At 41.8% G+C, this 65,340-nt stretch overlaps 1 protein-coding gene across 1 annotated transcript; it reads right to left on the bottom strand.

Moving 5' to 3' along the window:
* Positions 1-27,954: 27,954 nt before the first annotated feature.
* On the bottom strand, positions 27,955-58,942 carry LOC115817009 (ly6/PLAUR domain-containing protein 1). The gene is made up of 3 exons (XM_030780241.1): positions 58,792-58,942; positions 51,551-51,685; positions 27,955-28,344 (listed from the first exon to the last, which is right to left on the bottom strand). Exons 1-3 carry the CDS (start codon positions 58,838-58,840, stop codon positions 28,082-28,084), a joined length of 447 nt encoding a protein of 148 aa, XP_030636101.1. The 5' UTR covers positions 58,841-58,942; the 3' UTR covers positions 27,955-28,081.
* Between the last annotated feature and the right edge of the window lie 6,398 nt (positions 58,943-65,340).

The following is a 65,340-nucleotide window of genomic DNA, read 5'->3' on the forward strand; positions in this document are numbered from 1 at the left end:
ATTTATGTATGAAGATCAAAAGCCCTGGTTTAATGTGGATTTATGTATGAAGATCAAAAGCCCTGGTTTAATGTGGATTTATGTATGAAGATCAAAAGCCCTGGTTTAATGTGGATTTATGTATGAAGATCAAAAGCCCTGGTTTAATGTGGATTTATGTATGAAGATCAAAAGCCCTGGTTTAATGTGGATTTATGTATGAAGATCAAAAGCCCTGGTTTAATGTGGATTTATGTATGAAGATCAGGAAATGGTGTGCAGTTTTTACGTCAGGGGACATCATGGAGTGTAGGCGGGCCTGATATGAGCTGCAAAATTCCATCAGAGCTGCAAAAAGGGCAAACTCCCAAAACCTTGAGAGCTGCTGCGTAGACTGTATGTGGCAGGGAATCAAATCTGTCACTAACTTCAGGAGAAACACGAACAGGACTGAGACCCGTGACACCACCCTAGCAGACAGCAGTTTCTACGCCAGACTCGACAGACTGAACAGAGACATCCCCTCAGAATCCCCCCTGTAACCCTGAGGAGACTGTACTCCAGGTGCCACACACACACAGGCTCTGAGGGCTCTGAACCAGGTAAACCCCCTGATGGAGTGTCACTGAGAGTCCTGAGGGCCTGTGCTGAGCAGCTGACGGGGCTGTACGCAGACGTTTTTAATTTCTCTCTCACAAAGGAAACAGCCCCACGGTCCTTCAAGTCCTCAGTTATAGTGCCGATCCAGAAAAAAACAAACGCATCCATAGTGAACGACTTTACACCGGTCACCATGAAGTGCCTGGAAAAGCTGGTTCTCCAATCCATGAACTCTGTGGTTCCAGACGCGGTGGATCCCCTACAGTTTGCCTACCGCCCAAACAGATCAGTGGACGACATGCTGGCCCTGGTGCCTCACTCTACACTGGAACACTCGGGCACTAACAGGACCTATGCACACATGCTCTCTCTGGGTTACAGCTCTGCTTTCAACACCATCTGGCCAATGAAGCTGACTGTGCAGTTGGCAGGCCGTGAGGTGCCAGCACCCACCTGTAACTGGATTTTGGATTTCCTTACAGAGAGACCATAGGTGGTGATAATGGGAAATAAGGTCTCTGCTGAGCTCATAGTCAGCACAGGAACCCCATAGGGCTGCTGCCTCAGCCCCAAACTCTACACCCTGTACCCCCCAGGGCTGCTGCCTCAACCCCAAATTCTACACCCTGTACCCCCCAGGGCTGCTGCCTCAACCCCAAACTCTACACCCTGTACCCCCTGGGGCTGCTGCCTCAACCCCAAACTCTACACCCTGTACCCCCCAGGGCTGCTGCCTCAGCCCTAAACTCTACACCCTGTACCCCCCAGGGCTGCTGCCTCAACCCCAAACTCTACACCCTGTACCCCCCAGGGCTGCGGCCTCAGCCCTAAACTCTACACCCTGTACCCCCTGGGGCTGCTGCCTCAACCCCAAACTCTACACCCTGTACCCCCCGGGGCCGCTGCCTCAGCCCCAAACTCTACACCCTGTACCCCCCAGACTCAGCCACCAGCCCCTCCACCAGGCCCACAGAGGACTGACTGAGAGCATTCTCATCAGTGGCATCACTGTGTGGCTTGGAAACACCACCCAGGCTGAGAGGAAATCTCTTCAACAAATCATCAAAACTGTAGAGAGAATCATCAGCTCTGCATGGACACACTCTACACACTGCGCTGCAGGAGAAGAGCACAGAGCATCCTCAGTGACCGTCAGCACCCAGCTCACTCTCTGTTCAGGTGTCAGAACCCAACCTGAGACACCTCAGGCCAGAGAGCATCACCACTCACAAGGCCTCCACAACGGCCTCTTTCTACCCACTGTCAGACTGATTGCTAAAGGACATCAAGGCTGGAAGGAAACATTACATTCCTCCAGCTCAATCACACCATGGACACTTAACGCCTCACACACTCACACACCTTACAGACACTTAACACCTCACACACTCACACAACCATGAACATTTAACACCTCACACACCTTACAGACACTTAACACCTCACACACTCACACACCTTACAAACACTTAACACCTCACACACCTTACAAACACTTAACACCTCACACACTCACACACCTTACAGACACTTAACACCTCACACACCTTACAGACACTTAATGCCTCACACACTCACACACCTTACAGACACTTAACACCTCACACACTCACACACCTTACAGACACTTAACACCTCACACACTCACACAACCATGAACGTTTAACACCTCACACACCTTACAGACACTTAACACCTCACACACTCACACACCTTACAAACACTTAACACCTCACACACTCACACAACTTACAGACTGTTTTTTTTGTTGTTGTTTTTTTTTGTGTATCTAACTACCTCACCCACTCTCACTCTCTGGGTCTCTGTCATACTGTTTTGTGCAGTAATAATACATAGTGCAATAATTCATTGTGCATTAACTCACAGTGTGCATTTTTATTTTTATTTTTATTTCTATATCGTGTACACATTTTGTATATAGTGTGTATTTTTTTATGCTGCTCCTTTAATTGTCTTCCTTGACTTTGTTTGTTCTACAAAAGCTGTGACTCTTAGAGATATGCACAAGAATTCCCATGTACCTGTACTGCCCTATACCTGTACTGCCCTGTACCTGTACTGCCCTGCACCTGTACTGCCCTATACCTGTACTGCCCTGCACCTGTACTGCCCTGCACCTGTACTGCCCTGCACCTGTACTGCCCTGTACCTGTACTGCCCTGTACCTCTTCTGCACTATACCTGCACTGCCCTGTACCTGCACTGCCCTGTGCCTGCACTGCCCTTTACCTGTACTGCCCTGTACCTGTACTGCCCTGTACCTGTACTGCCCTGTACCTGTACTGCCCTGCACCTGTACTGCCCTGTACCTGTACTGCCCTGCACCTGTACTGCCCTGTACCTGTACTGCCCTGTACCTCTTCTGCACTATACCTGCACTGCCCTGTACCTGCACTGCCCTGTACCTGCACTACCCTGTACCTGCACTGCCCTTTACCCTGTACCTGTACTGCCCTGTACCTGTACTGCCCTATACCTGTACTACCCTGTACCTGTACTGCCCTGTACCTGTACTGCCCTGTACCTCTTCTGCACTATACCTGTACTGCCCTGTACCTGTACTGCCCTGTACCTGTACTGCCCTGTACCTCTTCTGCACTATACCTGTACTGCCCTGTACCTGTACTGCCCTGTACCTCTTCTGCACTATACCTGTACTGCCCTATACCTGTACTGCCCTGTACCTCTTCTGCACTATACCTGTACTGCCCTGTACCTGTACTGCCCTGTACCTCTTCTGCACTTTACCTGTACTGCCCTGTACCTGTACTGCCCTGTACCTGTACAGCCCTGTACCTCTTCTGCACTATACCTGTACTGCCCTATACCTGTACTGCCCTGTACCTCTTCTGCACTATACCTGTACTGCCCTGTACCTGTACTGCCCTGTACCTCTTCTGCACTTTACCTGTACTGCCCTGTACCTGTACTGCCCTGTACTGCCCTATACCTGTACTGCCCTGTACCTCTTCTGCACTATACCTGCACTGCACTATACCTGCACTGCCCTGTACCTGCACTGCCCTGTACCTCTTCTGCACTTTACCTGTACTGCCCTGTACCTGTACTGCCCTGTACTGCCCTATACCTGTACTGCCCTGTACCTGTACTGCCCTGTACCTCTTCTGCACTATACCTGCACTGCACTATACCTGCACTGCCCTGTACCTGCACTGCCCTGTACCTGCACTGCCCTGTACCTGTACTGCCCTGTACCTGTACTACCCTGTACCTGTACTGCTTTATACCTGTACTGCCCTGTACCTGTGCAAATGGCAATAAAATCTCTTGAGTCTTGAACCTGTGTACGAGAAATTGTTTTCTTTGGTCTTGGTAAGATCATGTGCACAGAAGAGTCTCTTCTTCTCTCCCTTCTGCTCCTGCATCAGATCATTTGAGTGAAGCCTCAATAAAGAGGACTACTACCAAAACCCAACCTTGTGCCTTTTTATTATTTATTATCTTAACTGACAAACACAAATGGCCAACAGAGCTGTGCAGAAGGCACTGTAAACATATGGCAGTAGTGCAAAAGGAAGGTCATTAAAGAGGGGGGTGGGATCAGGGTGTGAGTGTTGGCAGGAGAGAGAACATGGAGGGGAGTGTGTGTGTGAGTGCGTGTCTGTGTGTGTGTGTGTGTGTGTGTGTGTAGAGTTCAGGGAGGCTAGGCAGTGAGTAGTGTTCATTGGGTAGCCGGGTTCAGATGGGTAACAGCTTGGGGGAAGAGACTGTTTCTGAGCCTGGTAGTGTGGGCTCTGAGACTCCTGTAGCGCCTCCCAGAGGGCAGGGGGGAGAACAGGCCATGGTTGGGGTGGGTGGGATCTCTGGTTTTGGCTGTGTTGTCCTGTCTCTGGCTTTGGCTGTGTTGTCTGGTTTTGGCTGTGTTGTCTGGTTTTGGCTGTGTTGTCCTGTCTCTGGTTTTGGCTGTGTTGTCTGGTTTTGGCTGTGTTGTCTGGTTTTGGCTGTGTTGTCCTGTCTCTGGTGGAGAGAGGATGGGGATGTACAGTACAGGGGACGGGGTAACAGACAGTTCTGGGTTTATGTCCAAGGTGTAGTGAAGAGTTAATCATATTCAACAGTGGTTCACAAATGAAAGGTTGCAGTTTTAAAAAACTTTTTCAGAAAGGAATGAAGCATGCATGTGGCAGACTAATAGTATCCAGTGCATACTGACAGATTAACTCTTTATTTTTTTTAATACAAAGACTGGATTATACTGCTGTGCATCATTAACTTGTGTGTGCATGTTTGGAATAAAGTGTACATCTTTACTTTTTTTTTATTATTTTATGGAAAAATGTGACAATTTAAAAAGCTACACCACTCAAAGCAAATTATTCTCATAGATATTTGTCTGTATTTTAACATGCAGATAGATTGCTCATATATTTGACAGAAACGTAAATGAAAAGAAATGTATTAGATTCTTGTCAACATTAGATATTCAAAACATATCCATTTACTTTTTGGATTGTACTCTGCATATGCATTCAAAATACATTAATTTATGTTCTACATTCTACACAGCATAAACAGTTAAATTATGTAAATATTCATCTATGTTTTAGATTATATGCAGCATAGACAGAATCATATGAACATTTGGTGATAAATGTGGTAGACTGAATAAAACTGAGCCCCTAGGCTCTCTCAGTGGTGATGTTTGGAGTTACCTATAAAAACTCAACCCTTAAACTCTCTCAGTAGTGATGTTTGGGATTACCTATAAAAACTCAACCCCTAGGCTCTCTCAGTGGTGATGTTTGGAGTTACCTATAAAAACTCAACCCCTGGGCTCTCGCAGTAGTGATGTTTGGGATTACCTATAAAAACTCAACCCCTGGGCTCTCACAGTAGTGATGTTTGGGATTACCTATAAAAACTCAACCCCTAGGCTCTCGCAGTAGTGATGTTTGGGATTACCTATAAAAACTCAACCCCTAGGCTCTCTCAGTAGTGATGTTTGGGGTTACCTATAAAAACTCAACCTCTTAACTCTCTCAGTAGTGATGGTTTGCCTACAGTTGGCTGTGTTCGTTTTCCTTGCTGTGGGTTATGTGTCTGTTTATCCTGTTTGGGAGGATGTTCTTCATCATGTAATGGCCCATTCTGGTCTTTCTGTAGTGAACACAGAGCACGACGCCCAACGCCACCATCAGGACCAGTATAGCGCTCGCTGCTCCACCAGCAAAAATCGGCAGGTCAGCAACATCTGCTTACAAGAAGACAAAAATATCGCCAAATCAACCCCCTACACGTACACATATACAAATATATCACCAAATCAACCCCCTACACGTACATATACAAATATATCACCAAATCAACCCCCTACATGCACATATACAAATATATCACCAAATCAACCCCCTACACGTACATATACAAATATATCACCAAATCAAATCAATCTCTTATATATTTTACATACAGTCTTACCAACAATCTCCTCGACTGTACAGTTGTCTCCAACCTTGCAGTCTGGACCATCAGAGAGAAAAAAAGAGAAAGAAAGAAAGAAAGAAAGAGAACTCAGGATAGGTTAATACAGTGACAGATTTCGATAAATTTGTAAATAGACTCACAGAACACATTAAATCAACCCTCCATATGTACACATATACAAATATACCACCAAACCACCTCCCCACACACACATACACATATACAAATCTCTTATATATTTTACTTACAGTCTTACCAACTGTTAACATAAAAATACAGTCTACCATCTCCTTTGTGCCAGTCACAGGACAGATGACGGTGGTTTTTGTTGATGTTGTTGCTGTTTTTTACTTTAGCGACATGAACACCTATGAGTCACTCAAGTATGGGTGAAACACATTCAATAAATATATTTGAATAAACCTATTAACCTATATACAATAAATACATTATCTATTACAGTGATCTAAATGAGACAGTGATGTGATAGTAATACTGAACAGGGCTGAAATATATAAATATATAAACTTACATATAATAAATACACATGATCAAATACAGTGATGGAAGGGAGACAGTGATACTGAACAGGGCTGAAATTAGACTGGGGTATACTCATCCCACCCATACAGGGCAACCTGGTCATTACCATGGTTACCAAGAGAATACTAATCTAGTGTATGGGAGGAAGTAATTTAGCTGAAAGATTCACAGAGTGAGGCACTGCCTGTATCTGTGTATTTGTTGAGTAAAGCGCTGTGTGTATATGTATAAATGTGTATTAGTTGAGTAAAGAGCTGTGCATATGTGTGTATGTATGTATTTGTTGAGTAAAGTGCTGTGTGTTTATCTGTTGTCGTGGCAATGGTATGAGGAAAATCTGGTTAATGGTTCTCTGTGAATATTAGACTTAATACTAATATCACTTAGCTGTAACCATAACCTTATTTTGGAACCTGAACCCAGTGTAATTACAGATATTCTGAAAAACTCTATTTATAGCTCAGCGCTCTGAACACTGAACCTAGAAATGATTCTGAATACCTCTTCATTAGCCGTACATATAATTAATAACAGCATTAAAGTAGCAGGTACAATAATACTCTTCGAATTCAATACTTCTCGCTAACTAAGTTCCTGGATCACCACATTCAGTAACTAGGAAATAATTTATCACGTACTCAAATAGGACAAATTCAAACGGTACAGAATAAATCTAATGTGGAATAAATTGGAAATCAGGTGGAATTAAGGCACATCCGCTATACACACACATACAACAGCATCTAAACTACTAACAAGAAGACAAACAACTAACGGTACACAATAACAATATCCTCGTTACCTAAAGTATGTATGAATGAACAACTACGCGAGTATGAGATATTACTCATGAAGAGGCACGCTTAACCAAAAGAACTACCTGAGTGATGTTCTAGTGGAGTTACTTACACACGAAAAAAGGGGTTGTGAAGAAGGGAGAGAAAAGGAATGAGGAGGAAGAAGAGCAGGCCCAGCCACGCTCAGGTATGAGGGACCGGAGTTACCAAGGTTGGCAGAAGGAGACCGTTGTCTCTTTTCCACTACGACGGTGCTGGTGCCCGTGCCCGTGCCGGTGCAGAGCCAGTGCTGCCTTGGTGCCTTTTGAGAACCGGCCCGCATTTCCACTGGTTTGGGAACTGAACGCTACATAGCGAAAGTTTGGGTAATTTCCGTGGGGAAAAAATAATGTCGGACAGAACGCATCTGCTTGCTCTTTATAAATTTACTTTTACGCTAGGCTTCCACACAGCGAAACACCTCACGAATTTTGTCCCATAACTTTTCGCTCTGGAGGTAAAATTCATGAAAATAGTAAGTCACCTAGCTCAAAAGTTAAAACGAGTGTTTAAATGAAGGTCTGCATGCAGTGGTTTAATTGCACCAGCCAGAGCCGAGAGAGAGAGTGTCTTTTTCTACCACTCTGGGTCCGACTACGTTCATGTAACATGTAAACAACAGCCCGTATTGATGTAGACACAAATTGTTACTCATGCATCTTTTAATTATGTACATATTTTCATGCTACAAATATCCTTTGGCCTACCGCTACTTGGTCAGACGTTTTTTGTTACTCCCGCCTCTCTAAAGAACGCCACGTATCAAACGCTGAACTGATTGGGTTCTCGCGTGGTTTTTATTTGCATAGCCTCTGACGTCAGCGGTTCCAACTTTTGGGACCAGCAATTCTGTGGTGCCGTGCCGGTGCCAGCTTTTCGGCTCTGGCACCAGTATTTTGTCAGTGGAAAAGCGCGGCAGTGGAAAAGGGGAGCACGAGCGAGACTTCGTGTCGGTGCCGGGAAAGTCTTTTAGATCTTCCGTAGCGGTGAGTCTGGGCCGATTCTTCGTGGAGACGAGCAGAACAGAACGGACGGGCGTACATTACGGCTGATACAACCCGGAGCTCAACTGGAGCTGAACCTTAGCTTAGCGGAACTGAACTGTACGATAGCAGAGAGTCTGGCATTTTATCTGATTTGCAGACGGGGGGGTGCCGCTATCCTTTTTGGGGGGTGTCTCTGCCTGAAAGGAGGAGACACTCCTTGGAATTTGGGAAGTATTAATTTGAGCTCAGTTGAAATAATTTTACATAGCTTTTCCCCATTAAAGAATAGTAAAATTACGTCCGCGTACTTGAATCTACCGCATTGTATGCTCCCGAACAAGACCAAATATGGCTTCTTTACCATTAAAAACAGCACAGTTACACCGATGGTCATACAATTAGCTGCTCATGACTTGGCTCCTGGCTATTTTTAAGTTTTACCGCACATTTATGACTATACAAACAGTTATGCGTATTTAACTGATAATATCGTATGGTTAGTTTCGTTTTTTCTTTTGTTCTACATAGTTTGTGCTAGAGTGGAGCAATGCAGATGGGGCCTGTGACATGGTCTGAATTCCATTCTCACAGGGAAACTAACCTCCTGAGGTGATCTAGTCTCCCTCGCAATTAAACAGTATCAGCATTTGACCAAATGGTCTGGGGGTTGCTGCGCTAAAACATTGAACTTGGCGTCTGTTAGGTGTTACAGTGAGGGGTTTCTGTTTTGATGTGCATTGGTCCTACATGCAGTGAGGCCTGGGCCATAAAAGAGAGAACTGGGATCAAAGGGGATAGGGATAGAGAGGCAGAGTGAGGGTGATAGAAATAGACAAAGAAGGGTGAAAAAGAGGAAGAGAGTTTACACAACTGCAACTTTAATTACTAAGGAACACTTAAGGTTAACAAATGTCCTTTTCTTTCTGAAAGCTGCACAGTGTCTGCCCAACACGGTATTTGTTGAGTAAAGCGCTGTGTGTATGTGTGTATTTGTTGAGTAAAGTGCTGTGTGTATGTGTGTATGTGTGTATGTGTGTATTTGTTGAGTAAAGTGCTGTGTGTATGTGTGTATTTGTTGAGTAAAGCGCTGTGTGTATGTGTGTATTTGTTGAGTTAAGTGCTGTGTGTATGTGTGTATTTGTGTATCTGTGTGTATTTGTTGAGTAAAGTGCTGTGTGTATGTGTGTATTTGTTGAGTAAAGTGCTGTGTGTATGTGTGTATCTGTGTGTATTTGTTGAGTAACGTGCTGTGTGTATGTGTGTATTCGTTGGGTAAAGTGCTGTGTGTATGTGTGTATTTGTTGAGTATAGTGCTGTGTGTATGTGTGTATTTGTTGAGTAAAGTTCTGTGTGTATGTGTGTATTTGTTGAGTAAAGTGCTGTGTGTATGTGTGTATTTGTTCAGTATAGTGCTATGTGTATGTGTGTATTTGATGGGTAAAGTTCTGTGTGTATGTGTGTATTTGTTGGGTAAAGTGCTGTGTGTATGTATGTATTTGTTGAGTATAGTGCTGTGTGTATGTGTGTATTTGTTGAGTAAAGTGCTGTGTGTATGTGTGTATTTGTTGAGTAAAGTGCTGTGTATATGTGTGTATGTGTGTATTTGTTGAGTGAAGTGCTGTGTGTATGTGTGTATTTGTTGAGTAAAGTGCTGTGTGTATGTGTGTGTGTGTGTATGTGTGTATTTGATTAGTAAAGTGCTGTGTGTATGTGTGTATTTATTGAGTAAAGTGCTGTGTGTAAGTGTGTATTTATTGAGTAAAGTGCTGTGTGTATGTGTGTATTTGTTGAGTAAAGTGCTGTGTGTATGTGTGTATTTGTTGAGTAAAGTGCTGTGTATATGTGTGTATGTGTGTATTTGTTGAGTATAGTGCTGTGTGTATGTGTGTATTTGTTGAGTATAGTGCTGTGTGTATGTGTGTATTTGTTGAGTAAAGTGCTGTGTGTATGTGTGTATTTGTTGAGTATAGTGCTGTGTGTATGTGTGTATTTGTTGAGTAAAGTGCTGTGTGTATTTGTGTATTTGTTGAGTAAAGTGCTGTGTGTATGTGTGTATTTGTTGAGTATAGTGCTGTGTGTATGTGTGTATTTGTTGAGTAAAGTGCTGTGTGTATTTGTGTATTTGTTGAGTAAAGCGCTGTGTGTATGTGTGTATTTGTTGAGTTAAGTGCTGTGTGTATGTGTGTATTTGTGTATCTGTGTGTATTTGTTGAGTAAAGTGCTGTGTGTATGTGTGTATTTGTTGAGTAAAGTGCTGTGTGTATGTGTGTGTATTTGTTGAGTAACGTGCTGTGTGTATGTGTGTATCTGTGTGTATTTGTTGAGTAACGTGCTGTGTGTATGTGTGTATGTGTGTATTAGTTGAGTAAAGTGCTGTGTGTATGTGTGTATTTGTTGAGTATAGTGCTGTGTGTATGTGTGTATTTGTTGAGTAAAGCGCTGTGTGTATGTGTGTATTTGTTGAGTTAAGTGCTGTGTGTATGTGTGTATTTGTGTATCTGTGTGTATTTGTTGAGTAAAGTGCTGTGTGTATGTGTGTATTTGTTGAGTAAAGTGCTGTGTGTATGTGTGTATCTGTGTGTATTTGTTGAGTAACGTGCTGTGTGTATGTGTGTATCTGTGTGTATTTGTTGAGTAACGTGCTGTGTGTATGTGTGTATGTGTGTATTAGTTGAGTAAAGTGCTGTGTGTATGTGTGTATTTGTTGAGTATAGTTCTGTGTGTATGTGTGTATTTGTTGAGTAAAGTGCTGTGTGTATTTGTGTATTTGTTGAGTAAAGCGCTGTGTGTATGTGTGTATTTGTTGAGTTAAGTGCTGTGTGTATGTGTGTATTTGTGTATCTGTGTGTATTTGTTGAGTAAAGTGCTGTGTGTATGTGTGTATTTGTTGAGTAAAGTGCTGTGTGTATGTGTGTATTTGTTGAGTATAGTGCTGTGTGTATGTGTGTATTTGTTGAGTAAAGTGCTGAGTGTATATGTGTATGTGTGTATTTGTTGAGTGAGGTGCTGTGTGTATGTGTGTATCTGTGTGTATTTGTTGAGTAAAGTTCTGTGTGTATGTGTGTATTTGTTGAGTAAAGCGCTGTGTGTATGTGTGTATTTGTTGAGTTAAGTGCTGTGTGTATGTGTGTATTTGTGTATCTTTGTGTATTTGTTGAGTAAAGTGCTGTGTGTATGTGTGTATTTGTTGAGTAAAGCGCTGTCTGTATGTGTTATGTGTGTATTTGTTGAGTATAGTGCTGTGTGTATGTGTGTTTTTGTTGAATATAGTGCTGTGTGTATGTGTGTTTTTGTTGAATATAGTGATGTGTGTATTAGTTGAGTAACGTGCTATGTGTATGTGTGTATGTGTGTATTAGTTGAGTGACGTGCTGTGTGTATGTGTGTATTTGTGTATTAGTTGAGTAAAGTGCTGTGTGTATGTGTGTATATGTGTATTTGTTGAGTATAGTGCTGTGTGTATGTGTGTATTTGTTGAGTAAAGTGCTGTGTGTATGTGTGTATTTGTTGAGTATAGTGATTTGTGTATGTGTGTATTTGTGTGTTTGTTTATTTGTTTATTTGTTGTCTTCTGCTCATTTAATATTGCAGTAAGTAAAATGTCTGAGGAAATGTGACTATTTCCTTTTGAAAAATGTAGTGAATTAAAAGAAAAAGTTGACAATCATTATACTCAAGTACAGTTAAAATGTTCCCAAAACATGTAAAATTTCGTTTTATTTCATATATGTTAATTCATAATTAAAATGTCAAGCTTTTGATTGCTTCAGCACAGTATGTTTGTTTTCATTTTAATTAAAGCCTTTTTGAATTTGAATTTGCAAGAGAGAGACAGACAGTGCCCTGTGATGGACTGGCGACCTGTCCAGGGTGTTTCCCCGCCTTTCGACCTATGAGCGCTGGGATAGGCTCCAGCACCCCCCGCAACCCTAATCAGGATAAGCGGCTTAGATAATGAGTGATTGAGTGAGTGAGTGAGACAGACAGTCAGATAGAGAGATGAACAGGATAAGTTAGCACATAAAGAGATTTTTATGTTCTCTGATAAGAAAAATTTGTAAAGAGACTCACAGGGCAAATCGATGGGTTCTGACTGGTATTTTAGGGATTCAGGCAAATCCAGCTTCAGTTCAGCTTCACATTTATACTGGACTCCACGGTCCTCTCTGCTGGCTGTGATGTTATATCTGTCAGTCACTGTCACATCTTTATGAATGCGACCTGTGACAGAGAACTGAGAGACAGTGGATTCATGTAGTAATGTTTTTCCTCTGAACCATTTCACTGTGAGCTTCTGAACAGGAGCCACACTCTGGATCTCACACTCCAACTGGTACTGATTCCCTTCAACCACTGGACCAGACCCACTCACAGAACGGAGAAATACACTGTCTGGAGGCTCTGAGAACACACAGATACATACACACACACACACACACACACACACACACACACACACACGCACGCACACATGCACACACACACACACACACACACACACGCACACACACACACACACACACACACACACACACACACACACACACACACACACATACACAGAGTTCATGTTATATAGTAAATGTAACAGATGTGAATAATACATTATGAAATTATTGGTTAAGTTTGCCAAATCAGTGTTTCCCTCTGATCTCTGTTTTCTGTAATAATACATGCAGAGTTACAGTAATACATGCAGAGTTACCGTCTGCATGGGCACATAGTGACATGTTGTGGTCGGAGGTAGTTATTGTATCGCTCTAGCTAGTTTCTGCTCTTTGCTCTTCAGTTACATTTCATGATTGACGGAGATTGTTTTGTAAGGGGCAGTAGGAGATCAGTGTGATTTTATTCCTGACAACATGAGTAATTCTGCTGTACCCACCCTGGGCTGTGCTTATGTCTCCTGGCCTTTACTGAGCCAGAGACAGTGGCTTACATCAGCATGTGAGAGGATCTGTATATTGAAGACATATCATGATCTGTGTATGAGGAGAATATAACTCACTGTAAATGATGTGTGTATGAGGCCATAAGGAGAATATAACTCACTGTAAATGATTTGTGTATGAGGCCATGAGGAGAATATAACTCACTGTAAATGATCTGTGTATGAGACCATAAGGAGAATATAACTCACTGTAAATGATGTGTGTATGAGGCCATAAGGAGAATATAACTGACTGTAAATGATTTGTGTATGAGGCCATGAGGAGAATATAACTCACTGTAAATGATGTGTGTATGAGGCCATGAGGAGAATATAACTCACTGTAAATGATGTGTGTATGAGGCCATAAGGAGAATATAACTGACTGTAAATGATTTGTGTATGAGGCCATGAGGAGAATATAACTCACTGTAAATGATGTGTGTATGAGGCCATAAGGAGAATATAACTCACTGTAAATGATGTGTGTATGAGGCCATAAGGAGAATATAACTCACTGTAAATGGTCACACTCAGATTAGTGATGCATTGTTCCTCAAACTGTGAATAGCACCGAATCCCTTGCATTTCTTCCCACTCTGTCAGACTGCTCACACTCCATGTCAGGTTCATGACGTTCTCCTGTAAACCATCAGTGGCCCCTTGTTTGGCCTCCAAACCCATTCCGCTATATTGCATTGAGGTCTTTGTTGTGTTTGGAACTGAGCAGGTTGCTGAAACAGGGTCTCCATATCTGACCACAAGGCTTGAGGGAGAGAAGACTGGATACAGCCCTTCACATTTGTCCTCCTCTGTAAATACAACATAAATATTATTTCAGATATGGGAATAAAGATAAGCATGTTATTTCACAGATCAGCAAATGACATTATGGTCAGAGTATTCACATTGTATAACAAATTACATTATGTTCACACTATATTTTAAATTACACAATGTTCCCACTATATTACAAATTAAATTATGTTCACATTATATTACAGATTACATTATGTTCACACTATATTATAAATTACACAATGTTCCCATTGTATAACAAATTACATTATGTTCACACTATATTACATTATGTTCACACTATATTACAAATTAAATTATGTTCACATTATATTACAGATTACATTATGTTCCCATTGTATTGCAGACAGTCTATGGCATATACTCTGGGTCAGGCTCATACCTGACGGACATTTTTTAGAAAACCAGATATTTATGACACTCTTTGGCTCCACCTGATACTCCACCATTTTAGACAAAACTACAACATAATTTTTCCTATGCCTAAATAAAAAAAGGCTAGTCTGTCATAGTATTGTACCTATGGCCAAAAATGTCAAAATGTACCCTGTAACAGTGTGGTACCTGTCTAAAGATGGAAGTTTTACCCATATGTCTTAAAGAAGCCTGTAACAGTGTGATACCTGTCTAAAAATGGAAGTTTTACCCATATGTCTTAAAGAAGCCTGTAACAGTGCGATACCTGTCTAAAAATGGAAGTTTTACCCCTATGTCTTACAGAGGCCTGTAACAGTAGCTGTGTCTGTTGCTGGGAAACAGTGATGTCACTACCGTAGAGGAAAAAGAGCAAAACCAGTAACTGGATGCAGGAAGTTTGATTTTTGACACAGTGGGAGACCATGTGCTGGTGCTTCAGTAGATACTGCAAAGTGATGTGTTAAGTATGTGTTGGAAAGAGATGTGTTAAGTGTGTGCCGGAGAGGGCATGTTAAGTATGTGTTGGAAAGTGATGTGTTAAGTGTGTGCCAGAGAGGGCATGTTAAGTATGTGTTGGAAAGTGATGTGTTATGTGTGTGGAGAGTGGTGTGTTCAGGATGTGCTTGGGGATAGACTCTCACTGATCTGGGGCCCTGTTCACTGACACCTGTCACAGTCTAAGTGAAAATATCACACACAGACCCTTCATATGAAGGGTGTGTTCTTGATTGGGGAAGGGTTTGGGTTAGATTGTTTGCGGTAGGGTTAGATTTTTTGTGGTTCTTATCTTTTGCTATCCTTAGCAGATAATTCACAAACAGGAAGCAGTTTGTATATTTTTTCTGCACGAGCTCATTAGCTGTGTCCTCTGCAGTCCTGAGCAGGTCAGAGTAAGGACATATGTGAGACTGCACTATTTACTATTGTAGTGTTAAGGTTACTTTAAAGCAATATGAGGCTACTGTTAATACCATAGTGTTAAAGTTAATGTTACAGTGCCAGGGTTATTATTGTAGTGTGAAGGTTATTGTCATGGGGTTATTATTATTGTGATTTTAGGGTTAAAGTTATGGAGTTAAGGTTATTATTATAATATTAGGCTTAATGTGAATGAAAATCTCTGTGATCACACACACACTGTGAACAGCGAGTGAGCAGCATTCCTTTTGCCCACAGGGGCATTGGGGTTAAGCACTTTACCCAAGGGCACACAGCCGTGGATGTCAGCCTGGGAATCAAACCAGCAACCCTTCAGTCACAAGCCAGATTCTCTAACTGCTAGACCATGGCTGCCCGCTGCAATATTGGGGTTAATGTCATAGGGTTAAGGTTATTATTGTAATGTTAGGTGTTAAGCTTAATTATATGGTTTCTTACTGTTGTCATGGATTCTTATTCAATGAAAACCTCTAGTTGTATTGCAGGATTTTAGACTGCAGATGTTAGGGTTATAATTATATCTTATTCACTGAAAACCTCTAGTTGTATTGCAGGATTTTAGGCTGCAGATGTGTTTGGTTTTAGACTGCAGATGTGTTTGATTTGTGTCTATCACCCCCAGAGGCAGCATCTCTCAGTATCTTCCCTTTACAACAGCTTTGAATTACTGTCACTAACACCCCAGTAAGAGAATTTAAATCTGTTACTCTGTCATCCAAATACTGTAAACAAAGACAGTAGTGTCTTAATTCACTGTACCCTCATCTGTCAGTAGTGATTTAATTCACCATCTCTGTATCCTCATCTGTCAGTAGTGTCTTAATTCACCATCTCTGTAACTTCATCTGTCAGTAGTGTCTTATATCGCCATCTCTGTACCTTCATCTGTCAGTAGTGATTTAATTCACCATCTCTGTATCCTCATCTGTCAATAGTGTCTTAATTCACCATCTCTGTACCCTCATCTGTCAGTAGTGATTTAATTCACCATCTCTGTAACTTCATCTGTCAGTAGTGATTTAATTCACCATCTCTGTACCTTCATCTGACAGTTCTCACAATGCCCATCCACAGTCTCTCCAACTCCAGTAACAATTTACAAACACAGTTAAACACAGTTTGAGACACACAAGGGGACAGAAACGCAGTTTGAGACACATAAGGGGACAGAGAGAGAAGGTGGAGAGAGAAGGGGACAGAAACACAGTTTGAGACACACAAGGGGACAGAGAGAGAAGGTGGAGAGAGAAGGCAGTGAAAACCTTGTGCTAAATGAGATGTTACTCACCAGCGAATGTCTTGTGAGGAGAAATCAGAAGAGTTAAAACAAAGGGAGTGAGTAGGATATAATGAAGTCGTTCCATTATCTCCAGAAGACGGGATTACTCTGAGACATAGCGCTCCAGCGGGAATGTGTTCTCCCTGCTAAACTGAAACTACCTCCAAAATCCCCCTTCTCCCTGCCACGCCCTGCTCTCTCAACCCCCTTTAACCCTTTCTCCCTCCCTGTCTAAAAGCACCTTTAACCCTTTCTCCCTCCCTGTCTAAAAGCACCTTTAACCCTTTCTCCCTCTCTGTCTGAAAGCACCTTTAACCCTCTCTCCCTCCCTGTCTAAAAGCACCTTTAACCCTTTCTCCCTCCCTGTCTAAAAGCACCTTTAACCCTTTCTCCCTCCCTGTCTAAAAGCACCTTTAACCCTTTCTCCCTCTCTGTCTGAAAGCACCTTTAACCCTTTCTCCCTCTCTGTCTGAAAGCAAAGCGTTTTAAAAATGGAAAGAACAGCTTCAATAAAACTAGTTACAAAACAAAATAAACAATAATTTCTACCTTTAATCATCAAAACATTCTGTCCCTTATTACTCTTTCATTTTCACAGCCCATATGCAGCCCAGGAAGTGCGTCCATGGAAACTGTCAGCACTTCCTGTGGAATTTTAGAACTGTGGGTAGAAGGGGAAATGGATAAGATCAGGGTGACAGGCATTTCCTCCCTCTGTGTGATAAAAACAAACTATGGAGAAACCCCTGCCCTCCCTTACATTTGGTTCATTGTTACAGGAACAGAGAGGGGGTGAAGTACATGCATAAATCCATCAACAATTACTTTTACAAAAAAAAACAAAAAAACAAAAAACAAAACAACAAAAAAATAAAATAGCAAAACAGTTCATAAAACATATCCTACTTTTACACAAACTCATAAAACCTACACACACTCTCTCTCTCTCTCTCGCTCTCTCTCTCTCTCTCTCTCTCTCTCACACACAACCCCCCCCCCCCCCACACACACACAGACAGACAGACAGAGACACACACACACACACACACACAGAGTTCCTCACATTTTCTCACGTAACATTCCACAAAATTCCTTCTAATACAGTGAGTTAGAGAGAAAGAGAGAGAGAGACTGTGTTTTGTATTACGTAGATTCTTTTTTTTAATGTTTCTTTTTTTTGTAGAAGACTGTGGTTTTCATTATTTTTTCATAATTATTATTTTGTTGGGAAAATATATAAATGCTCAGTAAATGGTTTATCAACCAGCCAACCAAACAAACAAACAAATAGCTAAACAAACAAACAACTGAACAGCCAACCAAGAAACTAAACAAAGAGCTGAACAACCAACCAACCATTTACATTTACATGTATTCTTTTCACAGACACTTTTATCCAAAGTGACTCCCAAAACAGGCAGAGAACAAACCAAGCATGCAGCTGTAAGGGAACGGTCTGGTGCCACCACTAAGTTCAGTCTTAGACCAGATGAGTAAAGCTGAGGGAACATAAGAGCCCTCATAATATAAACTAATATAATATTATATAATTTAAACTGTAAAGTGTGTAGAGTAGAGTAAAGCTGAAGGAACATAAGAGAGTGGACTACAAGAGCCCTCATAATATAAACTATGGAGTTCCACCGACAACAGTATCACACACCAGCACAGTATAAGAGCATCAGCATAAATATGCAGTACTCATAAATAAGTGTCATGAAATATACCATAAACAAACACACAAAAAAACAGAGAACTAAAGAAAATACATCCTCACAATGAAAACAAAAACAACAAAAAAGACTATTTATTTAGAATTAGTTAAATCAACTCTGAATAAAAAAAAGAGTATTTCAGAGAATTGTACCTCTGTCTTTCAGAAACAGTTCAGAGACACTCCCGCACATTGTGGAAACGATGTTACAGAGTCTGAGTCTATATGTTACTGAGACTGAGTCTATATGTCCCTGAGACTGAGTCTATATGTTACTGAGACTGAGTCTATATGTCACTGAGACTGAGTCTATATGTTACTGAGACTGAGTCTATATGTCCCTGAGACTGAGTCTATATGTCCCTGAGACTGAGTCTATATGTCACTGAGACTGAGTCTATATGTTACTGAGACTGAGTCTATATGTCCCTGAGACTGAGTCTATATGTCAAAGAGACTGAGTCTATATGTTACTGAGACTGAGTCTATATGTCACAGAGACTGAGTCTATATGTTACAGAGACTGAGTCTATATGTCACTGAGACTGAGTCTATATGTTACTGAGACTGAGTCTATATGTCCCTGAGACTGAATCTATATGTCAAAGAGACTGAGTCTATATGTTACTGAGACTGAGTCTATATGTCACTGAGACTGAGTCTATATGTTACAGAGACTGAGTCTATATGTCACTGAGACTGAGTCTATATGTCACAGAGACTGAGTCTATATGATACTGAGACTGAGTCTATATGTCAAAGAGACTGAGTCTATATGTTACTGAGATGAGTCTATATGTCACTGAGACTGAGTCTATATGTCACTGAGACTGAGTCTGTTACTGAGACTGAGTCTATATGTCACTGAGACTGAGTCTATATGTCACTGACACTGAGTCTATATGTTACTGAGACTGAGTCTATATGTCCCTGAGACTGAGTCTATATGTCAAAGAGACTGAGTCTATATGTTACTGAGACTGAGTCTATATGTCACAGAGACTGAGTCTATATGTTAGAGACTGAGTCTATATGTCACTGAGACTGAGTCTATATGTTACTGAGACTGAGTCTATATGTCAAAGAGACTGAGTCTATATGTTACAGAGACTGAGTCTATATGTCACTGAGTCTGAGTCTATATGTCACGGACACTGAGTCTATATGTCACTGAGACTGAGTCTATATGTTACTGAGACTGAGTCTATATGTCACTGAGACTGAGTCTATATGTCCCTGAGACTGAGTCTATATGTTACTGAGACTGAGTCTATATGTCACTGAGACTGAGTCTATATGTCCCTGAGACTGAGTCTATATGTCCCTGAGACTGAGTCTATATGTTACTGAGACTGAGTCTATACGTTACTGAGACTGAGTCTATATGTCACTGAGACTGAGTCTATATGTTACTGAGACTGAGTCTATATGTTACTGAGTCTGAGTCTATATGTCCCTGAGACTGAGTCTATATGTCCCTGAGACTGAGTCTATATGTTACTGAGTCTGAGTCTATATGTCCCTGAGACTGAGTCTATATGTCCCTGAGACTGAGTCTATATGTTACTGAGTCTGAGTCTATATGTCCCTGAGACTGAGTCTATATGTCACTGAGACTGAGTCTATATGTCCCTGAGACTGAGTCTATATGTCACTGAGACTGAGTCTATATGCTACTGAGACTGAATCTATATGTTACTGAGACTGAGTCTATATGTCCCTGAGACTGAGTCTATATGTTACTGAGACTGAGTCTATATGTCAGTGAGACTGAATCTATATGTCACAGAGACTGAGTCTATATGTCACTGAGACTGAGTCTATATGTCCCTGAGACTGAGTCTATATGTTACTGAGACTGAGTTTATGTTCCTGACTAGAGAAAGAAATTCCTTGAGCCTTTGACCTTCTGTGTCTTTGATAACAAGTACCCTTTTCTGAGAGCAAAATGAATGGTTTTGGGTTTTCTGATGGACCCTCAGATTTACAACACCTATAAATGATCAGGTACAACTGACCATCGATGTGTGAAGGTAAAGATTTTGTAAGGAAGATTTTGCCAGTGTGTACAAAGGCAAACAGTTATGCATGCTTTGTGTGAGTTACGTGTGTGTCTCTTCTGAACTTAACACCATAGAAAACATTCTGCTAGGTCCCACAGGGTTGATATTAGAATTGGGGCTTTGGGTTACAGTTATGCCTTAGGATTTAGGGCTCACAAATACACTAATTACACTTACTTGTACTTACTTATTATAATTACTTACACTAATTGATTCTTCCTATTACAATTCCAACTGTTTAAAGGTAGATCTGTGTTTGGACAGTAAACCTGTCAAACCTAACTAAGGGACAAATTACTAAGAAAAGGTATTGTTTTTACAATTAACCAAGGAAGTCATTCAAAGCATCATTAAAGTGCAAACTCTCTCTCTCACAGAGCTTTTGGTAGAGCACTACTATGAGGAAAGATGAGGTAGTCCAGGACTGCTTCACAGAGAGCAGCTCAAAGGGGGCAAAATAGGTAGGCTAAGGGTGCTAGGAGTAAATTTAGTATTATAGATTAGAACTACACCCCCACCTTTCCTTGCTGCCCTAGCAGCACAGGAAAAGGAATAGTTAGGGGGTGAAGCTTCATTTAAAGGGGGAAGAACATCTGGCTTTAACCGAGTTTCACACAAATCCATCACATCAAGGCTAAGATCACTGATCAGGTAACTGACCAGCAACGCCTTATGGGAAATTGATCTAATATTAATAAAACCTCTCAGTGTTACTGGGCTTACAGCATTCATATCAGAGGAGGGAGTTGTTTGAGAAATGGAAGAAGGCATCTAAAATGGAAGAAGGCCTCTGAAATGGAAGAAGGCCTCTGAAATGGAAGAAGGCCTCTGAATGTTGAAGTCAACGGAAGAGGCCCTCGGTATACCGAAAAGGGAAAATGCAAAATCAGCAAAACATGAAGGCAACATGAAAAGGGTAAAATCTAGGTCATAGTGACAGGGAAGCATAAGTAATGGTCAGGATGTAGTTGCTTCAGTGTCCGCCTTGCATGGACTAGCCCCATCGCTTGATAGCTAACACCTGCATTAAGGGTAAAGTATCTGAGGTGAGATTGGGGACATGGTTGAGCATCCGAGGTAAGATGAGGACATGGCTGAATCATAATTTTTTATTTAACCAAAAAGGGAAAACTTAAGAAATAGTGGTGTATGGAATAATGAATTCTAGGAAAATCTGGGGAAAATTCTGGAAGCAAGTGGGTTGGACCATGCAAAAACAGATGATGTAAGGGGTGTTACCATACAACCGTGTTATGCGCTTACTGGCTACATAGGTTTAGCATACTGATAAAATTTTAGATATAAGTAAATGATTTTATGTATTATATTCAGTCACTCCCTGGGACCTGACTCAGTTTGTTGTATTTTGCTCACTACTGAATGCAATAAACTTAAACTGCATTGGACTCCTGAAGACTTTGACTGCTTTTCGAAACTTAGAATTCATTTCAAACTAAGAAGTACGGCATTTAGTGTGGAGAAGGGACTCGGCCATATCTGGTCTGTCTGACTCTAGACCGAGGTGAGCTGCGTGGGCATGAAAGCACACTAATGGGAAAAGCCAGATGGCTACTCCACAAAATCATATCCCTGATCTGCACAACACTGCACCAGCCAGCAATTTAGTGATAAAACTCTACTATATTTCTCATAATTACCTCTAGCTGATAGAGGGCCAGAGAAAATTTATCGATACCGAAAAATCTTTCTGGCGAAATCACATGTCCTAACTATGTTATTGTTAAAGTAATTTTATAAAAGACACTCAGATTCTCCAAAGTCAAGGCAGGTTGGTTTATTCTCGCGGCGAGGAGACCAGTCACAAAGCAATACAGGCAGGCATCACAGCTGTGAGTAGCCTAAAACTCCCTTTGGGTTCATGTGGCATTTATCTGTTAGAAAGGAATCACACCAATTATTTTTTGCACACCAAACAGAGATAAGAGATACATGTTTCTCTACTCAGCTGTGGAACATCTGCTCTTGGTTACAGTGTCCTTGACTGAGCATCTGGTTCCAACTAGATAAGTATGTTAATGAGCATATTTCATAGAGAAGAATAACATATTTTTCTGACAGTTATCCTTTGTGACTTCTGATTGCCTCATCCTAATATGATTGGTGCTGACATGTATAACTATGTTGTCATACCTAGGGTGTATGGAATGTGCCCTACCAGAGCAGCTATCCCTGTTTGCCAGCAGGCTAAGATTAGCTTCTATCTCGGGAGCTTTGGCCCCGGGGAGACAGGTAACAGTTGCTGGCATTGCTAACCTGATCTGTTTGGACTAAGGTGCGGGGCATGGGGCAGTCGGGAAAGGCGGAGGGCTGAGGACAGCAAACGGGGGAAGCAAGAGTATTAAAGCGATTCACAACTGGGAACAGTTGTAAATTGGGCCATGCAAATGACCGCTTGCGCCATCACCCACGACCGTAACAAACTCTGTCTTTTCTGCTGGGGAAACCAGGCTGATGGAGGAACAATACGAGAGTGGGCCGCTAATCGGCCCGAGGCTAAGCTAATGCCATCTGGGTGCCCGTCGCATCTGCAGTGACTAGCGCTACCTTCTTCTACCAGATGGACACGTCTCTCTAGAAGAGACAACTTCTCTGCAAGAGCGAGGCACAGAGAACAGGACATAGCGACAGGCAGAGAACGATAACGTTAGCTATCAACACATTAATTCAGTGAGTTTGCAAGGAGCTAGTATGTAGCGTTAGCAGGCTAGCAGCCAGCAGTGGAAAACAGGTGTTGATAAGTAACGTTAACGAAGTGGAGACACAAAGGGTAAAGGAACGTTAGTGAGAAGGAAGCCAGCAGAGAAAACTACGATCACTACAGAATTTAACTTGTAACAACAGACTGGAGGGCAGTGGCAGCGGAGTCAGACTCTGTGCGTGTGAGTCACATTCTGTGTGTTCTTGAGCCTTAGTCTGTGGCTTTTCAAGTCACATAGTGTTAAATTTTGTGTGATGTTTAGGGTTATTTTCATGGTTGATGTTAAAGTCAGTGTTTAGGGTTTAGTGTTAAATTTTGTGTGATGTTTAGGGTTATTTTCATGGTTGATGTTAAAGTCAGTGTTTAGGGTTTAGTGTTAAATTTTGTGTGATGTTTAGGGTTATTTTCATGGTTGATGTTAAAGTCAGTGTTCAGGGTTTAGTGTTAAATTATGTGTGATGTTTAGGGTTATTTTCATGGTTGATGTTAAAGTCAGTGTTCAGGGTTTAGTGTTAAATTTTGTGTGATGTGTAGGGTTATTTTCATGGTTAATGTTAGGGTCAGTGTTTAGGGTTTAGTGTTAAATTTTGTGTGATGTTTAGGGTTATTTTCATGGTTGATGTTAAAGTCAGTGTTTAGGGTTTAGTGTTAAATTTTGTGTGATGTTTAGGGTTATTTTCATGGTTGATGTTAAGGTCAGTGTTTAGGGTTTAGTGTTAAATTTTGTGTGATGTTTAGGGTTATTTTCATGGTTGATGTTAAGGTCAGTGTTTAGGGTTTAGTGTTAAATTTTGTGTGATGTTTAGGGTTATTTTCATGGTTGATGTTAAGGTCAGTGTTTAGGGTTTAGTGTTAAATTTTGTGTGATGTTTAGGGTTATTTTCATGGTTGATGTTAAGGTCAGTGTTTAGGGTTTAGTGTTAAATTTTGTGTGATGTTTAGGGTTATTTTCATGGTTGATGTTAAGGTCAGTGTTTAGGGTTTAGTGTTAAATTTTGTGTGAGGTTTATGGTTATTTTCATGGTTGATGTTAAAGTCAGTGTTTAGGGTTTAGTGTTAAATTTTGTGTGATGTTTAGGGTTATTTTCATGGTTGATGTTAAAGTCAGTGTTTAGGGTTTAGTGTTAAATTTTGTGTGATGTTTAGGGTTATTTTCATGGTTGATGTTAAAGTCAGTGTTTAGGGTTTAGTGTTAAATTTTGTGTGATGTGTGTGTGTGATGTGTTAAACATGTCAGTCTTAGGGTTACAGTTAGTGTTAGAATTTTGGTTAAAAGAAAAACAAATGTTTTGTGGACAGTTAAAGATGTTTTATCACATTTTGTACTTCACAGTTCAGAACAAACCTGAAACTGATTGTTCTAACATTTCAGCTTCCAGCTGATGTGTCTCAATGGAAGGTATTCCACGAACAAAACTTAATGTTAATGTAAAAATAACAACCACAGTAAAGATAAGAAAAGAACTACTGTTTGATTTTTTCAGGCTTGCACTGAGAGGTTTAGACATTTCTTAGAGTGAGATTTGGTCTGATTCAGTTGTCTCTTTTCTCTCTGTTTCTTATACAGTGTTTAGGCACTTTCCCAGTTCATTCCTGCGTTTAGGTGTTTTTCCGGTTCATTCCTGCATTTAGGTGTTTTTCCAGTTCATTCCTGCGTTTAGGTGTTTTTCCGGTTCACTCCTGTGTTTAGGTGTTTTTCCGGTTCACTCCTGTGAGATGCTCCTCCAATCTGCTCTTCATCACATCACATTTCTCTTCTGAAGAATGTTCTTTAACCATTCATACAAACACACACACACACACACACACACACACTCATTCTAAGCATTCATACAAACACACACACACTCACTCACACACACACACACTCATTCTAAGCATTCATACAAACAGACACACACACACACACACTCTCATACACACACTCATTCTAACCGTTCATACAAACACACACACACACACACACACACACACACACACACTTATACAAACACACACACACACACACTCATTCTAACCATTCATACAAACACACACACACACACACATTCATTCTAACCATTTATACAAACATGCACACACACACTCTCACACACACACATTCATTCTAACCCAAGAGGAAAACAAGCTCTGTGCCCTCAAAGTGAAAACCTTTCTTCATCTCTGAGGTTATGTGTCAGACAAAGTAAAAATGTCTCTTCATCTCTGAGGTTATGTGTCAGACAAAGTAAAAATGTCTCTTCATCTCTGAGGTTATGTGTCAGACAAAGTAAAAATGTCTCCTCATCTCTGAGGTTATGTGTTGGACAAAGTAAAAATGTCTCTTCATCTCTGAGGTTATGTGTCGGACAAGTTGGGACAATTTAAGGAAAATATCTTTCACATAGAGAGAGGACATAGAGTCACATGCTGAAAGTTCATCAGCAATCAGTGAATTACAAAAGTCCATCAGTCCAGTCAGTAAATTACAAAAGTCCATCAGTCCAGTCAGTGAATTACAAAAGTGATCACAAATTGTCATCAGTGAAAACCAGAGGCGTATTAGTGCAATACCTAACAGAGGCACTAGGGGGTGCACCATTAAGTCTGTATTTCTTATACAAACAGTCACATCTTACACACCATGTCACTGTGTTTCTGACACAAACAGTCACATCTTACATACCATGTCACTGTATTTCTAACACAGTCATATCTTACATACCATGTCACTGTATTTCTTATACAAACATTCACATCTTACATACCATGTCACTGTATTTCTGACACAAACAGTCACATCTTACATACCGTGTCACTGTATTTCTAACACAGTCACATCTTACATACCATGTCACTGTATTTCTGACACAAACAGTCACATCTTACACAGCATGTCACTGTACTTCCGACACAAACAGTCACATCTTACACACCATGTCACTGTATTTCTGAGATTCATTCATATTTGTATGAGGCACTTTTTGAAATGATGGCGCGTCTGTGAGAATACAGCAAACTCTCCCTGTGGTTTAATAGCTCAGTGTCTGTCCATTTCTTCATGTTATCCCTTGGCATACTCCTATCATCTTTAAACGTTTAACTTGGTATTTAATCAGGCTAATTCACCCAACTATTCAGACACATAAGCCAACCCTAATTGTGCTACTTAAAGACTTTAACAGTTTGTGTGAAAGATTTGAGATGCAAGTTTCATACATGAATAAAGTACGAAGAACAATGGAGGTTTTATTAAGTATGTCCTTTTATTACTGAAAGCGAGAAAACACAAACATCATACATTTTTCACACAGATATATGTCTAAAGAACTGAAAATGCTGTCCGGCATCTAAACTAAAAGCTCTACTGAACAAACTCCACTATGAGGATCTGACTTTAAAAAATAATGCAGAATGGAAATTAACAAAGACAGAGATCAGTGAACATCCTGTATCGTGTTTAGCACAACTATAATTGTCTGAATGATCCTCAAGTTGACACAAAAATACTGGACGATATCAAAGAAAGACAGTTTCACACTTTCTCACAGAGAGGTGTGTGCAGTGCTGCCTGACTGGAGAACTGATAGGTGTTGAACTGAATCTAACCGGGATACACATGATGAAGATGATGAAGCTGATGAAGATGACATATGTCTGGCGTTAAAGGGTAAAGGGTTGCTGAGTTCCAGCAGATCAGAGAGTAAGTACAGTACACACACACTCCAGCAGATCAGAGAGTAAGTACAGTACACACACACTCCAGCAGATCAGAGAGTAAGTACAGTACACACACACTCCAGCAGATCAGAGAGTAAGTACAGTACACACACACTCCAGCAGATCAGAGAGTAAGTACAGTACACACACACTCCAGCAGATCAGAGAGTAAGTACAGTACACACACACTCCAGCAGGGCTGTGCTCTTTCTCTCAGTGCTCTGGAGACACTTTGTGTCACAGATCCAGCACTGACGGACAGGTCAGTTCCCCACCGTGATATCAGCCATATGACCGTCAGGTCAAACATATGAATAAACCCTTAAACTTAAATACACGGATAAAGTGAAAATGTTAACTGTTAATTAATGGTTAATAAGCTGACCCCCTTTGGATAGAAACAGGAAAACTGCTCTGCACAGCAAGTACATAAAGAAATAAAGGTAACAGTTCCCTTTGTGCTATTTCTGTCAACATTCCCTCATCTTTTGAAACCACAAACAAACAAAATTCTTTTCATATGAGTGTGTGAACTGAGTGGGACTTGGTGTGAACTTGTGGATGCTCTGGTAGACTTTAACTTTGAGAGTCGGTGTGGACTTGTGGATGCTCTGGTAGACTTTAACTTTGAGAGTCGGTGTGGACTTGTGGATGCTCTGGTAGACTTTAACTTTGAGAGTCGGTGTGGACTTGTGGATGCTCTGGTAGACTTTAACTTTGAGAGTCGGTGTGGACTTGTGGATGCTCTGGTAGACTTTAACTTTGAGAGTCGGTGTGAACTTGTGGAGGCTCCGGCAGACTCTGTGTGGCTAGTCTGGTCGTGCTGGAGACATCCTGGTCATGTCTCTATGGAGTCTGAATTTGATGTTTGTTGCTGGAAGAGTTCTGTGTGTCTTCCTTTGGATGCAGGAGTGTCTTCCTTTGAGTGCAGGGGAGGGGACAGAGATGTGTGGAATAAAGTTAGGGTTAGGGTCAGGGTCAGGGTCAGGGTTAGGGTTAGGGTTAGCCTAACCCTTCAGGACCTCGGGTCCTCAAAACCTTCACCAGGAGTGAAACTTTCACCAGGAGGGGTCAGGTCTCGGTTTCTAAGAGTCAGTCGACCAGCACATAGGGCAGAAACAGTGTGAGGAGAGAGACGTGGAGAGACGGGGCTGGAGACAGGAAAAAGAGATGTTGTCTGTCAGAAGGAGCAGCAGACAGGAGAGGTCGTCTGCGCTGACGAGGGCCGTTACACAAGGGCGTGTTGCAGCAGGTGATGCAGACTGAGTTTAGTTTCCCTGTACAGAACTGCTGATAACCAGAGGAGGCGATCAAACACGCGCCGGACGATGCACAGGATTTCCGGTAATGAATACCTGCAGAGACACAAATAGACAGGCTTCAAACGATGGATTAGAAAAGGCAATGAATTAGATAAGACAATATAACTATTATATATAACTATGTATTAAAACCACACCAGCAGAAGGGTAAGACACACTGTCGTAAGGTAATAATCTCACTGTGTCTGACTGCTAACTGCAGTTTCTTGGCAGCGTTTCTGGGACTAAAGATATTATCACAGCTAGAGTAGGTATTTCAAACCTTGAAGCGATTTCATCCTTAGTTCAGTTCTCATGGGCAGATGGGAGCAGATCAGTCACCCTGTGTTCAGGCCAAAATAACGAGAGACCAAGACGCCACTGAGACGGTGGTCTCAGCCCAGTCTCAGACAAACACTGATGTGGTTCATTTTCTTTATGAATGTGATCTGACACAGGTCTACAGGAAACTATAGGAAACACTATGCATTATGGGTAAATGTGCATTATGGGTAAATGTGCATGTGTTATGATCCTCATACTGTTGTTTACGGCAAATTAGACTTTATTTCAAATGAATGTAGGGTTGACTTGGAGCCATGAGGGGCACAGACTGTGCTAGACTGAGTGGAGGGTTGACTCGGAGCCATGAGGGGGTACAGACTGTGCTAGACTGAGTGGAGGGTTGACTCCTCCAACCAAGATCTCCTGCCTCAATGACTTCACACCGTTTGCCCCAACATCTGTGGTCTTGAAGTCATTTGAGCGCATCATCCTCTCATATCTGAAATCCTACCTCACCCCTCTGATGGATGTTTACCAGTTTGCTTACCGAGTCAACAGGGCTGTTGAGAATGCTGTTAATTTTTCCCTCCACCACACACTGCAACACCTAGAGTCACCCAGCACCTACACCTGCATCCTATCCATCAACTTCAGCTTGGCCTTCAATACAAAGGCCAGTGGTGAGGTATGGACTATGTTAAAATGAGTAAAGGGTTGACTTGGAGCAGTGATGAGGTATGTACTATGTTAAATGAGTGTAGGGATGACTTGGAGCAGTGATGAGGTATGGACTATGTTTAAATGAGTAAAGGGTTGACATGGGGCAGTGAGGAGGTATGGACTATGTTAAAATGAGTAAAGGGTTGACTTGGAGCAGTGATGAGGTATGGACTATGTTAAATGAGTGTAGGGATGACTTGGAGCAGTGATGAGGTATGGACTATGTTAAAATGAGTAAAGGGTTGACTTGGAGCAGTGATGAGATATGGACTATGTTAAAATGAGTAAAGGGTTGACTCGGAGCAGTGATGAGGTATGGACTATGTTAAAATGAGTAAAGGGTTGACATGGAGCAGTGATGAGGTATGGACTATGTTATAATGAGTGTAGGGATGACTTGGAGCAGTGAGGAGATATGGACTATGTTAAAATGAGTAAAGGGTTGACATGGGGCAGTGAGGAGATATGGACTATGTTAAAATGAGTAAAGAGTTGACTTGGAGCAGTGAGGAGATATGGACTATGTTAAAATGAGTGTAGGGTTGACTCGGAGCAGTGATGAGGTATGGACTATGTTAAAATGAGTAAAGGGTTGACATGGAGCAGTGATGAGGTATGGACTATGTTATAATGAGTGTAGGGATGACTTGGAGCAGTGAGGAGATATGGACTATGTTAAAATGAGTAAAGGGTTGACATGGGGCAGTGAGGAGATATGGACTATGTTAAAATGAGTAAAGGGTTGACATGGGGCAGTGAGGAGATATGGACTATGTTAAAATGAGTAAAGAGTTGACTTGGAGCAGTGAGGAGATATGGACTATGTTATAATGAGTGTAGGGATGACTTGGAGCAGTGAGGAGATATGGACTATGTTAAAATGAGTAAAGGGTTGACATGGGGCAGTGATGAGATATGGACTATGTTAAAATGAGTAAAGGGTTGACTTGGAGCAGTGATGAGATATGGACTATGTTAAAATGAGTAAAGGGTTGACTTGGAGCAGTGAGGAGATATGGACTGTTTTAAGCCCAGCTAACATATGTGGAAATGGAATGACTCATCCAGTCCCCAAGAACTATGGGGTCTATATTTCATTTATTGATTATTTATTATTCATTCACTGTCCAGTCACTACTTTGACGTATTTTGCCTTAATTGAGCCACTTTTAATACGATGAAATCATCACCTTGTTTATTGATCGTTCAGGGCTCAGGGTTTTTTTCATTAAGAGGTTATTCTTACTGGGGGAGCTGGAACTCTATATTTACAGGCATCTATCGTGACTCACCAGTCTGGTTAATATCGTGTTACTTGCATAGTTTCATTACCTTTCCTGCAGTGTGACAACATTATCTGCTACTGAAACAGCCACTAGTGAAATGGTCTGTCAGAATATACTGCTGATCTTTCTCTTTCACGTCACTGTTTATGAACAAGGACACCAGTAGGTATTAGAATGAGGTGTTAATGGATAAGGACACCAGTAGATGTTAGAATGAGGTGTTAATGATTGAGGTGTTAATGAATGAGGTGCATCTGTCACCTGTTGCTTTAATGCAGTCGTAATTCAGACTTTCAGATTATGCCAATACAACTATTCACTTGGCACTGAAAAGATTTCTCTGATATAACCAGGGTAAATGGAACACAGTCATGATCAGTTCACACAACAGACATCTAACTTTTCCCTCACTGCTCACTGAAATTGGCATAAGATACATTTAAGAACTTATTTATATATACATAAGGTATATTTATGTTTCTATCATGACTAAACTCTTCTAAAACAGCCTGGTGCCTGGGAAGACAGGACATATTTTATGTGTTTGATTTTTCAAGTGGTTCTGCAAAGAGTCTTAGAGGTTTCAAACGACGTATGTTTTACGGTAAAGGAGCTACTAGACAATGAAACCAACAGAACACACACAGAATTATTATACATTTCACTGAAAATCAAACACAGCCTGTAACCTGATTGGACAACCCCAGAAAACACACAGAATTATTATACATTTCACTGAAAATCAAACACAGCCTGTAACCTGATTGGACAACCCCAGAAAACACATAGAATTATTATACATTTCACTGAAAATCAAACACAGCCAGTAACCTGATTGGACAACCCCATTGCATGGTATTTTTATGATGGCAATGACAACAAGGCAGTGCAAAATCCTTAAATGTTGAGAAGAAATCAGATAGTTATCGAATTAAAAAAAATGTTCAAGTGAATTTGTTGATGGGGTGAAGCCAAGTAATAATGGAACACATTATAAAGGACCAAAATATCATTTGAGTTATGGTCCTGCTAGGTCACTATATGACCTCTCTCTCTGAGCTTGCTCCAGTAAGCAGCAGGGAAGACAGATGATACTTAACAAAATGAACCCTTTGCAATATTTTCACTTTAACTGTTCATATCTAGGCTTGCAGAGAGCTGATGAGGCTTGACCATCTGTTAAGATCTTTGAGAACCTTATTCAAAGTTTAACTGTGTTTGACAGGATGACTGAGTGAGGGAGGTACCACAATACTACAGAGAAGTATACAACATCGAAAGTTCAACTGTAAGAATGTTTACAGAGAAGTATACAACATAGAAAGTTCAACTGTAAGAATGTCTACGGAGAAGTATACAACATCGAAAGTTCAACTGTAAGAATTTCTGCAGGGAGAGAAGCTCTGTTAGCTGCGCCATTTTGGGGTAATGAAGATGGTTTAAACCAGATGACCTTGAATGAAGACGGTTTAAACCAGATGACCTTGAATGAAGATGGTTTAAACCAGATGACCTTGAAAGCTGACAGAACTTTTATAAGGAGTGGATTCCCACAGAAATGAGGCTGGTCCTCTGCACTGAAGGCTGAATGATGTTGTGTATTACACACAGAGATGAATCTAACATTAGGACACTGATGGCTGAATTATGCTGTGTATTACACACAGAGATGAGTCTAACATTAGCACACTGAAGGCTGAATGATGTTGTGTATTACACACAGAGATGAGTCTAACATTAGGACATTGATGGCTGAATTATGCTGTGTATTACACACAGAGATGAGTCCAACATTAGAACACTGATGGCTGTATGATGCTGTGTATTGAGGACAGAGATGATTCTAACATTAGAACATTGAGAGATGAACTGAGGTAAAGGGTCAGAGCCCTGGACTCAGATGTCACCCTTGACATGAAGACCTTGAAACAGCAAACAAAGGCCAGTGCATTTTGCCTGTCAGGACCATTAAAGAGGTTATAATTCAGCACTTTTATCGTCTGAGTGAAACCCTCTCCAGACCTGGAGCCAGACCTGATGACAAGTAGGGCCAGGCAAGACTTTTGCACTGTTTGATGGCATCAAGGGATAAAACAGCTGTTGGTGCCTTAATATCCATGTTGATATTAATTATGCAGAAGTAATTACCTAACATTGTCAGTGGCAAGGCAACCTCTAATGAAGCCAGTTCGATCACAATTCATCAGTGGTGGCATATGATTCTGGGGGTGTGTGTGTGTGTGGAGGGGGGGACTTTGGAATAAATTTTTAGGTCACAGTTAAGTAAACTAATGGGCCTGTAGCGGCTAAAATCAGTCAGGTCTTTATACTATTTCAGAAGCAGACAGGAAACTCTTATGGTTACACCCCTGGAAGAACATTTCCTGTAGCGGTATGAATGATGTTGAGTGGCAGATGTTCCAGGAGGTTCTGGGGGAATGGCATCTAGCCCAGGTGACTTCCCTTTCTGCATATCAAGTGGATCCACTTATAGCTCATCTAGGATGGTAGGTTCTGCCAGCCAGGCGCAGTATTCTACAGTAAGGGGTGACCGATGTACTCTACTAAGAAAGGCATGGCATTGTGTCTTGCCAAGATTGTGTCTGATTTGTACAAACTGGAGTAATAAGAATGGAAGGATTCACTAATCTTTAAGAGAGCCGTTTCTCGTCTAAAAGATGGAAAATCAGCAAACATTAACTCCGATCTTCTTGGCCAGGAGGTGACGAAGTCTTGATCTGTGTAAATGATAACGTTGACCGGTTCTATGAATTAGAAATCCTGACTGTGGTTTGAGGGTAGAAGTGATCTCTTTTTTGACTACTTTCTGTTTTAAGGCCAGTAGTTCAATGTAATGTCCCTGAAGCACCGTATCTAAGTTTGCATTCAGGGCCCCCAAGGTTTCTAATTTTTAAAGTCTTTTGCTTTATGAAGGTTTCATGCACATAATGTTGCATTATTCCCAATGAATCCTTTAGCTGCCTCCCACAGTATCCCAGAATCAACGACAGAGCCTGCATTGAACTGTACGAATTCCCCAAGTGTCTCTGTGAATTATCATTATTATTTATCTAAAGTCATTATTTTTCGAATATGCAGAATTAATGTGCCATTCAGGGGCACTGGAAGAAAACCCAGTAAACAGAGCGGAGCAGATAAGATCTTTGATTTCCAACAGAGCCACGTGTAGCAAGGATACATGAGAAACACTAGACAAGGCTGAGGGGAGGTAATTAAATAACTGATTCTGGAAAAAGACCAATGTCTTAAAAATCTAAAGTCAAAGAGGGGTTAGCGCCACGCCGCTGTCTGTCTGAACTGAATCACTGGTGCACTCAAGTCTGTCTGAATTGAATCACTGGTACACACATGTCTGTCTGAACCGAATCACTGGTACACACGTCTGTCAGAACTGAATCACTGGTACACACATGTCTATATGAACTGATTCAGTGGTACACACATGTCCTTCTGAACTGAATCACTGGTACACACATGTCTGTATGAACTGATTCGGTGGTACACACATGTCCTTCTGAACTGAATCACTGGTACACACATGTCTGTCTGAACTGAATCACTGGTGCACAGTTGCTAAGTGGAAAACTGGCAAAGTCCTCTCCAGTCCCTGAAGGCCTTGATCAATCTGCCAGTGAGTTCCACACAATGGTAAAATCATCACCAACTACAAATGAGTAGTTAGTCAATTCCCGCATATTTTGCCAGCGTTTTGCAAAATTCATTGTCCCAAACACAGTGGGAGTACATGTGGCCACAAAAGCATTATCCTGACAAAAGCATTATCCTGTCAAAAGCATTGTCCTGACAAAAGCATTATCCTGACAAAAGCATTATCCTGTCGAAAGCATTATTCTGACAAAAGCATTATCCTGACAAAAGCATTATCCTGACAAAAGCATCATCCTGTCAAAAGCATTATCCTGACAAAAGCATTATCCTGTCGAAAGCATTATCCTGACAAAAGCATTATCCTGACAAAAGCATTATCCTGTCGAAAGCATTATCCTGACAAAAGCATTATCCTGACAAAAGCATTATCCTGTCAAAAGCATTATCCTGTCAAAAGCATTATCCTGACAAAAGCATCATCCTGCCATAAGCAATTTGAGCTGCTGCATCTGCCAGCAAAACCCAAAACCTTGAATTTCAGATTCCACCTAACGACAACTGCAACCCCATTAGCTTGTACTAAATGAGGAGGATGCTACAGTGTAGTTCATTTAGCGTCAAGCCCTCAGTGTGTTTACGTGCATGATGGGTCTACTTCAATACAACGATATCAGTTTTCTTTACGTACAGTAGCCCTAAAAAATGGCTTTGTGAAAAACTCCCTCAGACTGTGCATATAATTGCCTTGACTTGACTGCGCATGCGCACTCACCAGTTTAGTTCAATAACAGTTACTCAGCACTTTAGTTCTGTAACAGTTACTCAGCAGTTTAGTTCTGTAACAGTTACTCAGCAGTTTAGTTCTGTAACAGTTACTCAGCAGTTTAGTTCTGTAACAGTTACTCAGCAGTTTAGTTCTGTAACAGTTACTCAGCAGTTTAGTTCTGTAACAGTTACTCAGCACTTTAGTTCTGTAACAGTTACTCAGCAGTTTATTGCTTGTGGTTCGTGTGATTTGTTTCTGCTTTGCCGAGGTTTCCACTTCTGTCACGTTGAACTGCAGTGTTGTGCGTTACTGACAACTGACAATCTCTCCATGTTAAAAATATATTGTGTAAATGATCTTTCTATGATAAAGATATATTGTTTATATGCTTGTATTTTCATCGCAAAGCGGGTTAAATTCAGCTGTGGTTATCGATGCTAGTTAACCAGCAGATATATCTATATTACAGAGATTCGTAATCGAGAAATAATGACAAATTAAGTGAATGTGAATGTTATTAGAACCATATGCATGTTCGTGTTAGCAAATGTCGTTAAAATTACGATTTGAAACTGTAGAACTGTTGCGTTTTCAGCTTGTGTATTACGACTGTTCTGGTATGTATGTTGAACTATCTGTAGTCTTATATTGCCATCTAGTGGTGTTGCCTGTAATTACACCCCCAATCTATGTAACGTGAAGTATTCATCTGTAGACATTTCAGTGTTGATATTGTAGGCTCTTGTCTGATTGCACTCTGACAATGTAATGCCACTGTGGCATCTGTTTATGCCACTATGGCATCCGGGCACACTTTAGTCTTAAGGCTGTATGTAGTTAACGTGAAGAAAGTGTTATTTGAATTCCTTTATCATTTAAAAGTACACACTGTATTTCACACACAATTCAATTTTTGTCCGTTTGTTATTTTCTTTTGTTTGTGACGTCTGAAGTATCTGGCATGCTTTCTTCCTCTCTCTCTAACTCCCTTTGTCTGATCACACACCTCAACATTGGGATAACAGTGCGAGTTAAGGGTTGGGTAGAGTTGTTGGGTTTAGGGACTACTTAAGACTAGCTCTCAAGTTAGAGATTCTTTGTCTCTCTCTCTCCACACACGCGCTTTTCGTCGCCCATCCCCACTCTCGTTGGTGCCCAGCACACACGCTTGCGCACTACATCCTCATACCACACATACCTCTTGCCTGTGCGCCTGCACACAGCCTCTCTCCCTCGCTCCTCCTCCTCTTTTCTGTGCGCAGCTGGGCACACGCCCACATACATGCACGTTTTCACACACACACACAAACACACACACACACACACACACAAACACACACACACACACACACACACACATAAACACACACACACACAGATAAACACACACATAAACACACACACACTCACACACACACATACACAAATGCACGCACATATCTCCACTCTCACACTCATTCAGTCCATAGCCTCATTACCGTCATAGTACCATTTGTGCCTTGATCATTACCATCATATTACCATTTGTGCCTTGATCATTCTATTTGCTGCAATACATTAGTACTACAATACTCACTAAGACTGTAGCACAGTGTTACAACTAGATTAATCTATTCATTTTAGTAGTTCAATTATAAAGTATTACACACCAAAATTAATGGTTAATAATTTATGTGACTGATTTATATGAGACTGATTTATATGAGACTGATTTGATAATCCTATTACACATGCATCTTTTGGTGTTCCCGTATTAGGATTGCTACTCTACCTACACCTCTTAGTCACTCAAAGACCCTAACCCTAACTCTGATGTGAGGGAAAGCACAGGAGGTTTGAGGTCTTTTTGACTTTGGGAGCGCGACCATGCTAGAACCGATGGCGCGACCATATTAGATCTGACGGCGCGACCATGTTAGATCTGATGGTGTGACCATATTAGATCTGATGGTGCGACCATGTTAGATCTGATGGTGCGACCATGTTAGATCTGATGGTGCGACCATGTTAGATCTGATGGTGCGACCATGTTAGATCTGATGGTGCTACCATATTAGATCCGATGGTGCGACCATATCAGATCTGATGGTGCTACCATGCTAGATCTGATGGTGGTACCACAACAGATGCTATGGGTTTGCATGATGCCTTTTAGACTTAGTCTTAGTCTTTTAGAGCAGCGGTTTTCAACGTTTTTCAACATGTGTGCCCCCCGCCCCATTGTCTATGTTCGAATTGCCCCCCCCCCCCTTTTCATTGTACTTTGCGCTTAAAAAAAGTGTAATCTTGCGTTCCCCTTGACAGCCCCCCCCCCCCATCCCCCCGGGCCCCACAGATTGAAAACCCCTGTTTTAGAGAAGGATCCACTTTGGAAGCAACTCTGTGAGGTACTGCACTGCATTGGATCCCTCTGTGCTGTCCCTCAGATGAGTTAAGTGGATTTCTGTATGTCATCTTCCTTCTCAAAAATTCCTCAACTTCTCTCACAGAATAGAAATGGAGTTGTGGAGTTGTTTTTAACACCAGCCATCAGAGTTGTATTCTCTGAGGTGATGTAGTTAATGCTTCCTGTCAGAGATGACAGTTCTGCTGGATTATCTATTAGATTATCATCAGTGCTTTGTCCCCCCTGAAGTTGACTCAGTTTAGGTTTGAAACACATTGCAACACCATGACAGCATAGAAATCAGGACTAGTCCCTTTAGCTGGCCTAACAGCCGCATGAAGGATATGCCTTGCCTATTATTGCTTACGCAAACCAGCTTTAGCTGGCCTGACGGCTGCATGAAGGATATGCCTTGCCTATTATTGCTTACACAAACCAGCTGGTGGTGAAACAAGGCTAGACTGACATAAAGACAACAACAACAACAACAACAAAACCCATGAATGTTTGGGGATTTGGGAAGATAGAAAAAAAAGTCTAAGCTGCTGATCACATGGTCCCAGACTCACATGTTAAATCTAAGAAAATATTCACACACGTGTGGAACAAAACTGAGTAACTGATTAAAGTTGAAAAAGTTTTTGCTTTTGACAAATATTGGGGAAATTTGTACAGTTGTCAGTTGTGGAATACTTTTTGCACATTATCCAAATGTCAAAAAATGTTTGTGACATTTATTCAGTGTTGTATTTTTTTTTTAAATTAACAATTTAATACCACATATAAAATAAATTAAGACAGTAGCAAATTTAAGAAAACCATAATAATTAATATAATTTTTGGCTCGAGTTTTGAGTGATGGGAAACTTGCACTTTGAGGTCAAGTCCTCTTTTGTCACTTTTGGTACCTCACTTACAGATATAAGTGAGTATGAGTGTTTGTGCACCAGTGTATAGTGTACCATATAGGGAGAATAGTACAGGATAGGCAATACAGTCACAAGAACCAATGCTTCAGTACCCAGTTAATGCCAAATTACATAAAATATAACAATACTGTTTTTTTCTACAGCACTGGTAGCCAGTACCATATGTGATAGACTGAAAGCCAGTACCACACTCCTGTATGACTGACTGAAAGCCAGTACCACACTCCCATATGACTGACTGAAAGCCTGTACCACACTCCCATATGACTGACTGAAAGCCTGTACCACACTCCTGTATGACTGACTGAAAGCCTGTAGCACACTCCCGCATGACTGACTGAAAGCCAGTACCACACTCCCGTATGACTGACTGAAAGCCTGTACCACACTCGTGTATGACTGACTGAAAGCCTGTACCACACTCCCGTATGACTGACTGAAAGCCTGTACCACACTCCTGTATGACTGACTGAAAGCAGGAGGACCTGGGATGTCCACTGTCAAGCGAGAAAAACAGCACTATGAAAAAGGTACATAGCTACAGTGACAACAGAGCAAGGCTTAACACTGACACCTGATACAGCTAAAGTGCTAAATGACCTCACTGGTCTGTGTGTATGTCACTAATAAAGAAGTTAAACTTAAACTTAAATTTTATACAGCTAAGTGCTAAATTCACCAGTCTTAGCCAGAGCTTACTGTAGCATCCTTACAGCCAAGTTTTAGCAAAATACTGTATAACTTTAGTGTTTTAAGTATATATGCCTTGTGATAGAGTAGTGACCTGTCCAGGGTGTTTCCCTGCCTTTCGCCCAATGAACACTGGGATAGGCTCCAGCAGCCCCATGACCCTAATTAGGATAAGCAGGTTAGAAAATTAATGAAAAGAATTAATTTTAAGTAGATATTTTCAGGCAATAATGATCTGTCACCACGTCAGTAGATTCTGAGTACTGCTTGCACTCTGAGTTTTTGTATAAAAAAATTTTAGGTTATGGATGGACATTTTGTACTGTTCCTGAAATCCAAAGTAAGAATGTTTCAGGACGTCTTAACCTGAAAGCCATGTGCCAGAGTTGGACTTGGAAGCTAGTGTTCTTATCCAACACTGACGCTCACATCGAAACAACTAATAGCTCAGAGTTCCAACATCCGCAAGAAGCAACCGCTCTCACAACTAGACATGGATGTGACACAGAACAATTGCTACGGCAAAGGGGGGGGGGGGGCAGGACGACAGGTCAGGGGGGAGATGTCATCATTCCCCACACCCTGAGATTGGGTACCAAGCTCCAATAAGCCCTTGCGATCTGAACGCAAGAGCAGCTGACCTGAAACGGAAGCTCATAACTAAGCCGAACACCTGGAACCCCTGCCAGTTACCAAGACTAAGTGAGGTACCTCCTGAAAGTCTATACGAGGATGTGAATGCAGCTCTATGGACAATCCCTACTGCGACCATCACTGAGAACAATAAGCTGATATACAGCACAGCAACAGTGATCCTTTAGATGCTTGGCTATAAGACAGAGACTAGGAGCAGTATCTCCCATGGAGACGGAGGGTGGAGGCCAAGATCAAGGCAGCACAGAGGGAGATTAGTCAGATATCGGAACTACAGAAAGGCAAAAGCAAGAAAGAGTTACCAGAGAAGTACAACAAGCTGTCCATACCTGAGGCCCTAGAGACTGCCAAGCAAAGACTCACAGCCCAGGCCACCTGCCTGAAGAGGTACACCTCAGAAATAAAAGCCAGGAGAATAAATCGGATGTTCTCCACTGCACCATCCAAGGTATACTCTCAGTGGCAGAGTAATAACAAGGGAGTAGATCCACCAAGGCTGGGGACAATACTGGAAGAGCATATGGGAGAAAGAAGCATCACACAACACTAGTGCTCAGTGGCTAGTGGACCTGAGAACAGACCACAGCACCCTCCCTGAACAAGATCCAGTAACCATTACAGTGGCAGACATCCAAGAAAGAGTCTCAGGTATGAAGAACCGGATGGCACCTGGCCCTGACATGATCCATGTCCACTGGCTAAAGAAGCTAACTTCAGTCCACGAGTGCCTGGCTGCACAGATGAACCAGCTGATAATGGATGGGACCCATCCTGAATGGTTAACCAAAGATAGGACAGTCCTGATACTGAAGGATTCCCAGAAGGGAGCAGTCCCATACAACTACAGGCTGATAACCTGCCTCTGCACAACATGGAAGCTCCTGTCAGGCATCATAGTGGATAAAATGAGTAGGCACATGGCTCAGTACATGAGCGGGGCCCTGAAAGGTAACACCAGAGGAGCAAAACACCAGCTACTGGTAGATAAGACAGTCTCTCGAGACTGCAAGACCAGACAGACCAACCTGTGCACTGCCTGGATTGACTACAAGAAAGCCTACGACTAGATGCCTCACACATGGATCCTGGAATGCTTGGAGCTGTATAATATCAACAGGACACTAAGAGCCTTCATCAAGAACTCAATAGGGCTGTGGAAAACAACACTAGAGGCCAACTTCAAACCAATAGCACAAGTAGCCATCATCTGCAGCATCTACCAAGAAGATGCTTTGTCCCCCGCTGCTGTTCTGCAAGATCATCATGAAGAGTGGCTACAGGTACCGACTACAGAATGTCTACATGGATGGCATCAAACTGTACACCAGGAGTGAGCAAGACATCGACTCACTGATGCACACCACTAGGATCTACAGCAATGACATCGGAGTGTCATATGGGCTTGAGAAGTGTGGTCGGATGGTAACAAAGAGAGGGAAGGTAGTCAGAACTGAGGGGATTGTACTACCAGAGGGCGACATAGCAGATGTCGAGGAAAGCTACAAGCACCTTGGAATCCCACAGGCAAATGGGAATCATGAAGCGGTCAATAGGAACGCATCAACTACCAAATACCTGCAGAGAGTAAGGCAAGTCCTGAGAAGTCAGCTGAATGGGAAAAACAAGGTCCAGGCTATAAACACCTACGCCCTGCCGGTCATCAGAAACCCCGCTGGAGTAATAAGCTGGCCAAAGGAAGGGATGGAAGCCACTGACATCAAGACAAGAAAGCTCCTTACAGTACATGGAGGATTTCACCCCAAATCCAGCATCCTGAGACTGTACACTAAGCGGAATAAAGGAGGCCGAGGACTAGTGAGCGTCAGAGCCACTATCCAGGATGAGACATCAAAGATCCAAGACTAGACCAGGAAGATGGCCCCAAGCGATGAAGTGCTTAGTGAATACCTCAGGCAGCAGAAACCTCTGAAGGAAGAAGAACAGGAGCAGGAACCATTATGGAAGGACAAGCCCCTGTATGGTGTGTACCACCGTCAAATAGAGGAAGTGGCTGACATTGAGAAATCCTACCAGTGGCTGGACAAGGCTGGATTGATGGACAGCACAGAGGCACTGATCATGGCAGCACAGGAACAGGCCCTGAGTACAAGATCAATAGAGGCTGAGGTCTACCACACCAGGCAGGACCCCAGTTGTAGGCCGTGCAAAGACACCCCTGAGACAATCCAGCACATAACAGCAGGGTGTAAGACACTAGCAGGCAGGGCATACAAGGAACACCATAACCAAGTGTCTGGCATACTATACAGAAAGATCTGTGCTGAGTATGAACTGGAAGTCCCAAGGTCAAAATGGGAAACACCCCCGAAGATGGTGGAGAACGACAGGGCTAAGATCCTGCGGGACTTCCAGATACAGACTGACAAGCTGCTTATGGCTAATCAACCGGACATAGTCGTGGTGGACAAGCAGGAGAAGAAAGCTGTAGTGATAGACACAGCAGTTCCGAGCTACAGCAACATCAGGAAGAAGGAACAAGAAGCTCGAGAAATACCAAGGGCTGAAAGAAGAGCTAGAAAAGATGTGGAAGATGAAGGTAACAGTGGTCCCCGTGGTCATTGGAACAGTCAGAGCTGTGACCCCCAAACTGGTAGAGTGGCAGATCCCAGTAAGAACATCCGAGATCTCTGTCCAGAAGAGCGCAGTCCTACGAACAGCTAAGATACTGCGCAGGACCCCCAAGCTTCCAGGCCTCTGATAGAGGACCCGAGCTTGGAGGGGAAAAGAAGACTGCCCACAGAGGCGAGGGGAGAATTATATATGTTGTGACGGTAGTGGGACTATTTTAATTTAACAGTTCGGGCGCCAGGTGAAATCCTCCACCACTCAGACAGAGTAGTTAAAAAAATAGTGTTACTGATATAGTGTTAGTGTTACTGATGCTACAGTGAGCCAAACACAACAGGCACAGTTATGCGATTATTTTTTTATTGGTCTAAAGAAAAGAAAAGAAATCCTGACCGCAAGCTTTCAAAATAAAAAAAAAAACAATTTCCAAACAATTGCGTTCAAAATAATACACGTAATATTACGACAATCCGACCTTAAAATTGCCATAACAGAATAACTTTAAACACAATTTCCAAATATATCAGCAATAAGAGGGCAACCCGGGCGCCATAGGAAAATAACAATAAAATAAAACAAAACTGAAATAAACAGAGAACAGAAGAGCTATCCCTAGGTTAACAAAAACCCCTTTCGGAAAAAAAAAAAACCCAAGCCGTAGCCCAAGGTTACGGCTTCTAAAGAGCGGTCAGTATGGAACCGGTCTTTTAAAAAAAAAAGATTCGTCTCACCGCTGCCGTGTCACCTGCTAAATATGATTTAAAAAAAATCACAATAAAATCGTAAGCAGGAACTGAACACGGCTTACCGGTTGAACTTGCTCTGGTTCAAAAAGGCTAAGAATGGAGGAAAAAAAAAAACCTCGCTCTCTCTCCGATACTCAAAAAAAAAAACCAAGCGCGTCCTAACAGCGCAGATACCTCAAGGTGTTCTAAAACGCACAAGCGCGACATACCAGGCAGAGGAAGTGGAGGAGAGAGCGCAATGTTACCTGGGCCAGGTATTTATAGACACGGATCAGGACCCGTATGCAGTCGCCATGTTTTTTAAAAGAATATTTTATTATAGGGGGACATGGCTCTTATCGCCACAATGTGTGTGTGTGTGTGTGTGTGTGTGTGTGTATGAGTCAATCCATGTCAAATCAGATAAGGTTGTTACAGTTCCGTTTTGTTCAAACCTTCTCTATATCATGAATGGGCCCCAAAACCAAGGCTCATAAAATATTTCTCTTCAAATCTTATGTTTTCATATTTTTTCAGCCTTTGACATGAATTCATTTTATAGCTTCAAAAATGCCTTATCTGGGAAGCTATGTTTTGGGCATGAGTATCTTGATAAGTATTGTTCCTAGCTTCACCAAACTTTGTAGGATGGAAGACAAACATGTTTTCTGTATAACAGTACTAAAAGCCTGTACTGCATGTCTGTCATGAAATCACCAGGAAGCTGGATGCAAGTGCAGAGATGGTTGTAATTTAATGGAAACCAGGCGAGTACAAATAAACATAAATTCCAACACAGGACAGAAAAAAACTGGAAGCAACACAGAATAATACTGAAAGTATCCAAAGTAGGTTTCAGAGCACTCAGAGTACACGTAGGGTAAGTGTAGACTCGCGATGATGGAGAGAAACAGTGAAGTTAATAAAGAGGAGGGAATCAAAGAAAACCAAGTGGATACAGGTGTGAGTGATTGAAGGGACAGGCCGATGATTAGTAAACCAGTGACGCCTATCGCTGAATGGCTGGAGTCGGTGCGGGAGGAGACGAGGTCGTTACAGTACCCGCCCCCCCCCCTTGAGGCACGGCTCCAGCCGTGTAACGTCGCCGGCCAGGGGGACGTCCCCGAGGGCGAGGAGCTGGGCGATCTGGGTGATTGCGATGAAATTCAGAGATGAGGTTAGGATCCAGGATGTCGGAGATGGGGACCCAGCGTCGCTCCTCGGGACCGTACCCCTCCCAGTCCACTAAATACTGAATGCGGCCCTCCAGACGACGTCTGGAGTCCAGGAGAGCGCGCTGAGTAGGCTGGTGCGCCGTCAATCTCTAATGTGGGAGTGGAGCATCCCGCGGGGCCGCATCAGTCAGTGGATCGGGAATCATCGGCCTGAGGAGAGAAACATGGAAGGTAGGCGAGATTTTATAATTAGATGGTAACTGTAATGTGTAGCTAACCGGGTTGACCCTCCGGAGGACTTTAAACGGCCCCACAAACCGCGGACTGAGTTTACAGCAAGGCTTGATGTCTCGGGTAGAGAGCCAGACTCTGTTGCCAGGATGGAAAACTGGGGGGTCCCTGCGGTGGCGATCTGCTTGCAACTTCTGTCGGCGGACGGCTTTTTGGAGATGTACATGGGCCATTTGCCAAACGCTTTCTGCCCGCCGAAACCAGTCATCCACCGCAGGAGCCTCAGTCTGGCTCTGATTCCAGGGACACAAGGGAGGTTGATATCCTAGCACGCACTGAAAGGGAGTTAAACCAGTAGAAGAATGACGCAGTGAATTCTGAGCGTATTCCGCCCAGGGCAGAAACTTAGACCAGTCGTGCTGACGGCTGTAGCAGTAGCTACGGAGGAATCTCCCAGGTCCTGGATGGTCCGCTCCGCCTGGCCGTCAGATTCCGGACGGTAGCCAGATGCGAGGCTAACCGTGACTCCCAGTCTCTCCATGAAAGCCTTCCACACCCGAGAGGTAAACTGGGAGCCACGATCGGAGAGAATTTCCTCCGGAAGGCCAAAGCAACGGAAGATATGGTGAAACATGGCATCCGCAACCTGGAGAGCAGAGAGAAGAGAAGCAAAGGGAATTAGGCGGCAGGCTTTAGAAAATCGATCTACCACTACCAAGACCGTGGTGTTTCCGTTGGATTGAGGTAGATCAGTGATAAAGTCTATTGCAATGTGGGACCATGGTCTCTGTGGAATTGGCAATGGGAGGAGTTTTCCAGCTGGGATTTCTCGTGGGGTCTTGGTAATGGCACAAACAGAACAAGATCTTACATACCACCTCACGTCAGAGGCCAAGGTGGACCACCAATATTTGTCAGCGATGAGTTGGATGGTTGGGGTTATCCCAGGATGTCCGGAGGACAGAGAGGTATGAGCCCAGATGATAATTCTCTCGCGGAGCGTAGTGGGGACATAGGTTTTATCCACGGGTCGGTTTGGAGGCACGGGTTCTCTCTCAAGACCCCTTCGGATGTCTTCTTCTATGTTCCAATGAATGGGTGCGACAATCAACGAGGGGGCCAGGATGGTTTTGTCCTCTGAGGAGACTTCGCTCGACCCGTGGATATGCGAGAGGGCATCTGCCTCGCCATTCTTTGTCCCTGGACGAAAGGTGATAGTAAAATTGAACCGAGAGAAAAAGAGGGCCCACCTGGCTTGACGTGGATTGAGCCGCTTTGCTCCTCTAATGTACTCCAGGTTGCGGTGATCGGTTAGCACAAGGAATGGTTCCTGAGACCCCTCTAGCCAATGTCTCCACTCCTCAAGCACCAACTTCACCGCCAACAGCTCACGGTTTCCCATGTCATAATTCCTCTCGGCTGGAGATAATTTCCTGGAAAAGAAGGCACACAGATACATTTTAGGGGGCTCACCATGGCGCCCCCACACCGGTGTCAGACGCGTCCACTACCACAACAAACTGTCTCTGTGGGTCAGGCATTTTCAGGATGGGCGCCGAGGTGAACCGTTCCTTTAACTGACAGAAAGCTGATCTGGCGGAATCCGTCCAGCGGAGTCGATTGGGTTGACCCTTCAGAAGCGCCGAGAGGGGGGCAGCCACTGAGCTGAAGTTTCGTATGAAGTGACGATAAAAGTTGGCAAAGCCCAGGAAACTCTGGAGCTCCTTCACCGAAGTGGGTTCTGGCCAGGATGTTACGGCGTTGATCTTTTTCTCCTCCATTCTCACCCCCTCTGGACCGATCACGTATCCCAGGAAGGAGACGGTGGTTTGGTGGAACATGCACTTCTCTGGCTTAACAAAGAGGTGATGTTGAAGTAGGCATGACAGCACTCGACAGACGTGCGAGATGTGTTTGGGGAGTGTGGCGGAATGGATCAAGATGTCATCGATGTAGGCGATTACAAATCTCCCCAGCATATCTCGCAACACGTCGTTGACCATTGCCTGAAAGACAGAAGGTGCATTAACCAAACCAAATGGCATAACCAAGTATTCATAATGGCCAGAAGTAGTACTAAAGGCCGTTTTCCACTCATCTCCTTCCCGAATGCGGATGAGGTTGTATGCGCTTCGGAGGTCCAATTTAGTGAAAAACCGGGACCCCCGAAGTTGTTCGATGGCGGACGGAACCAAAGGGAGCGGATACCGGTACTTCACCGTGACGGAATTTATACCTCTGTAATCGATGCAGGGACGGAGACCTCCATCTTCCTTCTCCACAAAAAAGAAACCTGCAGAGGCTGGGGAGGTCGAAGGACGGATGAACCCCTGCTGCAAGGCTTCACCAATGTATTCTTCCATAGCTTGGGTTTCAGTAACGGAGAGAGGGTAAACACGTCCACCAGGCGGTGAAGTACCGGCTAGGAGGTCGACGGCACAATTCCATGGGCGATGAGGAGGGAGACAGGTGGCTTTGGTCTTACTGAAGACTTCTCTCAGGTCATGGTATTGATGAGGGATCTCAGGAAGCGTGGTTACTGGGGGGCTCTCCACGGAGGTGGCAGCACAGATGAGAGGCATACACCGATGTCGGCATGAAGAAGACCAGGCGAGGATTTCCCTTTCCGACCAGGAGATGTGGGGATCGTGTCTTTGCAACCAGGGGAGTCCGAGGATGAGTGGATGGGTAGATGACTGGAGGACCAAGAGAGTGACGTCCTCTTGGTGGAGAGCCCCCACGGTGAGTGTGATCGGGTCGGTGGCGTGGGTAACCATCCCGCTGCCCAGAAGACAGCCATCCAGGGAATGCACAGAGATCGACGACGTTCTTGCAGCTGACGATCGAGGCGAATGGAGAGGGCGATGAGGGAATCCAGGCTAAGATTTTGCCCCCGACAGGCCAGTTCCATCTGAAGATCGTCTCTCAGTCCCGGCCAGCCACTCCAGCCACTGGCTACTGCAGCGATGCGAAATGACAAGGAGTAATCAGCAGCAGAGCGAGTGCCCTGGGTGAGACGGAGCAGACGTTCACTGACCTCCCTCCCCTCCTCAGGATGGTCGAAAACAGCTCGGAAGAGGTCTACAAAGCGGGCATAGGTGGAAACTTCCGCTCCTCTCTGGTCGTATACAGCCGTCGCCCACTGCCGAGCTCTTCCAGTGAGGAGATTAATTAGGGTGGCAATTTTAGTGGAGTCTGTAAAAGAGGGATGCTGATCAAAGTACAGCTGGCACTGTGTAAGGAAACCATGGCATTCGGAGGGTGTGCCATCGTAATGCTGGGGGAGTTTAACTGGTGAATCTTGTAAGCGGTGAGGCTCGGCTGGCGGTGCAGGAGGAAGATTAGGAGCTGGGGAAGGTTGAGGCAGCGACACGGTGAGTCGTTCAACATGACGGATAAGATCACCCAAGGCAGAGTGAAGATGGAACAACTCACGCTGCTGATCTGCCACCATCTGGGCCAGGGCTGGACTCGGCGGGACGCACCAGGGGGGTCTGGATTCTTGTCCATGGGTAGCGGGATATCTGCTGCGCCCATGAGGAGGCGAAGTCTTCTGTCATGAAATCACCAGGAAGCCAGACGCAAGTGCAGAGATGGTTGTAATTTAATGAAAACCAGGCGAGTACAAATAAACACAAATTCCAACACAGGACGGTAAACAAACTGGAAGCAACACAGAATAATACTGAAAGTATCCAAAGTAGGTTTCAGAGCGCTCAGAATACATGTAGGGTAAGTGTAGACTTCGCGACGATGGAGAGAAACAGTGAAGTTAATAAAGAGGAGGGAATCAAGGAAAACCAAGTGGATACAGGTGTGAGTACCACCAATGGACATGACAGATATTATGAATAAAACAAAATGTGGTAACATATTTTGGTCATGTTCATAGGACCACAATGGCACGTATGGTAGCTAGTAGGAACATAAAAATGTACATGGAAAGTTGTTTGACGTAAGGTTATTAAGGATACAAGTTATTAAAGGTATCTTCAAGATATTTATACCCAAACATGGCTTCCTAGATATGGAGCTGCATCCCTGAGATGGAGCTGCAACCACTTTCCTGTGTTTTGTTTGATTTGACACAGAATGACTCATATATATATACATATGTATATATGCGTATGTATGTATGTGTTTGTGTGTTTGTACGTATACATGTTTGTGTATGTGTGTGTGTGTGTGTGTGTGTGTGTGCGTCTGTGTGTGCATGTACGTATGTATGTGTGTGTGTGTGCATGGCTGTGATCTGCTCTATTAGGCTTATCGTCATCTAGTGTCTTTGTGCCGTCCATTTGCATTGTTTATAAAATAGTTCTGCTACATGATGTGAATGGAGGCAACTGACTCAATCACATCATTAACTGAAATTTGAGAATGGCGTTTCAGAAAACATGCTGATGTTGGTATTACACATCACATGTCAATGACATGTCAGATAATTTATTTGTATTTTAGTAAATCCTCCTGAGTAGAAGCCAGACGCCAAAAAAATTGTTTACATCAACATGGAGGAGACTGGAGCACTTAACAGGTGTCCAAAACAGTTCACTGGCTAATGAGCTGACTTTAACAAATCCTGGTACACAGGAAATACACATTTACGTTCTATCACTGTCGCCTTTGGACTGTAACACACATAGTCACATTAAACATTAAAGAACAATACGGTTAAATGGACAGATTATATTTCACCTTTCTTAAAATTAGATCTGAATATTAAAACACATTATGTATAATGTATAATAATATAATACGTTGTTGATACTTTTCATCACAATAAGAGCTTTTCCAATAGAACACTGAATATGAGTGTTCTGAGTGGGCATAATAGTAATAAAATCAAATAAAGGTTTTGACTGCCCCTCCGAAATACTTTTTTTTTTTTTTTTTAGATTTAACTGAGAGGCCAAATGAGAACATGCGTTCTGTTTTGTGATAGCAATAATATGCAACTCCATAAATGCTATGTCAAACTATGCCTAAAATCTAAAGTAAGCACAAATATGTTAAGTTGTTTTGTTTTATAGAGGTTGTCATTACTATGAATTGTCCCACTGAGTTTTTATACTGTATCACCTCTAAAGATGATACTGATATCATGTGTTTCTCTCACTACAGACAGGAAAGTGTTGTCCTACACTAAACTACTTTTATGGGAACCAAATTAATATATTCCTGCAGTCACAGAGGTGAGCTTTACAGTAATGGGAGTGACGATGAAATCTATATTAACACAGTCGTAACAATAACGAAATCTATATTAACACGGTCATAACAATAATGAAATCTATATTAACACAGTCGTAACAATAACGAAATCTATATTAACACGGTCATAACAATAATGAAATCTATATTAACACAGTCATAACAATAATGAAATCTATATTAACACCAATATAGAAGTAATGAAATCTATATTAACACTGTTATAAAAGTAATGAAATCTATATTAACACGGTCGTAACAATAATGAAATCTATATTAACACCAATATAGAAGTAATGAAATCTATATTAACACTGTTATAAAAGTAATGAAATCTATATTAAGACAGTCGTAACAATAATGAAATCTATATTAACACCAATATAGAAGTAATGAAATCTATATTAACACTGTTATAAAAGTAATGAAATCTATATTAAGACAGTCGTAACAATAATGAAATCTATATTAACACCAATATAGAAGTAATGAAATCTATATTAACATGGTTGTAACAATAATGAAATCTATATTAACACCATGATAGAAGTAATGAAATCTATATTAACCCTGTTATAAAAGTAATGAAATCTATATTAACACTGGTTGTGTTGATGAAATCTATATTAACACTCTGGTTGTGCTAATGGAATCTATATTAAAACTGTGGTAACGATAACAGAATCTATATTAACACTGTGATGCCAGTAATGGAATCTATATTAACACTGTAGCTGCGTTAATGAAAGCTATATTTGCACTCTGATGACAACCCCCTGCTGGTGTGGCATGCAAAGCAATACCATCCTATGCAACACTGGGTGGCCACTCTCTTCGAACAATCATATAGACACTGAGAGCTAGTTTCCAGTGACCCATTAATATACTTAAGGATAACGTCCAGTGACCTATTAATGTACTTAAGGATAACGTCCAGTGACCCATTACTATACTTAAGGCTAACATTCAGTGACCCATTACTATACTTAAGGCTAACATCCAGTGACCCATTACTATACTTAAGGTTAACGTCCAGTGAACAATTAATATGCTTAAGGCTAGCATCCAGTAACTCATTCAACAGATAAGCAGTCATCTAGAGTTTTAGTTGAACCATACCAGAGAGAACTACCAGAGAGATAAATATGCTGTCCCACATGAAAAATGCCTGAGTGAATTACAAGATGGAATGGACAAGTATCTTCCTTTTGGGCAGTACTGTAAAACATATTAGTGTACACTGGTATTATTCTAAGAGTGTTTTGTAGAAAGTGAAGACAAAAAAACAAAGGGGGACAGAGTGGGGACAGAGTGGGGACATGGGGGGGGGGCGGAGTGGGGACACGGTAGGGACAGAGTGGGGACGGGGTGGGGACAGAGTGGGGACAGAGTGGGGATGGTGTTTTGGGACGCTGAGACAGGGCGTGGATAGTGCTTTGTGATGCAGGGATCGGTGTGGATGGTGCTTTGTGATGCGGGGATCGTGTGGATGGTGCTTTGGGATGTGGGGATTGGTGTGGATGGTGTTAGGGGTGGAGATGGAATCTGTTATGGAATCGGAGAGGAAACTGAGTTTTTAATTTTAGTTCCGCACACAAATATGGAAGAGAAGGCACACTGTATCTTGTCGAGTATCACTATGTTCGCTAACGTTTCGGTCGACTGATCCATCAGAGCATAAAAAAGTTACGCATGTAATCTATGTGGTTAAGGCTTGACTATATTCACTCGCATTACAACACGCACCAAACCGAACGTCCTGTACCGAAGGTTGCGGTACCAATACGTGTACCAGTACACCCCTAATGTCCACATACAAACAGTTAAATGCAATATAGGAAGAAGCAGTGAGAGAACATGAGAAGAGGACATGGACAGATTTTGTGGTTTTAACCTGTCATGCAAGTGACCAATGACAGACACGCATTCACGTTCCCATGGGAAACAATTATTCACAGGAAGTGAGCAGAGTGCTTTTACCGTCCTCCATAACTAAGACCTCTTTCTGACACATGTCCTGGACATTGACCGTGCAGTTCACGATGAATTCTGGGGACGAGCAATCATCATGTTTCATCTCTTCACACTGATAACACTGAATCTGCAGAGCCAGGCCTAGAGCAGACAGAAAACAGACAAACAGATGTCACACAGATCTAGAATATTAAACAAATATACAGATCTCACACAGACACAAAATATTAAACAAATATACAGATCTCACACAGACACAAAATATTAAACAAATATACAGATCTCACACAGACCTAAAATATTAAACAAATATACAGATCTCACACAGACCTAAAATATTAAACAAATATACAGATCTCACACAGACCTAAAACATTAAACAAATATACAGATCTCAAACAGATCTAGAATATTAAACAAATATACAGATCTCTCTCACACACAAAATATTAAACAAATATACAGATCTCACACAGACCTAGAATATTAAACAAATATGCAGATCTCACACAGACACAAAATATTAAACAAATATACAGATCTCGCACAGACCTAAAACATTAAACAAATATGCAGATCTCACACAGACACAAAATATTAAACAAATATACAGATCTCACACAGACCTAGAATAATAAACAAATATAATGATTTCACATAGACCTAAAACATGAAACAAATATACAGATCTAATGCAGACATAAAATATTAAACAAATATACAGATCTCTCACACACACAAAATATTAAACAAATATACAGATCTCACACAGACCTAGAATATTAAACAAATATACAGATCTCACACAGACACAAAATATTAAACAAATATACAGATCTCACACAGACCTAGAATATTAAACAAATAAACAGATCTCACACAGACCTAAAACGTTAAACAAATATACAGATCTCACACAGACACAAAATATTAAACAAATATACAGATCTCACACAGATCTGAAATATTAAACAAATATACAGATCTCACACAGACCTAAAACATTAAACAAATGTACAGATCTCACACAGACCTAAAACATTAAACAAATATACAGATCTCACACAGACCTAGAATATTAAACAAATATACAGATCTCACACAGACCTAGAATATTAAACAAATATACAGATCTCACACAGACACAAAATATGAAACAAATATACAGATCTCACACAGACCTAGAATATTAAACAAATAAACAGATCTCACACAGACCTAAAACGTTAAACAAATATACAGATCTCACACAGACACAAAATATTAAACAAATATACAGATCTCACACAGATCTGAAATATTAAACAAATATACAGATCTCACACAGACCTAGAATATTAAACAAATATACAGATCTCACACAGACCTAGAATATTAAACAAATATACAGATCTCACACAGACACAAAATATTAAACAAATATACAGATCTCACACAGACCTAGAATATGAAACAAATATACAGATCTCACACAGACACAAAATATTAAACAAATATACAGATCTCACACAGATCTAGAATATGAAACAAATATACAGATCTCACACAGACACAAAATATTAAACAAATATAGAGATCTCACACAGATCTGAAATATTAAACAATTATACAGATCTCACAAAGATCTAGAATACGAAACAAATATACAGATCTCAGACACACACAAAATATTAAACAAATATACAGATCTCACACAGACCTAAAACATTAAACAAATATACAGATCTTAGACAGACTCAAAATATTAAACAAATATACAGATCTCGCACAGACACAAAACATTAAACAAATATACAGATCTCACACAGACCTAGAATATGAAACAAATATACAGATCTCACACAGATCTAGAATATGAAACAAATATACAGATCTCACACAGACACAAAATATTAAACAAATATAGAGATCTCACACAGATCTGAAATATTAAACAATTATACAGATCTCACAAAGATCTAGAATATGAAACAAATATACAGATCTCACACAGACACAAAATATGAAACAAATATACAGATCTCACACAGACACAAAATATGAAACAAATATACAGATCTCACACAGACCTAGAATATTAAACAAATAAACAGATCTCACACAGACCTAAAACGTTAAACAAATATACAGATCTCACACAGACACAAAATATTAAACAAATATACAGATCTCACACAGATCTGAAATATTAAACAAATATACAGATCTCACACAGATCTGAAATATTAAACAATTATACAGATCTCACAAAGATCTAGAATACGAAACAAATATACAGATCTCACACAGACCTAGAATATTAAACAAATATACAGATCTCAGACACACACAAAATATTAAACAAATATACAGATCTCACACAGACCTAAAACATTAAACAAATATACAGATCTCACACAGACACAAAATATGAAACAAATATACAGATCTCACACAGACCTAGAATATTAAACAAATATACAGATATCACACAGACCTAAAACATTAAACAAATATACAGATCTTAGACAGACTCAAAATATTAAACAAATATACAATTTACAATTTAGCATTTGGCAGACGCTTTTAGCCAAAGCGACTTACAATCAGATCCCACACAGATCTAGAACATGAAACGAACCAGGTTAAAAAATGTACATTTTTTTTTATTATTGTATGAAACTTCACCAAATCCTGACATGGTTGCTATTGTCCTGTTTTATATTTGTACATAATGTGTTTATGTAATGTGTTTAAGGTCAACACTGTACTGCCTCTTTAAGAGACTGCAGTTCATAGTCGTCATCACTGCGTCGCTCTCAGTCGGCGGTGGTTGAACTGAGGAGAGGCACGCAAGTTATACCAATTAAATTATAAAAGTGTATTTTTGGTGAATAAAAATAGACAAATGTTACCTAAGCCATACTTGTGTATTTAAAGTTGCTGATGTCCTGTGTGTGTGTGCATGTGAGGGCTTTTTTTCGTTCTGTGTTAATTTGTGTAGATGGTATCTCTTCTTGAATAAAACCACAACTGGAATCATCAGTGTGATCATTACCCTGTCAAGTCAAGCAGACCATCGAACACAACGCAGATTACATAAACTAAGTTAACGGAGGTGCAGATAAAAGATAGAGACACACCCACGTTACACTTAGAACGTAAAATAAATATACAGATCTCACGCAGACTTAGAACATTAAACAAATATAATTAAAATGAACTTCTTTGTATTATGTGGATTATGCTTGAGAGAATTTGACTTGTCAGCCTGATTGGAGCTTTTTATGTATTTGTGGGTATTTATGTATATTGTGTGTATGTATATTGTGTGTATGTATATTGTATGTATATATATTGTGTGTATGAATATTGTGTGTATGTATATTGTGTGTATGAATATTGTGTGTATGTATATTGTGTGTATGTATATTGTGTGTATGAATATATTGTGTGATTCTCTGTGCCATATTCTCCCATACATGTGTCATCTGCTTTATTTTTCAACTTCTTCATAACTTTTTGTTTTTTCCTCATGTTGTTTTGCACTGCTTTTAATATGAGAAAAGCATGTTACACTTATTATTACCACTTCCCTCTTTTTCCTATGAGCATTTGGAGGAATGTGTATGAATGTGAATGTATTTGGATGAATGTGGATGAATGTGTATGAATGTGGATGTATTTGGATGAATGTGGATGTATTTGGATGAATGTGGATGTATTTGGATGAATGTGGATGAATGTGGATGTATTTGGATGAATGTGGATGTATTTGGATGAATGTGGATGAATGTGTATGAATGTGGATGTATTTGGATGAATGTGGATGTATTTGGATGAATGTGGATGCATGTGGATGAATGTGGATGTATTTGGATGAATGTGGATGTATTTGGATGAATGTGGATGAATGTGGATGAATGTGGATGTATTTGGATGAGTGTGTATGAATGTGGATGTATTTGGATGAGTGTGGCTGGTTGCCCTTAAAGTAAATTTGAGTTGGGCAGGTGAAGAAAAGACTGGAAAACTATACTGGTCTTCAGAAGAGTGCACTCTCATGATTGTGAATTATCATTTACACTGACATTACACTGACATTACATTTACATTACATTCATCTACCAGGCGCTTCTATCCAGAACGACTTAAAAAGACAGAAAGGGCAGAAAACCAAACCAGGCATAATACGCACTGCGGTAAGCACTGCTGCTGAATTCGTTATCAACCAGATACAATCACAAGAATGTTGAAGGAATATGAGAGAATGGACTACAAGAGAAACTGGGCCTAACACCCCCTTAATATACTGTGTGTGTGTGTGTGTGTGTGTTTGTGTGTGTGTTTCTGTCTGGGTCCCCGTGTGTGCGTGTGTGTGTTTCTGTCTGGGTCCCCGTGCATGTGTGTGTGTGTGTGTTTCTGTCTGGGTCCCCGTGTGTGTGTGTGTGTGTGTGTGTGTGTTTCTGTCTGGGTCCCCGTGTGTGTGTGTGTGTGTGCAGGAGTGGACAGTAATGAAGTACATTTACTGGAGTACCTAAGTACATTTTTCGAGTATCTGTACTTTGCTTGAGTGTTATTTTTTTTGGGAAACTCATGACTTTTACTCCACTACGTTTGAGAGACAAATATTGTACTTTTCACTCCACTACATTTCTATGAAGGTTCTCCTTACTCAGGCATAGCTTTGAAGTCAGCGGATAAATTTTCTTTTCTAAAATGTGATGGGCCATATTGTGTTCGTCGCAGGAGAAAAAACAATCACAGTAAACTACTCCTACGCTGTCAGTGCAGTTCAAAGTGCATGTTGCATTTTTTGAACAGTTGAACTTGGCAGTTGCAATGATGGCTACTACTCCAGCAGACAGAGATGGTAAAGATAAAGGTTCCTCACCAGAGTACCCATGGCCACATCTGAAGTCCATGTTTTAGATTTTTGAAATGAAGAAAGATTCATATCATTTTAAATGTTTGCTCTGTTTACTGTGCACAAACTTAATCAATGTCTTCAAAAATTCGCCGTCCAAACTTAGAAAGCATGTCGAGGTATGTAAATACTTGTTTAATTCCAGTAAACATTTTTAAACAAAGTTGTCTGTGCTTGTAGTTAACGTTTCTGACTAAAGTCCTTTCAGGAATATATGTAAAAACTATATATGTATCACTAAATGTTCCATGGTCAGAAATATATGTAAAAACTATATATGTATCACTAAATGTTCAATTGTCAGAAATATATGTAAAAACTATATATGTATCACTAAATGTTCCATGGTCAGAAATATATGTAAAAACTATATATGTATCACTAAATGTTCCATGGTCAGTTTCTCACTTCTGCTGTTTTAAACACTGAACTTGTTTACGTGCTTACGTACTTGCTTAGTCATGATGATGATGATGATGATGAAGATGATAAAAAACTACAATTGTTTCTGATGTACAGAGCACACACACACACACACACACACTGCCAGAGCTGTGTCAGAAAACTGCCATGCTGTTTTGTGAGTGTGTGTGTGTGGGGGGGTGTTAAATAAAAAAATGGAAAAGACAGTGGCTGTCCCTTTGTCAACTCAGTTGTGTTTCTAAAGGCTTTGTAGCATATTCCACAAGCTTTTTATTCTACAGGTTCTACAAGCAAGTCAGTGCATTCAGTAGGTTGTTTCAGAGTCATTAGGCTCTGTAAATGCATCGTGGCAACAATATAACAATGCATTGACATTAAAAAGAAAAGGTACTTTTGAATACTTAAGTATTTTTAAAAGCAAGTACTCCAGTACTTTAACTCAAGTAAACATTTAACTGAACAACTTTTATTTGTACTGGAGTAATATTTAACCAGACTTTGATACCAGTAATGGAGTTGTGTACTTTGTCCACCTCTGTGTGTGTGTGTGTTTTTGTGCCAGGGTCCATATCCCTGTATGTGTGTGTTGTGTGTGTGTATCTCCGTCCGTGGGTGTGTCTGCATCCGTGTGTGTGTGTTTGTGTCTGGGTCCGTATCCCTATATGTGTGTGTGTATCTCTGTGCGTGTGTGTGTGTGCGTCGGTGTGTGTGTGTCTGGGTCCATATCCCTTATGTTTGTGTGTGTGTGTGTGTGTGTGTGCGCCTGGGTCCGTATCCCTGTATGTGGGTGTGCATGTGTGCTAAAGTTGACCATAAATGTTAAGTGACTTAATTAGAAGGGTCTGGTCTGAAGATAAGTTTCCCCATATTTATACAGACTGCAGTCTCTCTCTCTCTCTCTCTCTGTGGAGATGACAAATGACCAATTATCCTTTTCAAACACCACAAGAATTCACACAGCCTACCTTCTGTAAGCATACACTCTACAGACATTCTCTGCACAACTCTTCTCCAAAAAAGATAGACACTTTTCTTTACAGATGTCAAATTATTTCTAAGTTTTACCAGAGTCAAAATGATGTCTCTGGATGTAATTCAGTCAGTTTTGTCAGTGATATATACTGAAAGAGAACACCATAAACTCAAATAATTTTCTGGTCCCTTTTCACCGGAATTTCGCTGGACATTACTCAGCGCTGACACTTTTACTTTAAATTAATTAAAACGGTGGAAGTCATTCATATTATGCCTGACACTTCGCAGCCTTGTTCGGTTAATGCACCGAAAACGCGAAGAAGTTACGATCTGCATCTCACACACACACACACACACACAGTGTATATATGAAAGTACCAGTAATGTAAACAGGCCTTTAGATAGAATATGATTTGACAAGTAATTCTGAGTAGAGCAACGAAGAGAACCTACAAGGGATGGCAAATTTTTGTTAGGCTAAAAGCATACAGAAAGATGGATCCAACATAGTTTCAGTTATCTTCCTGGTCACAGCCGCCGGGCTGTGAGAGCGAATGTGTGATTAAGAGAAGCAGCACGGTTAGAGACGCGATATCATGAATCAAAGCGGAGTGCCGCTGGAGACAAGAGACGCTTAACTGTGTTTGAGCTGTGTGTTCTCCTGCCGTCCGTAGAGTTCTATCCGCAGCAACAAAACGAACCCTAACCACCTTCAGATCAACAAGAGCTAATCTAATGAATTTATTAAATAAGCAACTCTTTCAAAATCACCAAGCACACGTGTTGCGTCCGTATTAACACCACCACGAGTGATGAATCATTAGAATAAAATATGAGGTAAGGGTAATCGTTAAAAATTGAGAGTATACAGACTGTAACAGGTACTGCAATTTTAACAAGACTTCACACACTAAACCCTATCTTATCGTCTAACTGGACTTACCGGCTCTGAGACAAATCCAAATCAAACTTGCATAAAGGAGCAGACGCATCGTGTCCGGAAAAGCCAGGAGTAAAACACACCAGGGGATGACTGTTTTAAGTTAAGAAAATTCCAAAGCTCTTGATAAAACCGAGGGAGAACCCATAATTGAACAGCAAGAACCTCCGGCTGCGAACTGCACTCTGCGGATGTGGGATCATTTTCTTTAGTTGCTATTACATGGCAGAATATCATAGAGCGCACCACGTGACGGGCGAGCGGCTACCTAGTCAAGTGGTCGTGATTGGAGTCTGAATTTTTAAAGGGTAATGGTAATGATGGCACAAGCATTTTCTAATTAAAATAGTGCATGATTTTAAACGGACCATTTCTCCTGTTTGCAATTATACGACTGTCAAGTAAATATCAGTGTTGTCTGCGAGAATTCGTGTTTTGTTCGCTGTTCCCAGCGTTTGGTGTTCTAGCCTTTCTCTTTGAAAAATACTGGGCGAGCTTTGGATCAGCGAAGGTATCGCTTATAGACTTCAAGCACAGTAGCATTCTCCAGGGCAGTCATTTAATTCCCCTGCATGTTTTTTGTGTTTCCACGCGACGTATCACAACGGACACACACACACACACACACACACACAGAGCGAGAGAAAGGGAGAGAGAGAGAGTGAGTAATTAAAGGTTAAATTATATTCAAACTGAAGAGCGTCGGCGGCGGGCGTGCCACATTCAGACGCTAGTCAGACTCTCCGAGAGAGGACTGGTGGTAATAATCTGATGAAGAAAGGATAATTTCCTCAAAATTATATAAAGTAATAACCATCCTTTATGTTTCCTCAGCTAGGCTAAAGCAGCATAGGGTTAGCATGGGTTAACATTGTACTCACAGGAGCACAGAAACTGCTGGACTGTAAAAATAAAATAACATCAAATAAAATGAGAGAAACTCTTAATGATAATCGTCAGCACTATGTCAGTGCTCCACACAAATTTCACAAACGCTGTTTGTTACTTAAATAGGGCTCGCTGCACTCATTAACACATTCCAAACCGTTACGGGAGTTGTCTAATTTCTAAGAGAAAGACCTGAAGCGCAGAGAACAGGTGCAGTTTGAATGCGAGGGCTCGTAAACGGACCTCGGAGTGCATTGCGTCATACCTGTCTTGGCAAAGGTGGGGAAAAAAACACCCCCAAAGTTAATTTAGCCCGCGTGCTCTGTTAATTTCTGTGAAAGTCTTCCTTCCGGTTGAAGTTTGAATTAAGAAAAATGACGGGGTATAAGCTTTGATTCACAGCTGTGAATAAAAGTATTTAGATGGAAAAGTTAGCTAAAATCACACGCATATTCACAACACATGTAAACTATCAGCATTAGATATCATGCATAACCTGTCAAGAGACTAACGGTTTACTTACATTTGTTTGTATGTTTGTATTAACCAATGGCATGGCAACAGAATGCTTTTTGCTTTTGGAAACGGTTGTTGCATGTCATTTTGAAACGTAAAAAGCATTGTCAGTGCTTTGTGCGTGTGTGTGTGCGTGTGTAAGAGAGAGCATTTATATTAGAGCTGTCTATATTAGTGATATTTTGTGTTCAAAGGAAGTGGAGGCCAATTATCTGTGTTTCAGCTGAGTCAGAATAATTTCCCTGTGAAGTTCGTCATTACGGATGGCACAGCGACTTTAATTACACGGCAGCATTCACAACAGGTACGGAAGCGCTGCTGAGGTGTTGGTATGAAATACGTACTGCTGTAAAGATTGTACAATAAAATTGCTGTTGTCTAATTTTGTTAAAGCAGAGCCGGTCCACTCCCTATTAATGCCGTTGTACCTGAATTGGCTGCAAATTCACCTAGAAGTCACTCGCGAGAGAGACCTGAATGAATGGGAGTGAATGGAGCTAAACGGCTAAATAATGATCCACAACTGCGTCTAGACATATTTTTATTTTAGTTTTTGCAAATATAGTATGGATCATATATCAGAATTGAAATGAAAAAAAAATCTTACAGGGAAGGCGATTTTGCCCATGAAACACAAGCATCCTGCTAACGTATGCTGATTGGTCGGTTGAGGATTTACGACTGATTGTGAATGTAATAGTACGCTAACTAGTCATGCTGGCATTAATGACTGCTCCACACAGACATTAAAATGGTTTGACTGCCGTGTTCCTTGCATGTCTATACTATACATGAATAGGGAGAACAAATTAAAATAAAGCTGAGTTTAAAGTTCATTTTGTTGCTGTCATTCTGCATCCCACATAGGGCCGTAAAAATGCGTGATGTCACAAATACTTTCAGAAAGGTAATTTACTACAAGTGAAAACTTAAAAAAAAAAACTGGAACTATATCTATTGTTTTGACTGCATACATCGAAAACATGATGGAAATTGCCAGATTTTCTTTTTTTTTATCACATGAAAGTTACATTTTTTGTGGGTACAGCTCTGTGGGCCCCCGCTCACTCTGGACTGTCCCGTGAGCGCCCCCTATGAAACTGGAGGTTCTGACAGTGGAAGTTCTCTCCTATTTAGAAATTCTCTGGTTAAAGTCAGTAAAGTGGAACTGCTGACATCTGATTGGTTAAGCATGTTTGCTGTTGTCTGATAGGTTAAGGCCAGAGTGGTAGAGTCCTGCCATGTGATTAAGAAGAATACTGGTGTCTGATTAAGAATCCTGTTATATAAAGAATAGGGAGGTGGCTGCTGTTGTCTGATTGGTTAAAGTGAGTATGGTGGAGTTGCTGTTGTGTGACTGGTTAAAGCGAGTATGGTGGAGTTGCTGTTGTCTGATTGGTTAAAGCGAGTATAGTGGAGTTGCTGTTGTCTGATTGGTTAAAGCGAGTATGGTGGAGTTGCTGTCGTGTGATTGGTTAAAGCGAGTATGGTGGAATTGCTGTTGTGTGACTGGTTAAAGCGAGTATGGTGGAGTTGCTGTTGTGTGACTGGTTAAAGCGAGTATGGTGGAGTTGCTGTTGTCTGATTGGTTAAAGCGAGTATAGTGGAGTTGCTGTTGTCTGATTGGTTAAAGCGAGTATGGTGGAGTTGCTGTTGTCTGATTGGTTAAAGCGAGTATAGTGGAGTTGCTGTTGTCTGATTGGTTAAAGCGAGTATGGTGGAGTTGCTGTTGTGTGATTGGTTAAAGCGAGTATGGTGGAGTTGCTGTTGTCTGATTGGTTAAAGCGAGTATGGTGGAGTTGCTGTTGTGTGATTGGTTAAAGCGAGTATGGTGGAGTTGCTGTTGTCTGATTGGTTAAAGCGAGTATGGTGGAGTTGCTGTTGTCTGATTGGTTAAAGTGAGTATAGTGGAGTTGCTGTTGTCTGATTGGTTAAAGCGAGTAAGATGGAGTTGCTGTTGTGTGATTGGTTAAAGCGAGTATGGTGGAGTTGCTGTTGTCTGATTGGTTAAAGCGAGTATGGTGAAGTTGCTGTTGTCTGATTGGTTAAAGCGAGTAAGATGGAGTTGCTGTTGTGTGATTGGTTAAAGCGAGTATGGTGGAGTTGCTGTTGTCTGATTGGTTAAAGCGAGTATGGTGGAGTTGCTGTTGTCTGATTGGTTAAAGCGAGTATGGTGGACTTGCTGTTGTCTGATTGGTTAAAGTGAGTATAGTGGAGTTGCTGTTGTCTGATTGGTTAAAGCGAGTAAGATGGAGTTGCTGTTGTCTGATTGGTTAAAGCGAGTATGGTGGAGTTGCTGTTGTCTGATTGGTTAAAGCGAGTATGGTGGATGTATGATTGGTCAGTTGGGGCGCAACTACAGTGCTATTATTCATTTCTTTGGGCCTCATTTTTTCATTTGGTAAGTGAAACTCACCTGATTGGCTAACCTGAATACTGTTATCTGATATATTAAAGCTGCATTCAGTTATCAGGGTTACTGCTAATAAAAAACTTTTCTAACTAATCTGGGTCACTCTACGTGGACAGCAACTAACCGTTACAGCCTAATACTCACTCACTCACTCATTATCTAAGCCGCTTATCCTAGTTAGGGTTACGGAAGGTGCTGGAACCTATCCCAGCGCTCATACGGGCAAAAGGCGGGGAAACACCCTGGACAGGTCGCCAGTCCATTGCAGGGCACAACCTAATACCATATAACAAATTGTTAGCAAAATTTGATATGCAATATGTGAATATGCACCATTAATGAGTTTCTTACTATCAGTCATTTATTTTGGACTGCCATGTTGGGTGTATGACGTCAACAGCTCAGCACATTGTGTACCCAAATTTCGCCAACTTTCCGAGTTGTTGTTCCAGCTCGAAGGGTCATTTACGTGAATTCTCCCAGGCGGCGAACCTGAATAATGTTATCTTAGAGGCCTCAGTATTTCAGTTTTGAAACTCCACCCTAACACATAATGTCTGAACTTAACCTTAACACTAATCACCACCCTAACACATTACGTTTAATCTTAACCTGAACACTAATCACCACCCTAACACATTATGTTTAATCTTAACCTTAACACTAATCCCCACCCTAACACATACTGGTTGAACTTAACCTTAACACCAATTATCACCTTAACACATAATGTCTGAACCTCATTCTTAACACTAATCACCACCTTAACACATAATGTCTGAACTCAGTCTTAACACTAATCACCACCTGTATGTCTGTGTATCTGTATGTCTGTATGTCTGTGTATCTGTATGTCTGTATACCTGTATGTCTGTATATGTGTATGTCTGTATATGTGTATGTCTGTGTATCTGTATGTCTGTGTATCTGTATGTCTCTATATCTGTATGTCTGTATATGTGTATGTCTGTATATGTGTATGTCTGCGTGTCTGTATACCTGTATGTCTGTATGTCTGCGTGTCTGTATGTCTGTGTGTCTGTATGTCTGTATACCTGTATGTCTGCGTGTCTGTATGTCTATATACCTGTATGTCTGTATGTCTGCGTGTCTGTATGTCTGTATACCTGTATGTCTGTATGTCTGCGTGTCTGTATGTCTGCGTGTCTGTATGTCTGTATACCTGTATGTCTGTATGTCTGTATACCTGTATGTCTGTATGTCTGCGTGTCTGTATGTCTGTATGTCTGTGTAGATGGTTCTGTGTTTGTATTTGTCTACATTTTTATGTCTCATTCTCTCTGAGTTATGGAGAGAAAACAGCTTGGCAATGTGCTGATCTGAAAGACCGAGAGAGGAAAACAATGAGACACACAGTGAGAGAGAGAAAGGGAGAGGGGAGAGCGAGAGAGGGAGAGGGGAGAGAGAGAGAGAAAGGGAGAGGGGAGAGAGAGAGAGAGAGGGAGAGGGGAGCGAGAGGGAGAGAAGGTGTCAGTTTGATGAATGAGGGCCAGTTCTCTCAGTGAGGAGTGCGATGGCCAGGCCATGAAGTTTACATCAGTCTCCTGAGTGCCAGAGAGAGGTTATTAAAGACGCCTCCACTCTCTCCACCCACACCCCCACTCTCTCCACCCACACCCCCACTCTGTCCACCCACACCCCACTCTCTCCACCCACACCCCCACTCTCTCCACCCACAACACCCACTCTGTCCACCAAAAACCCCCGCTCTGTCCACCCACACCCCACTCTCTCCACCCACAACCACCACATTCTCCACCCACAACCCCCACTCTCTCCACCCACACCCCACTCTCTCCACCCACACCCCCACTCTCTCCACCCACAACCACCACTCTCTCCACCCACACCCCCACTCTCTCCAACCAAAAACCCACACTCTGTCCACCCACACCCCACTCTCTCCACCCACAACACCCACTCTCTCCACCCACAACCCCCACCTTCTCCACCCACAACCCCCACTCTCTCCACCCACACCCCACCTTCTCCACCCACACCCCACCTTCTCCACCCACAACACCCACTCTGTCCACCCACACCCCCACTCTCTCCACCCACAACCCCCACTCTCTCCACCCACACCCCCCACCTTCTCCACCCACAACCCCCACTCTCTCCACCCACCCCCCCACCTTCTCCACCCACAACACCCACTCTCTCCACCCACAACCCCCACTCTCTCCACCCACACCCCACTCTCTCCACCCACACCCCACTCTCTCCACCCAAAACCCCACTCTCTCCACCCACACCCCCACTCTCTCCACCCACAACCCCCACTCTCTCCACCCACAACGCCCACTCTCTCCACCCACACCCCACTCTCTCCACCCAAAACCCCCACTCTCTCCACCCAAAACCCCACTCTCTCCACCCACACCCCACTCTCTCCACCCACAACACCCACTCTGTTCACCCATACCCCCACTCTCTCCACCCACACCCCACTCTCTCCACCCAAAACCCCCACTCTCTCCACCCAAAATCCCACTCTCTCCACCCACACCCCACTCTCTCCACCCACAACACCCACTCTGTTCACCCATACCCCCACTCTCTCCACCAAAAAACCCCACTCTCTCCACCCACTCTCTCCACCCACAACCCCACTCTCTCCACCCACACCCCACTCTCTCCACCCACAACACCCCCACATGTGTGTGAGTGTGTGAGTGGATGTTGAATGTGTGTGTGTGTGTGTGTGTGTGTGT

This window comes from Chanos chanos, chromosome 7, assembly GCF_902362185.1.
Source record: "Chanos chanos chromosome 7, fChaCha1.1, whole genome shotgun sequence".
In the NCBI taxonomy this organism is placed as follows: domain Eukaryota; kingdom Metazoa; phylum Chordata; class Actinopteri; order Gonorynchiformes; family Chanidae; genus Chanos; species Chanos chanos.

What these genes read in the sequence shown, in the direction of transcription:
- LOC115817009 (XM_030780241.1), bottom strand. Translation starts at nt 58,840, where the DNA reads ATGCGTCTGCTCCTTTATGCAAGTTTGATTTGGATTTGTCTCAGAGCC. An exon ending in TTGGATTTGTCTCAGAGCCG is followed by an intron (nt 51,686 to 58,791) that starts GTAAGTCCAGTT and finishes TGTCTGCTCTAG; the next exon opens with GCCTGGCTCTGCAGATTCAG. An exon ending in GGTCTTAGTTATGGAGGACG is followed by an intron (nt 28,345 to 51,550) that starts GTAAAAGCACTC and finishes GTGTCTCTGCAG; the next exon opens with GTATTCATTACCGGAAATCC.